Raw genomic sequence first — 72,089 nt, forward strand, 5'->3', positions numbered from 1 at the left:
GAAGAAGATTTAGAGAAAATTAAAAATCAAGGACCATATGAGCAAACCAAGAAATCTTGAAATCAGCTATTTCACTAGATACCACTTTGCAGCTTCAGCACAATGAACATTAGGTTGCCATCATTCTTGCGATGTATATCATTTATTATTTTAACTTGTAATTGTGTATGCATATGTGTCCTCCTCTCCCAAGCTAGGCTGCAAGTTTGACTACTGGAATGTAGTAGACGCTCAATGAATTAAAAAGGAAAGGAAGAAAACAGAAGGGGATACTGAATAGAAATGGAAATAAAAATAGTTCATAAGTTGGGGCTCTATTGATAGCTAATCATGTAATGAACACCAGAACAATTCACATCATGATACATCTTTTAACTTGGAAGAAAGAGTCAGGGACTGTAAGTTTTCCAAGCACACAAAATTTTTTTTAAAAAAGAGCTTTTGTAAAGGTTAATGATGCTCAAGGCTGTCTTCAAACATAAAGATGTAGTTACTGTGGTCTTCTCGCCTCTGGCTGGGTGTGGGCATTCCCCAAGATGTCATGAAAAAGTGGGTATCTGGTAAAGGGCTAGTATCCAAAATCTATAAAGAACTTCTCAAACTCAACACCCAAAGCACAAATTATTCAATCAAGAAATGGGCAGAAGACATGAACAGACATTTCTCCAAAGAAGACATACAAATGGTCAACAGACATATGAAAAAATGCTCAACATCACTCAGTATCAAGGAAATACAAATCAAAACCACAATGAGATACCACCTCACACTGGTCAGAATGGCTTAAACTAACAAGTTAGTAAATGACAGATGTTCGTAAGGATGCAGAGAAAGGGGAACCCTCTTACACTGTTAGTGGGAATGCAACCTGGTACAGCCACTCTGGAAAACAGTATGGAGATTCCTCAAAAAGTTGAAAATAGGGGTGCCCTGGGTGGCTCAGTGGTTAAGCATCTGCTTTAGGCTCAGGTCATGATCCCAGGGTCCTGGGATCGAGCCCTGCATCAGGTTCCCTGCTCGCAGGGAGTCTGCTTTTTCCCTCTCTCTCTGCCCTTCCTCCATTGAGCACATTCTCTCTATCTGTCTCTCAAATAAATAAATAAAATCTTAAAAAATAAAGTTGAAAATAGAGCTACTGTACAACCCAACAATTGAACTACTAGATATTTACACCAAAGATACTAATGTAGTGATCTGAAGGGGCACCTGAGCCCCAATGTTTATAGCAGCATTGTCCACAAAAGCCAAATTATGAAAGAGCCCAGGTGTCCATCTACAGATGAATGGATAAAGAAGATGTGGTGTGTGTGTGTGTGTGTGTGTGTGTGTGTGTGCCTGTGGGTGTGTATATTTTATATATATATATATATATAAAATGGAATATTACTCAACCATCAAAAAATGAAATCTTGCCATTTTCAATGATGTGGATAGAACTAGAGGGTATTATGCTAAGTGAAATAAATCAATCAGAGAAAGACAATTATCAGATGATCTCACTCATATGTAGAATTTAAGAAACAAAACAGAGGATCATAAGGGAAGGGAGGGAAAATAAAACAAGACAAAATCAGAGAGGGAGACAAACCATAAGAGACTCATAATCATAGAAAACAAACTGACAGTTGCAGGAGGGGAGGGGGATGGGGGAATGGGGTAACTAGGTGCTGGACATCAAGGAGGGCTCATGATGTAATGAGCACTGGGTGTTATGTGAGGCTGATGAATCACTGACCTCTACCTCTGAAATTAAGAATACACTACATGTTAATCAATTGAATTTATAAATAAATAAATAAGAGGGTATCTGGACTTTACCTTAGATTTGCCCATTTTAAACTCATCAGAATTTGCAGACCTCAGTATTTTAAAGTCAATTTTAAGGTTGCCAGAGCTGAGGACCCCTGGTAAGGATGATTACAGCCATTGTTTCTGGGGAGGGACAGGAAGCTTCTTGACTGGTTCCCTTCGCTCTTTATTGCTTGTGTTTTAGTCAGGATCTGCTGTATGAGGAGCAGAAGGTCTCACACAAGTTACCTTCATAAAAAAGAGAGTTGATAATAAGGACACACGTACGCTGGAACTGGAAAACTCACAAGCTGAGCCAACCGTCTATCTCCAAGTTCCATCATTATCCTGAGCCACGTTTTCCAGTTCTCCCTCTCACCAGACTGCTCTCAAAAAAATCCCTGCATCCCGTGGCATGGCTGCTTTCCTTTCCATTCTCTACAGAAAGGCCTCCTCATTCTTGATGTACTCAATTTTTTGTCTATGACAGAGCCTCTACTTCCTCTTAATTTCTGCTCTTCCTGACCTCAATTTCTACCTGATCTGGGAGAACTGCCCAGACTCTTGCTGTAATGACCTATCGTCCTCAGCTCCTGCTGCTGCAGCTTCGCTCTTGAGAGAGAATCTGATTGGCTCCACTCATCTTTTCACAAAGGCTACATCTTAGTTTGCTGGCTGAACCCCTTGGGGTCAGGTGCCCCCGTTAATGCAGTCATCTGGGACTGGAGGTTGGCAGTCGCATTGACCAAAGAATGTGTGCCTCAGAGCAGGGTCTTAGTGAGGCTGTGCGTAGGGCAGATATCTGGTATCTTGGAGAGCATGTCTCAACATCTGCTGTGTCTTTGAGTTACTTGTATATATTTACACACATGTCTCATCTTCTAGTTTGTGATGTCCTGAGGAGCTGATGCATTTCAATATGACCAATAGTATGTAGCAACATACTTGCCATACTTTGTCCAATGCTTGCTTGCTGCATTGATATGTATAATTATATTTCTCTCCCCTTCTATCCTTCCTTTTCCCCCTTCCCTGTCTCCCTTCATCCCTCCCTTCCTCCATTCCTTCCTTTCTTGCACAACGTATAAAGATCTACTATGTCAGAGAACATGCTAGACACCATAATATCAAAATAGAAAAGACATATTTTATACCATCAAGATGCTCACATGCTAATAGGGAAAAGATATCTAGAATAAGATTTATGTTAAAAACAGCATGTGTTTGTTCTCCTGAGATTTTTATTTCCCCTATTTCATACAGCTTACTAATTCCTTATTACTTCATTGCTTTGGGGATTTTTCCAGGGCAGAACACAGAAGAAGCAGGAGTCAATGTTTCTTCTTGCGTTTTGTAAATGTCTAAACTCATAGAAGGGGTATTGCATGTATCCCAGAGGGGGGATTGAGAGAGGGTGCTCCTCTGAGAAAACAAGTCAAAAGAGGAAGAGAGTCTCCTCCAGCTGAGAAGAAATATGTGCACGGGGGTAGAGGCTCCAAGGAGGGGTAGAGCGTGTTCCCTGTTTGGCAGCATGCCATGAAGATGGTGATCCCAGAGTGAATGGTTCGATGCTGCGGTCGCGTCAGGCTCCCAGCTCCCCCACAGCATGGGAATAACAGAGCTCTTCGCCCTGCAGCAGTCAGCCTGAGACATGGACAGGGCAAGACTAACCAGTGCCCAGAGCACCTGTTTGACATCTCCTGAGGGGTGTCAGACAGTGGCGCCGCTGCACAGTAATGGACAAGGAGGATTTTCCACTGAGGAATGAGATAGAACTTTACATGGGCTAGGTGAGAGGGGCTCAGGAAAATTTAAAGGAAAGGGAAAAAAACCCTGTTTCTCATAAAAATAAGTTTGTGAAACCCATTATATATGCAAACATATGGCTATGATACAGTAAACTAATTTCTAATGGCAATAATTATGACATAGTCTAGGACCATAGAAGGAGGGGTGACAGAATCTAATTTAGGGAAATTTTTGTTTCTTTTTTTTTTTTTTTTAAGATTTATCCATTTATTTTAGAGAGAGTATCCGCACACAGGAGAGGAGGCAGAGGGAGGGGGAGAGAGAGAATCCTCAAGCAGACTCCCAGCTGAGCAGGGAGCCCTATGCAGGGCTCGATCCCATGACCTAAGCCGAAACCAAGAGGCAGATGCTCAACTGACTGAGCCACCCAGGTGCCCCAAAGGAAATTTTTGTTTCTAATGGACATTAGCATGAACTTATGCTGTGTGTCTCTGAAGTTAGGGATAAAACTAAAACCATAGACAAGAAAATATAAACTACAGGCCTGCATATCATGAGGTAACACCATGATGCCTCATCATTATCAAGTCATGTCAACCAGATGTCAGCTGCCCTTTGTCCACCAGCCAAGTTTTTAACCAGAAGGCAGTGCTCAGTCCCTCACTATTCCCCTAAGTATTTTGTTATTCTGCTAATTTATTTAACCTCTTGAAATCTCATGTAATTTCCTCTTTTGAAAAATGAGGGACCTTTTCAGAGAAATTTGGGGGCAGATTGAATCTGTATATAGAAAATTACTGAGGCACCTGGGTGGCTCATTCGTTCAAGTGTCTGGCTCTTTATATCGGCTCAGGTCATGATCTCGCTGTTGTGGGATCGAGCCCCACGTCAGGCTCTGTGCTCAGTGTGGAGTCTGTTTCAGATTCTCTCTCCTTCTCCCTCACTCTTAAATAAATAAGTAAAATCTTAAAAAAAAAGATTACTTATAAAGCACTTTATAAAAATTATGTAAGTAGTTTTATCAATATAAACAATTTAAAGTTTATTAGCATTCCTTCCAACAAAATATCTCAGTTCTGTTTTAAAATCTCAAACCAGGAAAAGATTATCTTATTGCACCAAAAAGCATTCTTTGCTTCAGTGTTATCTCATTCACATATATTTATCCATAAATATATGGGGCCAGTTTCTATGTTAGGTATTTTGTATACAGTGATGAACACAAGATTCTTGACCCAAGGAGATTATGGTGTAGTAATCTAACAAAATTGTAAGAAATGCCACTAAGGTCAAGAAGAGACTGCTTTTGAAAGAATCGGAAAGGTGACTTATTTAAAAGTGAGCCCAGAAAATACTTTATGAGAAAGGAGGGGAAAGTGAAGGTTGAGTTGTGTCCTGAATGATGAATAGGGACCAGGTAATTAGAGAGAGAGAGAAAGAGAGAGAGAGCAGGAGGGCACTACCCAGGTAGAGCCATAGCATGGGTAAAAATGAGGCACGAATGTTCTTGGTGCTCTAAAATAACACAGAAATAGTGTATACATTGTTCTTAAATGCCTCTCTTGTTGAGTCATTTTTATAAGCATTAACATTTTAAGAACCGTCACAGTGGTATTGAAAACATGGCTGCAGTACTGTATATATACATGGAATATAGTCCATGATATTGTGAAACTATTGTTTGGTGTCTGCACTTATTGTGGTGAGCACTGAGTAATGTATGGAATTTTCCAATCACTATGTGTACACCCGAAATTAACGTAACATTGCAGATCAATTATACTTCAATGATAAAGAAATAAAATCATATCTGCATTAAGACTTTCGAAAATAGCAAGGAGCAAGTGAGATAAAGGGGCGAGTATGTGTTCTATGGATTATATAGAATTGTATATCCATAGAATTGTACCCAATACGTATGAAACTGAATGTTACATTATGGTTTGCATTATGGTAATTAGGCCGATTTGGTAACTGGCTTTCATCTCCCCTGGTAGCATTTAATGTAATTTTTACTGCCAATAAACATCCAGCTGTCTACATGTCTTCCCTTTTCTTGCTCATAAAAATCAAAGCATCGATAGTGTGTCCAAGACCTATTTCCCACATTTGATTAGCTCCTTATACTTAATGGTTCACATGTAGAACTGTAAGTTATAGTTTGACAATGAAGCGTCTTCATTGTCCCAAAGATCAAAATTTTATTGATTCTCACTACATTACAATGAGTGATGGTAAAAATTTCCATCATGTTCTGTCTGTGTTAATGTTTCGGATCCATTTAGACATGTCCTCTCCAAAGCAGTATAGTCTAAAACACAAACTTGTAATCAGTTAACACAAAGCCTCTTCCCAAAGAGATTAGATGCAGTCAAGCAGGATCAACTCTCCACTGCATAAAATATCACACTTTTTATTACCTTCATTAACGTATCTAACCATCACCATGAAATGCCGCTCCCCCCCCCCCACTGATCTCTACCTGTTCATGCAGACTCCTGGCCGTGCCCTGACTAGGAGTTTCTTTTATAGAATTTTGCTCAAAATTTCTTTCCATTCAGCTTCAATTACTGGAATTATTGAAGCCATGCTACAAAAGACACCCTTAGAGTTTTTATAAGTGTTGGTGCGAGTTAACGCTATTTTCCTAATGGCCAAACTGAAGCAATGTGAACAAAATAACGTAGCCCATACTGATACGAATAAATCATTGAATAAAGAAATACATAAAGGTGGGGGGAGGGACAAATCTTCCTTAAAAAAGAATTCCAAAGATAATTTCGAAAAAACAAAATAAAACACAAGTCCCAGAAGGTGTGGAGTTTAATCCTCCGCCCCTAAAGTTTGGGCTGGACTTTAGGACTAGCTTCTTAGTCCTGAAAGGACAAAATAATAACATTATGGCAGAGAAACTGAAAGACACTACCTTAAGGAAGCGATCAGGGTTAACGTCACCAGCTCTAAATCATACTGATACCACGTACTCCCGATAGGACACGATGACAAGGGCACTTCACCACTGTGGTCTTCTTCCCAAAACCTATGACCCTGTCTAATCATGAGAAAAACCTTGAGATAAAGCCAAAGTTAGGGACAGTCTACAAAATGAACGGTCTTCAAAAGACCAGTATTATTCAAACTGTCAAAGTCATGGAAAGGAAGGAAACACTGAGAAACTTGCAGACCAGAAGAGACTAAAGAGACATGACAACTGAATGTTCGGTGGGACCCTGGATGGAGTCTGGGAACAGAGAGAAAGGCATTCATGGTAAAACTGGTGAAATCTAAATAAAGCCTGGAGCTTAATTAATAGCAATGTATCGGTTTTACTTTCTTAGTTTTGACTACTGTGCTACAATGTCAGGAAACTGGGTAAAGTATATATGGAAATATATAATAGCCTGGCAATATTTTGGTAAATCTCAAATTATTCCAAAACCAAAAGGTTTTTTAAAAGCAAACCAAAAAGTTAATGTTCTTTTACTTCTGACAATCAGATTCTTTATTAACAAAAGACTTTACAAGATTATATTAATAATAACCAACATGTCCTGACTGCTTACATTGTACCAGACACCACGCTGAAGTCTTTATATAATCCTGCTTAATGCCTGCAATGTACATATGAAGTAAATACTATGATTATCCCTATTTTATAGATGAGATGGCACCCCAGGTCTCACAGTCCTTAGAATCACGAGAGAGATGAAATGATCTTCAGTATTTCTGTAGTATTAGATACTGAGGCTCCATAGTATTTAATGCACTGAGGACTGGCAAGCTTTTGTTAGACAAGATACTCAATGGTCAAGAACAATCTATTTTTTAATTACTGTGTGTGAGTGTGTGTGTGTGTGCGTGGTTGTGTGTGTACTCGTGTATACACATGCTGTAAAAATAAAAATATATCGTGCCTGTGACTCTCCATCATCAGGCACTTGATTTCTAAGGACAGGAACACTGGCTACTGCGTATTATCTCCAGTGAGTAATTCTCCCCTGGTCCCCGGTCCGGGGCTGTTCCCTGCACAGAGGGGGCTCATTGTGCGCTAGTGCCCAACCATATGAATGGGTTGCTCCCACAAGGTTGGTCCAAATCAATCATTCCTGTTGTTGAAAATTTACATTTGAAAAAGGCCATTCCCAAATACCGTGGACACAACTATCAAAAGAGGGAAAACCAGTGAAACGTCTGACTGTTGGGATGGTGGTGGTGGGGGGGGGGTTGTTTTGTTAGTTACGTGAATCTAAATTGTCAATTTATGCATTTGCATCCTGAACAGATCCAATTAATTAATTACGTTCTCTTTGTATAAGAACCTCTAGAGAGGAAACAAAATAAAATTGGAAGTGCAGGAAAGAGAGAGAGAGAGAGAACAAGGATAAAATAGATAAAACCATATTCACACCTAATACGCTCCTGCCCCAGGCTCCCTCCAGCTCACCTCCTTTGTAAGCAGCCTCCACAGACTCTGAATGTGCCCAATGAGTGTTTTGCTGGATTCAATATAAGAATAACAAGACTCTTCAAATATGACCCTGCTGCTTGCCTCCCAGCCTGTAGTAGCTGTTTATATAACATATGGATAAATAGAAACCTCATCTGCTTATTTCCAGGAACGATATTAGAAAAAAAAAAAAAAAAAAAGGTAATGAAGGACACTGCAAGGGAGTATGGTGTGTTTAATAAAACACTTTCCCCAGGAATTGAAAGAAGCCTCTGCATGTGGCATGCAGCAGCTTATCACTAATTCAGAATCTCCCTTCAGCCTCAGACTTTTGTCTTTCTTCTTCCTAGTAGCCACACTTTCAAGCATGATGGCTTGCTTTGTAGTCGCTCTGCTCTGGAAGGGAGCTCAGAGGAAACGGAGCGAGAGAGTTCATTAGGGATATTTCATAGTCACTCAGATCTCAGGCTCTCTGTCTCATCTTCGCAGATCACACTGTTCATGAAGAGACTTTCTTTATTTTGTTACTTATCCTTGTACTGCCAGAAGTCTACAAAGACCGGGGCTCCTGCGTGTTTCCACTCACATCAGGGGAATGTGAGCACAATTCAAAGCGAGCATGTCCTGCTCGGGTGTGCATTCACTGATTGCAAATCAGCTCATTGTATTGTAAAAATTCTACATTTTCTTGAAAATGCTGCATTTGAAGATGAAAATCTTAGTCTAACAGAAGCATATTACAAAAAGAAAAAATAATTTTTAAAAAAAGATGAGAGACAAAGCGGGAGGGGGAAAAGGAACAAAGAAAACAAAGATAATTGGACTCAGAGAACGATCAGGTAGGATTACTTTTTCAAACCCAGACGGCTGACCTATGAAAATCAAGTTTTGCTGAAGGTTTTAATTTACTTTTGCATAGTTATTTCTTTTCAGAAACCTCTCCTAAAAGCCAATCAGCATTGCTAATGTATTGGTCTCTTTCCAGCCCTGAGAAGTCAAACCGAGCCAATATTATTAGCTTTGCAAAATCAAAAGAGTCAAGACCATTCTCCCCTAAATGGGCCCTTTTCTCTCTCAGCTTTCTGGATGTGGATCCTTGATTACAGCACATTCTCCTAATTATAAGGTCTACTTTGAACACATTGCTTTATTCCTAGAAAGCCAATGGCCATTAATGATATCGCTGAAAGCCCTGGTTACAGGTGGCTGTTCCGTTTTCACACGAGCCGTCTGTTCAAAGGGAACATACTCAATATTATTTAATAGAAGCTATACATTTTTATGGATCCATGAAAGAATTCATCTCATTTCCTGCTGATGAATTGGAACTTCTGAAGCTCCAAAGAACGTCTGGTATGAAAAATGGGCAGAATCCTCCTAGTCAGAAATGTCTGTGTTCTCCATCTGCCCAGATGCAGTATTTATTCCACTGGCTCTCTATTAAATCTAATTCTTATGAGGCCCAGGCTGATCTTTAGGTCAGGGAGGCTGGTCTCGGGAGGTAGAAAGCTAGCCACATATACTTTCCTTCATGAAAAGTAGAGAGACACTTTCTGAATGTGAGCAATCCTCTTAGGCTTCAGTCTCTTTGGGTGGTTGGCCACTGTACATTCATGGCTTTCATTGGTTCAAGAATGCATGTGTGCAGACGACTTCACACCCAGAAGTGGAAACATGTATGACTCTTCTCAGTATTTTAAAATCCCAACAGCATTTATTCAAGGCAGCAGCACTGTGTTTCACTAAGGTTGAGGGATTTTCCTTTTCCCCAGGCCACTGAAGCAATAGGCAAGAATTTTTACATTGGGCCAGACTTCCCTGAATCGCATCAAATTGACAGGCCCTCCCTGGGTGCCTCCCCGGGGCTGCACTGCACAACTCCACCGCACAACTCCCCGGGGTTGGTGTGCCACCAACACAAGTGGATGGTGCCCTGGGGGCTTTCACTGTGGCGCTGCTGGCACCTGCTGTGTGCAAGGGGTTGGGATAGCTGCTGTGGAAATGAACATGGAACCCTCTTTGGCCTCCAACCATTTAGACTCTAAATGGGAAGACACGCTGTCTTTGGACATATAAGATAAAACAATAATTTAAGAGCTTTTGACAATAAATGAAAATAGAATATTTGTCACAAGACACCTTGGGGGGGGTTCATTACCAAATGTGCAGATGAGTAGCATGAGCTCAAATTAAAAGATTGCACCCTGGAGACGGTGAGAGTGGTCCGCACTCTTGAAGCAACGTGACTATTTCCTACACGAGCAGACCATGCCCTGGCCACTTGGGCACGCCAGTGGAACTCATCGGTCTTACAATTCTGCTTTAAAATGCTGATCCGGGGGCGCCTGGGTGGCACAGCGGTTAAGCGTCTGCCTTCGGCTCAGGGCGTGATCCCGGCGTTCTGGGATCGAGCCCCACATCAGGCTCCTCTGCTATGAGCCTGCCTCTTCCTCTCCCACTCCCCCTGCTTGTGTTCCCTCTCTCGCTGGCTGTCTCTATCTCTGTCAAATAAATAAATAAAATCTTTAAAAAAACAAATAATAAAAAAAAAAATAAAATGCTGATCCGTTTTCATTGCAATGCTGCCGTTTGTTCTGTAATATTTTTTTCTTTTTACTCACTTGTACTTTGAAAGCCTGATCTTAGACTCTGAGCTTTAATATTCTGCATTTCCAATTCTGTTCCTTTTCTCTGCAGCCAAATGTGCTTACATTCTTGTTCACCCAGTATTAGTAAAAAGGATGTTTGCACAGCAGGGAAGCGTATTCTCATTTATCTCTGACCAGAGTTGTGAAGAATAGAATGGCCTGATGGCCATTATCTTAACCCTATGTGACTGCAAACATTTTGAAGTGGTGGAGGAGACAATTGGAACGGGAAACCCACACTAAAGTTTGCTTCTCTCAGCTGTAAACTGCAGATTAATTCCCCAGTCACATTTCTTACCCAGGCCTTCTTCCCTTTCTTTTGTGACAAATAAATGTAAGATTATTTTGTATTCAACAAAATAGAGTCACCTAACTTGAAAGACTGAAAAACTCATGAGTTCAGAGTTCTCAGTGGGAGTTATTGGGTATATCATTCTTTGAAATTCCTCCCACCTTATTAAAGAGAAACATTAAAGGTCATGACTGTGTTCCTCTGTTGTGATGTCCTAGCCATCCTGTGGAAGGAAGTCAAAGCCATGGAAAGCGCTCTCTATTATTTCAAGAGGGACAGGATTTTCATATTCAAATTGCTGCGAACAAGATTTAAACATAAATGAAAGGAAAAGGATGGATGTATTGGTCTACCCTTCAAAGGGGAATAAGCAATGGTAAGACTTTACTCTGATAAGAAACTCTTTGACAGTAGTATAAGAAGAAACACACACATACCCCACTGAAGACTAGTGACTATTTCTCAGCAAATTATCATCAACCAAGCATAATCACACAGAATCTTTAAGTAGATGCCCCCTGATGACTAGTTCCTCTCTTATGGAAGAGATTTCCAGTATTTTTGAATAGACACATGAGTTTGGTTAAAAGTGGCAAGGACCAGATTCCCTCTGCATCATTCCTCCTAAATTAATGGGTCAAGCACAAATTAATCTAACACATTTCTTGGCTATCTACCACGTATCTAACGCAGAAGAAAAAAAGAAAGAAAGAAAAAGTGAGACACAACCCTGATCACTGTCTGAGATCCTTGAGGGCCAGGAAAGTGATTCCTAAAATGTCTGCACTGAACCCTGATCGTGAAATGCTATACGAAGGAGAGGCTGAAGCAGGAACAGTGTGAACTGTGCGGCTCTTTGGAAAGGCAGCTGTGGAGTGGGAAAGGTCAGAAAGTGGCAACATTAGAGGGGATGTTTTCACTGAGGAAATATGGCTTGAGCACAGCTTTCAGGGGTGGTCCAATGAAGAATGGTACCAGAGAAGTACGATTGAGAACTGGAGTCAAAGGATCAGAGCAGCCGTCTCTCTGGGTTATATCCAGCTAGGAACACTGCTGAAACACCAATTTCCCATCACATCCCTCCTTGGCTGTTGGAGGGGTGACCATCATGGAACAGGGGAGTCGAGGGGTCTCCTGTCTCACAGATCCCAGAAGGGATCTGACCCACCTGCCCTCTCATTCAGGGGGCCCTAGGCTTGGCGGATGTCACTCTTGCAGGAGGGCTATATCTCCCCGGGGCCCCTAAAGTTTAGTGCCATTATAACCACCCCACAGTTCTCTGTGGTGAAGACCATTCTGGAGAGAAGTATTGTAATGCAGGTAGGTATAAGCTATTGAATTACTGACTCAGGGCAAGGAATCAAAGTCTATCTGAGAGAAGCGCTTTGCAGAACACAAGGGGTAAGAGAAAAGAAAGTACCCAAAATAATCATGATTAAAGTGGATGTGGACATTCCAGACTTTTGTCTCCCTGCCCAGCTCCCCCACGGAGGTTCCTGTCACTCCTCTGTGTTTTATGGAAAACTACTGACCAGGCTTATCACCCAGTCTGATGAATTTATCCTTGTTGTTCTGAGTAGTCGAAGCTTGTCCGACAGTCTGAAGGTCCGTCGTCTCAGCAGTTACTAATATGCAGTAGCCATTGCACTAGCCCCAGCCTCAGATGGCCACATGCCAGCATTCCTGGGACGAGAGATGTTTGAAAATATTTGCTGAAAGAATGAGAGAATGCTATGGAAGAGCTGAGTGCTTTCCATGCATAGATATCAGGGGGGAAAAAAACAGAACGAAAACATATGGAGCCTGAGTGGTTATCCCAGGCCCAAGACAAACACCTCACTATGGTGGTTCAAAGGTTATCTTCTTATACTTCTTTTATGTATTATTAGGGCTTTGAAAGAGGAAACAGAGAAGCAGCAGCAGATGTCGTTCCCATGAGATTTCTGGAATCTACTTGGCCACCGTTCACTTCAGCAGCCAGGCATTTGGACAATGTCTTGGAAGAGCAGCTTGGCATTGAAACGTCCATGGTGACCATTTGGATGTGCACCCAGGCCTGGGGTGCCCGGCAAGCTCAGAGCTATTTCTCACACTTCCTTGTCGTTTCTCAGTCTCCCACCTGGGACAGGGGGGCATTTGTTAACAATTACAAAGACAGAGGCTTTGAACTGTGCCTCCCACCCTCAGTGAAAGGTGGGCTCTGAGCCCTGGCGCCCTGAAGTGTCCAGAGGAATATGAGCTTCCTCTTTTCCTCCCTGTGTGAAAAATGTGGCAGGTCCACAGATGAGACACAGGAAACAAACAAAATTGGCCAATTTGCTGCCGGCGCCTTAGATGCTACAAAGCGAACAGCCTGGCTCTCTTCCCAAAGGTGAGAGGAGCTGACAGACTATTTTAGCTGCACTCAAGTTCCTCATTCCTAATAAACTCGTCCCTGTCATTGCTTAACTGGATGCTCTGCAGAGAACACAATTGAGAAATGTGAACTTTTTTTCTGAACATTTTCCAATTTGATTAAAAAAAATTTCAAAAAAAAATTTAGTTTATTGAAAATCTTTTACTTTTTTATGATTTTATTACAATCTTAAATTTTTATTAAAGGTATTCATTAAATATATGTTTTCATTTATTTTATTAAAAATAATATCTTTAGTTAGTCATCTAGGCAACAGCAAAGAAGAGAGATACGTCACAGTTGTTCCACTAGTACCCTGATGTTTCGAGTGCTCAACGTGCGAGTCAGGTCATGGCAACTACGAGGCCCTGTCAAGTGTCCCCTTTTTACCTCTTTCTTGGTTCAAGCGACTACTCCCTGGTTTATGAGGGAGGGCAATACAGGGCCTCTCTGTTTGCTGTGGGAATACCGATGGGGTTTGGTAGCTATCAGCTTCGTTTAGCAAAGGGCTCTGTCTCCCCGGCATGCTGTGTGGGGCACGCACGGTTTAAAAATGGAATGAGGGAGCCGAGGCTTGCTTTGCTCTGCACCGAAGCCTCAGGCTGGCTCCTGTCATGCCCTCTAGCCTGCCTGGAGTGCTCCGCCCGCCCTGGCTTCCGAATCTGAAAGATGAGGATGTGAGCATGTCCAGCTTGCAAGAGTTCAGCTGGGCTGGGAGCCGCACAGTGGCAACACCATTGTTGCCTGGTTTACCAGTGCCAAGGATGCCCAAAGAAAGAGCTGGGCCCCGACTGCGTGCAGGTTGAACCAGCCCTGAAGAGGGGCTGACCATGCATGTCTGTAAAAGATGTGTGTCCACCTACTGCCAAGTCAGAGAAAAACCTTATTAAGAAAATCCAAATAATGACTTCAGACAAAAACCTGAAAGTAACTGCAGTGCCTACACTATTTAAATATGGAACAGTTCAAAAACTGGTAAAACCGGAGTGTCTTTTCTAGCCAGCCTCATGGAGATGTTCTCTGCCGGTTAAGATTTGATGATGGCAGTCCTGTCTTGAATTTCCGGTTTGCTCTAGTAGAAAAGAAACTGCCTACTTGCTTTGAATTCATGTCCATACAAAATAAATAAGATGTTTAAAAAATTGGCATATGTCTAAATAAGAGAGAGTGCTACTAAAATGCTCATGAACCCTCAAAAAAGTGCCTTCAAAAGGACCCCCTGAACTTAGGTGAACTGTGTCATGAGCTGGTCAGATGTCGTGGAGGGACTGCTTAGGAATGAATAGCACACACAAATGTAACTGCACTCAGCGTAGACATTGCTGTTGCCACTGTCACGTACGGCACAGATGTGACTGACCTTGTGCAGATTACAGCTGCCTCCACATGTGGCCACGAAACATGGCGGTGACAACCCCTTAGGAGAACAGGCACTCCTATAATGACCTCTAATTATAGACATCAAACAAGCTGAAACGAATTCCTTCTCTCTCATTTATTGGGATTCCTGGGGCTTAAAAGGCCCACAAAGCATTTTCCCCCACAAATTTAACCAATACACTAGTAATGCACGTCACTTACACTAACAAACAACATTTATAAATTGTCAATCAAATTACAAAATCAAATACGAACAATGCTCTAGGTGTTAGTTGGCATTTTATCATCAAAGCTACAAAACACAGTCACCATCCTAAGGCCACAGCTTGAAGCTAGAAGGTGTCAGGGTCACCTTAGAAGTTCACCCCTGGCCTGGTGGAAACCACTTCCCATGGGCCTCTACTCCTGATACGGGAAGCAGCATGCAGTCCCTCAATTATTCCCACCTGCTGAGGGGTGAGCTATGACAAAGTCAACATACCCTCCCTGGTCTACAGAGACAAATAAACCCCACCACCTCCACCACACCTGTCTCCCCTCCTCAGACACTCTGAGTGAGGACTCAGATCCCACTAACAGCATCTACAATTCACTGTTTCTGCAAAATCCAACTCTAGAGCCTTCCAGAAATTTTTTTTTTTCTTCTCATTGGGAGAACTCTATTGAAATAATTTCTACTTTCCTTCAGATTCTCTGGGTAGAGGGTGCTGACTCTCAAACATTGGTTCAGGATTCAGGAAAAGAGAGAGCAGTGGAAGCCAAGCTTATGTCACAGCTGGCATTGTATTTACTGCGTGAGATAGATTACATGTAGATGTATTTGACCCATGCGGACTACCCAGTGTTTTAAATGTGAATTAGGTGGCAAAGTTAAAAAAAAAAAATGAGAGGATGTCCCATACGAATCAATTTGTGGTTTTTCTTGAAAATGTTATGTGGCAACACTGGCCTGCATTCCTTCAGTACCCATCAGCTAGAGTCAATTTGACTCTTTACACAGGGCTTACGTTCTCTGGTCACTGTGTCTCCCAATGTAAGTTTGGTGCAAATGCCTGGTGACTGGAGTTCTGTAGCACCTTACCCAGAACCACCGTTCTTCGTTTACGTTATCTGCCTAGCCTATATCCGTTTGAACTTGTGGCCCCGACTCTAGGCCGTGTGGTCTCTTCTGTACAACACGGAAAGCATCCCCTGCTGCCTGAAAATGTCAGTACAGCCTCAGTGCACCTGCTTCACAGAATGCTTCCCAGTTTGACTGCCGGAAAGGGCACAATCATGAGATCGCTTTGGTAGTCTTGTAACTCTCACTTTCTAAAACACCCGTAAGAAATATTTGAGAAGCAGTAGACAAGCCATGACGTCATCATGAGGAATCTAGATTCAGGTACCTGGTAGATTTGGCAACAGCTTCAAATGAATCTTACCCAAAGAGCATGACCAGCTGTCTGCACACTAAGACACTTGTGCATAAACAGAGGCTCCGTAATTCCTCCAGATAAAAAATGTTGTCTTGAATTTCATAACTAATTTAAAGGATATGTGACCAAGTTACTCTGACAAATGTAGTTTCTCAAATACAGGAGAGTAAGACATGGAAAGCAAGGCTGATTTCTTTCATAAGCACTGAGTGCATGAGAGCCCAGAAAGGGGAGAGGCCGCTGGGGAGGTACACTTCATAGGGGTGCCATTTCTGCTGGGCCTTGAAGGGTAAGCAGGATCTGAACATGTGGAAAGTGAAGGGAGGAATCTTCTGTACAAAAGTAACAATCGAGGGGTTCCTGGGTCGCTCAGTCAGTTAGGCAGCTACCTTCAGCTCAGGTCATGATCTCAGGGTCTTGGGGTTGAACCCCGCATCAGGCTTCCTGCTCAGTCAGAGTCTGCTTCTCCCTCTCCCTCTGCCCCTCCCCCTGCTCGTAGTTCTCTCTCTTTTTCCCTCTCCCAAATAAATAAATAAAATCTCAAAAAAGAAAAAAAAAAAGAAAAGGAAGTAACAATTTGGAAAAAAAAATTTAAAAAGCATGGAAGCAGAGAAATGTAGGCAGTCTAATAAGAAACCAGTTCAGTTTGCCTGGAAGGTTCTCATATTTAAGAATCCTTAACTATTTAAAGTTGAAGATTCCTGGGTCTACCTCCATAAAACTATCTTTTTCTTTTTCTTTTTCTTTTTTTTTTTTTTCAAGTAGGCTCCATGCCCAGCATGGAGCCCAATGTGGGGCTCGAACTCACAATCCTGAGATCAAGACCTGAGCTGATATCAGGAGTCGGACACTTCACCAACTGAGCCAGCCAGGTGCCCTATAAGCCTTTTAAGCATCATTACAAGTGATTCTGTTGTAGAGGAACCAGTCCTTGCCTTGAGAAAAACTTGCATTGTGTGCATAGTGGATAGAGGTAGGAAAGGTGGCCAGGTCTGGGTTACAGATAGCCTTGAATTCAGGTTTTGGAATTTTCAGTTATTTTGTGGTCAATAAAGAGCTACTTTTCCTGACAGTTTAATTTGATAAGGAATAAGGGAGAGGGTCGCCTTATTCCAAAGATGGCACCCAAGGCTGGATCCTAGGAGGCACCATTAATAGAAGCAGGAGACTTGAGCTCGTTTGGGACTTCAGTTTTGCCTTTAGGTTTGGTTAGCATCTGTTTTCTCTTTGATTGCCTCTAACACCACGTGCAGTAGTGAAGTTGATACTCACAGGCACTGGTCCAGACTCCTCTGGTCTTGGGTTTGGCATATATCTCTTCCAGGACTCAGCTCCTCATCTGTTACATGGAGATGATAATAGTATTTTCCCTGTTCTGTTGAGGACCTAAATTGGGTACAGCATCTGAAAAGCCTTTAGAGAACCACACATATGTAAGAAATTAGTATCCTCGGGAGAAGACTTGATTTCTAAATTTCCCAGCAGAAGCCAGTGAACGCTAGTATACCTATGCCATGGTTTCCATGGGTTTGCAGTGTATGAAATGGTAGTGCTCACTATCAAACACTAGAAGGAAAAAACGATACAAAATTGTATGTGTAGAGTAATTATACTTTTAAGTTACTGTATTATTTTATGGGAAATAACAGCTATATTTCAACAGTGGGCTTCTCTAGTGGTGAGATTGTACATAATTTTTTTCTTGATTTTCCCCCTGTATTTTATTTTATTTATTTATTTTTTAAAGATTTTATTTATTTATTTGACAGAGTGAGACAGCCAGCGAGAGAGGGAACACAAGCAGGGGGAGTGGGAGAGGAAGAAGCAGGCTCCCAGCAGAGGAGCCTGGATGTGGGGCTCGATCCCAGAACGCCGGGATCACGCCCTGAGCCAAAGGCAGACGCTTAACTGCTGTGCCACCCAGGCGCCCCCTTCCCCTGTATTTTAAAAATTCTCTTTATGAGCATGTATTACTTCTGTGATCTGAAAAAAGAAACTTTGTTTTCAGTCCTAGAACCTTCAAGCTATTCTAAAATAGGTGAAGTTGGGGTACAAGATGCTCTTACAGCCCTTCCTCAAGGACCCCATTTTGCTTTTATTTTGACCTTTGCTGCTTGAACACAGACCCATTTTCTTGATTGTGTGCGCAGTTTAGATGGAGTCCTTAGGGAAAATAAAAAGAAAACTGCCAAATGCATGGCTAAGTCGCTATGTCTCAACTAGAACCAAGAATTCTTTCAATATGTACATTAGTTTTGCTTCCAAATGTTTGTCTTTGTAATGGGTTGTACATAAATTGGGAGGGATGCAGCACTGGGGCATAATAAACACAAAGATACTAATGTCTGAAGATAGGAAAATAGGGAATTTTTAAGAATGAGCCAATTTTCCTTCCAGAGGGGGCATAATCTTGTTTCACACTTCTCAGCTTTTTTTGTGTGTGAAGTATGGGAAAAGTGAAAAAGCAGGGGTACATGAGAAGAGACTTGAGGCATGACTGTGTTGCACACAAGGCTTCCAGAGAGACAAGAACTGGTGTCTCCAGGATGTTTAACATGCTGCTCACAGCTTGAAGCCAGGGAGAGATCAAACTGTATTCAAAGCCAGCACTTACTAATGTCAGTAGAGCTGACTTCTAAGGCCTGGAAATTAACAATTAAGAGAGGGGCCTGTGTCTTCATTATGTGAGTTACTAGAATTAATGGAATGAAAGACAGAGAACATTGGACCATAAAATACAATGAGTGTTTCAGAAGATGTCTGTAAGTTGGAAATCATGACCATCCAAACTAAATTTCCAGTTCACCGAAGATTCATTCAGACCACTGTTATAAGAGTCAAAATGATCCCCTCATGTTTAGTCTTCCTTCTTTTTGTTTAGAAAAACGGGAGACAGTAAGGGAAGCCAGGGCCGGATTTGCAAAGAAGAAATGTAGCAATACAGGAAGGTGATAGCAGTCTGTATTCCAGTAATAGGTATTCCATGTAATTGCAGAAGTGAATTCTCAAACAATTACCAAGAGATAAAGTGTATAAAGTAATCTAAAGATGAAAGCCTAGTGTTCCATCAGGTTTTCATGTCAGCTTCACATTTTTTCACCTAAATTTATTGCGGGAAAGCAAACGAACATACGTATTAACATGATCTAGATGTGACATGAAATATTTGTATGTTTGTTGCATTTTAGCCACTAGCTTTTTCCCCGCCTTTGCAAGAATGCTTTTTATAAGAAATAAAGCATTTACCTTTATTTCCAAGGCCATTTGTTTTCCTATGAAAGCAAAAACAAGAACTAAGCCCTCTAAAATGTCTGTCATCTGGAATGTTTGATGATTGAGGTCTCAATTTTGGTGTTTGTGTGCTTATTTTTGCTTTTGTTTTTATTTTTGGAGGTAAAAGATAGGGTGGGTTGATTCAAATTAATAATTACTTTAGTTTTCTGTCTCATCTTGCTGGTAGAAGACAAATATAATTACTTCCTTATTAGTTTTTTTACTGATTATCCCTACCTATCAGAAGAATAAACCTGTGTGTGAGACAGAAATAAATTTATACCTATAAATCTCTTGCTGGTTTGATTATCTTTTTGTTTTGAAATATTAATAGTACCATTTAAAATACATAGTTTCTACTTATTTTAATAGCTGGCATTTATCAAAACATTACATTGTTCTCCTCAGGCATAACTTCAAAATTCCATCAGCAAATATTGGTATTCAGTAATACTGAGTAAAAATACAATAAAGACAAAGTTTAGTGTTATAATTTCTCTTCTATTAGATTCACACTGACTGTTGTGAGGTTTTACAAGTATATATTCACAGTTGGCTTAGCCAATAAAGAATATACAGGTCTATACTTTAAAAGTTCAATGTCATGCCAAAGTGTAAATATTCAAATAAAAATCTTTTGAAATGGTTATTGTTTCTCTAAGAATTTATGTACTATCTCACCCTTAGAAGAACTGTGTTCATATTGACTGTTTCCAGTTTCCTCTGTTCAACAAAACTAATTGGTGACAGTATGGAAATACTGCTTCCTGATCAAGTACTGACTCCTGCAATCAGTACCCAAAACAGATCCAAGAGGTAAAGTGCAATGTCATTGTTTTCTTTTATTTTTCCTTAAGTTGATTAAATTAAAAGGTAGGGGACATGAAGAGGGAATATCTTTAAAAGAAAGACAAAAATTCAGTATAAACTCAAAAATCAGGTGGCAGAGGGTTATTTTTTTACTGAAATTTTAAAGGCCACATTAGACCTTTAGAGCTCTAATGACACAGAAAAAGCCTGGAGGAACACACTTATTTGGAAATCCTACATCCCACAGCCATTTTCTAACTTGTCTTTCTAAAGGAAAAAAAAAAAACCCACAAGATAATAATAACTAAAAAAAATGAAACAATTGCAACAACAAACCACTTAGTAATTGGTAAATTATAGTTGGGATGGTTCAGAGGGGCTCTTCCCCCGCTTTAAATCACTTGTCCATTATTTTCAGTGAAGGGAAAGTAAGAGAGAGGAAGTGAAAGGGTAGGCGAATCTCAATTGAAGGGACTTCGAAGACCCAGCGGGCCGAGCAGGGGTGACTTTGGGCCTCGCAGAGCTCGCCACCTTCCAGACGGCAGCCCCATCCACTGAGGGACTCCTTCCCCATGGATTTCCTTTCTCCTCTTCCTCAGCAGAGGATCCACTGGAATCTGTTCCATGCACTGTAAAAAAAATAAAAAGGACTATTTGAGACTTCACCAGATGGAAGAAGTTTATTGTGCTGACAGTTTACACTTTAGATAGCATTGAATTTCTGCGAAACAGTGATATATCTAGTGATGCACTTTTAAACAAATAAATAAATAAATCTCAGTGTTTAGATGAAAACGAGCTACAAATCATTGCTCTAGATGTAGCAGTCTAGACTCTATTTCTAGGAGGTGTGATAGGCCTTCCAACTACTTCGCAGTGATGCTAAGCATATGCCTTTGAGTTCGAAACCCAAACCGTTTTCTCACCAGCAGAGATGTATGGAAAAGACAATGAAACAACCTTGATTTCACCATTGGAAAGGAAGTAATGAGACTCACACCTCTCTGCTTTGAGGTTCAACTGTTCAGTGGAGGAAGGACATCAGTGTTTATTTTCATGTGTTTTTCTGCCGCATCCTGTTATGACATCACTGTCTTATCTACAGTGTGAAGGGTAATGAGGGTTATGAGACTCGAAATGAACCAAGGCAGAAAACAGATCCCACACAGCCCCTCATACTCATTGTCTTTGCGATGACATGAAAATATGAGTCAGTATGACTCATTTGGCTTCCTGACCGAACCGATTGTCTGGCTCTCCCTATTTAACAGCATTACCTGATCTAGCTTCTCTGTTCATTTGCATGACGTCATGGACTTCACCTTCCTTTTGCCAAGCATCAGCCTAAACATTTTACAGAAACATTAAGATGCATTCAAACCCTACATATTTGGGACCACATAGACAAAATATCTCTTTGGACTCCAGTATCATTGCTAAATTTTATGTTTTCATGGCAAAATGCTGAATTCTTTAGAGTCCAGAACATGTTTATCTTTGAATGAGGAAACATACATAAAAATTCTTTGGGCAACCTAGTCCCACCGTGGCCCAAGGACCTGGGACAGGGGTTGGGGGGTGGAAGAGTCTCACAATGAAGCCATAACTAAAAGCCCATTTTTTCCTTTCTTCATTTACCTTCTTCCTCTTCTCCAGACCCAGCCCTGCTCTGGGTCAGTAAGTGTTGACTGTGCAACCTCACAGATGATTTCTTCAGCCCCATCTCTAGAGGAGGTTCCTGCCGCCCAGAAAGCTGAAACTCCTGGTTCAAGTTGAAGTCAGGCCTGAAACCTTCTCTGGCTTAATCACAGGATTCCCGAGTTCAGTGAACTCCGGGGTGGGGAAAAGGTGAGGAGGCTGGACCATTAGCAAATAGGAAAAGGCTTTCTGAGGCAGAGAAAAAGCATTTCTACAGCCCATTAGACAAATCACCCTTAAGGGGAAACATATTTCTCAATTAAAGCCTGCCAACATACAACATTTCCCAATTAGTTCAAAGAGCACAGTCACAGATGTCAGCAAAATATGCTGCATCCTTTAGAAGTTCTCCTATCAACGGTTAGGATCTCTTTGATTTCATGAATGAGTTTAATGTTGTGTGTGTTGGGGAGGGGGTTGGTTTTTTCCTTTAGAAAGGAGAGACTTCTAACCCGAGAGATTTAAACAGTAGTACACCCACTAAAAGCACATTGATAGCATGGCAGATGTTCCACACCAGAGTTCCTGAAATGGTAAAGTAATAAATACAAGTCCAACTAGTTGTTGTTCCAATGTGTGCTACTTTTGACCTAAATCCCACCCAAAAAGCTACATAAAATATTCTCCCTTCTATGAGTATGGTTGCCATACTTAGAAAACAAAGTCCAGGACACCAGTTAAATTTAAATTTCAGATAAACAAAGAATAATCTGTCAGTGTAAGTATGTTCCATGTAATTTGGGGGACATTCAAATTGTTACTAGTTTATCTGAAATTCAAACTTACTTTGACCTCCTCTATATTATCTGGCAACCCAGCTTAAAGAGAATCAGGCCCTGTATCTTGGAATTTATAAAGGTATTTATAAAACCTAAACACCTACACAGACAAGATGCGCTTCACATTTCTTGGCAAACTCGCTTAGCTGTGGGAATTGCTAACAGAGGACCGGTCGGCCACTGGGAGAGTTGTGAGCAGTCGGGATGTGGATTCCACCTAGAGAGCCTGGAGGCTTGCACCTCAAGACAATCTGTGAGAGAAAGGGCATCAGAGGAAAATGGGCTGGAGTAAAGGTAGATAAAACGTTTTCTTGCCCACCTTTTCGCAAGTTCTTTTCTGTGGCCAAGTGACCAGCTGGTACGTTTTTTTGTTTTTGATTTTTGTTTTTTTTAATGATTTTTTATTATATTATGTTAGTCACCATACAGCACATCCCCGGTTTCCGATGCAAAGTTCGATGATTCATTAGTTGCGTATAACCCAGTGCACCATGCAATACGTGCCCTCCTTACTACCCATCACCGGCCTATCCCATTCCCCCACCCCCCTCCCCTCTGAGGCCCTCAGTTTATTTCTCATAGTCCATAGTCTCTCATGCTTCATTCCCCCTTCTGATTACCCCCCCTTTCTTTATCCCTTTCTTCCCCTACCAATCTTTCTAGTTCTTATGTTCCATAGATGAGAGAAATCATATGATAATCGTCTTTCTCTGCTTTGACTTATTTCACTTAGCATTATCTCCTCCAGTGCTGTCCATGTTGCAGCAAATGTTGAGAATTCATTCTTTCTGATAGCTAAGTAATATTTTTCTTTCCTGTTGGCCCAAGTCCATTTACGAGACCTGCGTTCATCGTGGGCTTCATCATGGAGTGGACTACGTCAGAGCTGGCCGCTGTGCGTGCTGCAAATCAATTCCATGTGCTCAGAGGGTGGGGAGATTCCCATTCTCTTAAGACTTGTCGACTCTTGCAATGTTAGAGCTGGAAAAGCTCTATTATTTATAAAATCATCTAATTCCTTTCTATCACAGATAAGGTGGAGACTTAAAGGCCCTCTTACTCTCTCAATTGTTTTACTAGGTACCCAGGGCAAATAAAGGAGTGATGGGTACTACTGACTTACTGCAGCGGGAAGGCCTAGGGGGTGGCTCATGGGCTTTGGACTCAGAGAGACCTACTCAATTTCCGGCCCAGCCCCTCACTAGTACTGAGGACTTAGGTCGATTAGGGAAGTTTCCAATTCTTCGGAGAATCTCTTTCTTCATCTGTGGCATAGGGCATTGTGGCGAAGGCGACCTGAAGTATGCACGTGGCCTGGCAGGTAGCGAGTCCCTGATGCACTCCGGCTGCTCTTCGAAGCCGTGACTACAGAGGGAGGTCCTGTTGTCACTGAGCTGCTATTCTAACCAAAAACAATGCACACAGTCATCTCTAATAGGAAAGAAATGTTTTAAGGATTTCCTCTTAGATCAAGGCATTGTATTCCATGAAATAAATAGATGATTTGGGTCAATTATCCAATGAAGCCAGCAAAACTGACCCCATCCTTCTTACTCAGAACTCAAGTCAAACCCGTAGAGCAGGCTAGGCCAGTGGGGTGGGGAGTCAGGCCACATATATTTTATCTTCGCTCTTTCTCTTCCAGTCTTCCAAACTATTCATATGTGGCGGGGCTGGTTTTATTTGGCTTATTTTAAGAACTGCACCCAACTGCATCATTGACTCATTTAAAGATGATTGAATATAGGAAGAACAAAATCACAAAGTCAGCGGCATTTCTGTCTGGCAGTATCCCACCTCTCATTCTCTATCTGCTTTCCCCAAACATGCCCTTTGTAACTCTCTGACTCCTAACAGCCCCAACCCTGTCACCCTCCTACACTCTGACAGAGCACAGGGGCTAAGATGAGCTATCCCCCTGCGTGTCCACTAAATTTCCCATTTCTTAAATTGACAGATCGCATTAAGCATTTTGAAGAAAGAAGACAGAGTTAATTCAGTCCAAAGTGAACCTGACTGAGGGTCCAGTTGATTCAGCCAGATATTTTACTTTTCTTAAACAAGAAGCCTTCAGCCCAAAATACAGTTGGGTTTTTTCCTGAGGTGTCGTCTGCTTTGAGGTAGAAATGTCTACGTGAGAGAATTTTAAGTCATGTGACCCAGAGAGAGCAACCCAAATGTCCCCACGTTCTCTAGGCTTCAGGGATCACTCATCTATTTACTACAGCTGGCGCAGAATGTGCCCCATCCCGTCCAGCCAGGGGATCTCAGCTCTCGCCCCTTGTATTTCTGCAACTCCTAAGGAATGGTGACATGTTGGACAAATTCATCCTGTAGTGATTTGTCAGCTCTGGCTCTGCTCTGCTACTCTGAACATCTTTGCCGGATACCTCTTTCCACCTCACAGCCCTGCTCTGGGCTGCTGCCCTTCTGTTCTCTAGAGCTGGGCACGGAACAGTCACTCAATATCCTCCCTGAGTTTTCCGAAGCACAGCCAACACCAGGTTAGGTATTCACAAAACTGCATGAAGGCTAGAGACTATCAGAAGTGAATTGTGATACAAAAGAAGAAAATAAAATTCAAAATCACTACTCATAGAATCCAACCTCATACTCTTTTCCAAAAAGATCTGCTACCATCTCTCTTTGAAACCTCCCCACCCCTTCCGACCCCCTGTCCTTAGCCTGCCACTGTGTTCCAGGATTCGGATCATCTACCGATTCCACCGAAATTACAAAATCAAGCCAGTGAGATGCCTGCAAAAATCTTCCCCCAGGTGGTATCAGACCCAATGGAATAAGATGGGCTATGGGGGTCAAAGGACAGATAAGTCAGTCAGGAGAGAAACTGACTTTTGCCCCCTGAATTCTTCTCCAGGGATATTGTAGGAAGCCATGCTTTTCTCAGAGCGATATTCGACTCAGGAAAAGAGGAATTGTCCAGGAACCGTTTCGGAAATTCATTCAATTGAGGAAAAAATAATCCTTCCTTAACTTTAACTTCTCAGAGGAACTGTCCACACCTGCCTCTGTTTCCTCTCAATTCTCCCCTTCTGCATTGTTCTCAGAGACAAGTACACATTCATGGATTTATTCATTCATTCAGCAATTATTTACTAAGTACTTTGCGTATGCCAGGTGCACTGCTAGCTGTTAGGGAAGAGGGAATAAAATAACATTCTTGGTCTTTCCCTAATGGAGTTTGAGGGGAGTTAGGTAATGCGTACACAACTAGAAGCAACTCTTACATATATCCGCGGCAAACCGCTGTAAAGGGAAAAGGCATGATTCTCTGAGACTAAACGGGGAGTTGTCCTTTAGACTGAGGCAAGAAAAATCTTTATTGCCTGGTGGTCCTTAATCTGAGAAAGAAGCATGAGGAGGAACGGGCCATGTGAAGAGAAGGGTCAGGTGTGGGTGTGAGTGTGCGTGGGAGTGGGGTGGGAGTGAGGGGGAAAAGAAGGAAAGCATTCACACCAAGTTTGGTATGTGCACAAGGCCCTCAGGGCATTTTCCAGGAGCTTGGGGGGGAGGAGGGACAAGGATGTATATAAGGAGACATACGCTGGAAGGTTTCAAGGGCCACTTTTTAAGGCACAAGGCATTCACTTTAAGCTTTAATGACAAGTGTCCATTTTATTCTAAGTATAAAGTGAAGTTAATGGAGAAGGGAAATGCGATGTTCAGGGTTATGGTTTTTTTAAAGATTACTCTGTAAAGATAAGGAATTGGCAAAACTAGAAGTGGGGAGACAAGTTATTAGAGACTGATGGTCATGGTGACAGCAGTGGGGAAGGAGAAACATGAAAAGGCTCAAGATGAACAATGGAGAAAGAACAGTCAGGGCTTGGGGAAGGTCTACACATGAAGAAGGAGGGATCAGGGACTCCCGGAGGGTCACCGGGAAAACTTCTGGCATTTGGACAATGACGGCAAGTGTCTTTGTAAGTAGAGATTTCTTGAAATGTGTGCTTCAGATGAATGCATTTTATGCTTTTTATGCTCCATAGACTATACTCGAATAAAAATGCTTACGTAAGGCTTCTGGCTTGGCAACTGTGTGACTATCAGCATCCTTTTCTCAGCTGGGGAGGCCCAGAATAGGAAAGGTTTCACTGGGGTTTGGGGGAGGAATCAGGAGACCCATTCTGGTCTGTGAACAGTGAGATTTCTGAGTCACCAAGTGGACACATCACCAGGCAGCTGTATTTGTGCATCTGGAACTTAGAAGAGAGACCTGGGATAAATATTATGGACCCTTCTCCTTTTCAGAATTTTACTGCTACATTCTGAGGAAAATCAGATAGAAAATAATAAACACACTTTCTGAAAAAACAAATTGTAGGAAGTTTAACGTGCTCATAAAATATTAAGAAGCTTTTTACACAGACCGTTCCTGGTTTCTATTGAAATTCCAAAGGTCTGATGGTAACCAGAAGCCCTATAGGGCTTTCACTCTATGTAACATCTCTGAAGTTCTTGCAGCAGAGAAAATATACATAAGGATTTTTTTTTTCAAACCATGATTGGCCTAGATTTTATTGGTGTTCAAAACCTTGCACAAACCCACAAAACAAGTGCTAGTGTGGCTGATTTCGGAGTGGATACCATATAGGCTAAAAACATGATGGCATTTATGCCTTCTACAATTTTGGAAAAAAATCATCAGAGAGAAATATTGAAATTAAGCACTTTAAGACTAAAGGATATGGTAAGTTACTATGTTGACTCTGTTAATTTAATGCATGCCAGTTAGCAATCCCTAGCAATCTGTGTGCACTTACAGCTCCCAAATTCACATGTTTTTTCTGGACTTGGTGTTGTAACATGAGGAACTGCAACTATCCGGATAATTAAAAAATTTTAAATTATCATATGAATGAATCAGATAGCCAGGAATTTCCTTTGAAATTAACAAAATCATTATCTGGTATTTTGGTATTTTAATTATATATGACTCTGCATCACTGATCCTTTCAAGATGAGTGAATCTCAAATGATAAAATAAAAACAAAACTGAAAATAGATTTGTACTTTGTGTTTTCACACACACACAAACACACACACATTTACTATGACATGCAAATGTAGCCATTATGGGATGATGTTTACTATAAAGAGTAGTTAAGAAATGTAAACCCTGCTAGGAATTTGCTCCCGGAAGAAATATGTTTAGAAACAGATTTGCCACCCACCAAACAGAGCACACTTCAGATCTGCAGGTTATTATAGTGATTTCAGAATGGGTTGACAGCAAACTGCATGAGAGTCCAACACAACATTTAAGCTGCCTCCAACTGAATCATGGTGTGAGTCACGCAGTGATTTCTGCGGGGCTGGAAGAATGATTTTCTGGCCCATCACCATCCAGTTTACACCAAGTCACTGGAGATACAAAAACATTTCGAGACTCCCACATCCTAATAAATTATACAAATTATCTGTCAAAAGCAAGCTTGATTTAGTAGGCATGAGTACTAGGCAAGACACCCAGGGGAGCAACCCAAAAACCACTGATAGAAAATCCAGAAAGGCTGGAGGGTGCAAATTCAACAGGAAAGGACACAGAACCCTAAGGAGCCATACAGCGAGTGCGGCTGCCGTGCTCTGTGCATGCTCGCGCCATGTACATGCTTCAAAAGCCAGTCCAGACTCGATTAGAGAACAAGGGCAAAATAATGTAGATACTCAGTGCCTAGAGTAGATGAAGGCTTGCAGATGCCACAGTGCGATCCAGTGGAAAGGTAACCAGCACCTGTATTCTAAATAAACACTGGAGTCCTGAGAGCTAGGGCTAAACCCAAAGCAGTGGGAAGAGCCAGATTCAGCCTAGAGCTGGGGGAGAAAGATGACCAAGCTGACCTTTAGTGGCCACACAGAAGCCAGTACAGGGGAGGAAGACGCGAGCGAAGGAGCCAGACTGCTGGGGATTGACTCCAGGGATTGACTCAACCTCGTCCTGTGTGGCGGCCAAGGAACTCAGCAGCCATCTGTGCCTTAGCTTCCAGGTCTGTGAAAGGAGAATAATGGGATCTTTCTAACGATAATGAAGTTCTATTGACTTTAAATGAGTAAAGTCCTCTAAAGCACTAAAAACAATGTTTGTTAAATAAGTAGACGCTTAGTAAATGTCAGATACTGTTATTTGGAGATCATGAAAACAACTGCATAGCAGGTTTTCCTCTAACCGTATTCTCATGAGCTTATTTCATGTTTTACAAGAAGGCAAGAAGAAGCAAGTTATAAAAGTTTGTATCATCACTTACTTCGGTTTCTACTGAAAAGCAGAGGTGAATGAATCACCTGAGATGGTCTTAATTCCTTCTCTCTGCTAATTAAACTTGAAGGAAATCCGTGGCCATGTCTTTGCTGTCTTGATTCGGAACTAAGATTCTAGAGATACAGGAATATTTAGTACACAGCTATTTTGAAAAGTTATGTGCTAGGTTATGTATAGGGGTACAAAGTGCATGAAAGTCTTATTTCCACAACATTTAAAAGCTCTCTGAGACACACCTTGATTTCTTCAGCACTTCACGGTTGGAATGTAGAAAAAGCAACCTAGGATTTTCCAGTATTCGCTCTAATGTTCAAGCCCCATTACTTACTGTTTTCGTGCTTTGAAAAAAAAATCCTATTTTCCATTGTATTAAAGACTTCCTTTGGTGGTTCCCCACATGGAGAGGAAATGAGATGTATCTATGACCTATTATGTCATTTTATGGCTAGTTTCTGCTTATATAAGACTGTTCCCCATAGAACAATTGCCCATCTAACTACAACTGACTTGTGTCATGATGCTTCCTCCACTAGCTTTTAAAATTTGAACAATGTCAGAGAGATTTAGTGATTAAAAAGATTTTACTAGTATGGATAAGAAACCTAGTTCATAATAGAAAATGATAATTTTTAGTCCTGGAAAACTCACTTCTACAAGGCAGAAAACAAAATTTAGAAATATATGTAGAAATCAAGTTGCAAAATGTGTCTGCTGTCTCGATCTGGAACTGACATCCCATATTATCAGAAGAGTAAAAAGCTTCCTTTCACAGTCATTTGTCCATTTCAGGATATCAGAGATGTTTGCTACCACATAGATCCAAACCAAAACCGCTCACCTAGAATTTTCTTAAGAAAGAACATTATAAAGCATAATTCCAAAGAGAAGTGAGTGAATGTTGATTACCAGAAGAAAATATTTTCTCTACGTTAACATGGTACACACTATATACATTTAGTACTTCAGATTATAAAAAGCATTAGACTAAATTAATCCTCTGTTGTATAAAATTCTCAAAAAAGGTGAGTTTATTTTTAGAACGGAGTTTGGTCCCTTGTAATAAAATCATCACCCCTGATTTTCTATTATTTTATGTATAATGTTGCAGTCCATTCATATTTTTGGACCCTCTATCATCCGTTCATTTATTCATTAATTCAACAGATGTGTTTATTGAGTGTTTCCCCTCCGCCACACACTGCGGCAGGATCAGAGTTGCAGGGGAGATAAAACAGACGAAAGCTCTGTCCCTCTGGAGCTGGTATCACCAAAACACTCACATAGAAAACACAATTACTCCTCTGAACTCAAGGCCGGTAAAGGATAATTAAGGTAAAATCATTGGCAAACATTTTGTGCCCTGTTACAGCCATATTAGAAAAAAAAAACTGATTCATAACACAAACATTTCCATTCAGCAAATACCTGCTATGTATTAGGTCATGAGCTAAGCATTTTATATAGGTGACCTTAGTTAGCATCCTCAAAATCTGATGTTATACTGTAATGATTCCCATTTAACACCTAACAAAAGTATGTTTTACCTTTTGCCCAAAGCCACCCAGCTCTTCAATAACAGTGTGTGGATTTCAACATAAATCAGGGGCCCCATCTGTGTTCTGAAACACCACACTCAACAAATTCTAGTGGATACAAGAGATTGTTGCTGCACAATCAATTGCTAGGACATAAGGGAGGCCATCTAGATTAAGGGCTGATGAGATAGTGAAGAAACAGTTAAGTGTTCAGAAGTTTCCTATTAGAAAGTCTGGTTGCACGGCAGAAGAATCAGCTTTGCACAAGGAGCTAAGGGTGGAGCGATGGAATCTTACAAATACGTGTGACTGTCATGCTTCACACGTGGAAAAGTTGGGTGGCCCAAAGAGGAAGCATTGTTCAAGAGGACAAGAGGAGGACGCAACGTTCCTGAGCTCTGTCTCACCTTGGTTTTCACCATCCTGTTGTTAAATTTCATGGCCTGTTTTGAGCCATTCAAGGGTGATCTGATGAGAGAATTGTTTTCTCAGTCTTCCTCAGGCACCTCCCATCATATATGTGTAGATGATCCCCTGCTCCCTGTCTAGGGAAAGAAGTATGAAAATCACCTCATTCTTTTCAAGTCTTGGAGAAGAATGCCAAACAAGGAGGCCAATAACACAAAGGGCATGGAGCAGCTGTGGAACAAGCAGCAGGTGCTTTATGAGTCAGTCCTAGCCGGATTCCATCTCGGGAACTGCATGCTTCAAGCTGTCTGAATGCTTGAGTCATGGTGGAGTGTACTTAGTACAGAGGACTTCTAATTTATTTAAGTATGTTTAATAAGTTTCCTGATAAAGTCAATGAAATTCCTGGATAATTTGAAAACAAAACAAAACAAAACAAAAAAACTTTCTGAGCCATATTGAAGGTAGGAAGCTATGGGCATCCAACACAAAGAGAAAACCAGGAAGCCTGGGGGTTACGCAAGCACCAAATATGGCTTTTTTTTTTTTTAATGTTATGTTAGTCACCATACAGTACATCATTAGTTTTTGATGTAGTGTTCCATGATTCATTGCTTGCATATAACACCCAGTGCTCCAAACATGGCTTTTACTCTAGGGTTGAAGCTGGGAGGTATAGAACTTCCATTCTGATGGCTGCAGGGTGCACAAAGATTAAGAAATAAGACTTAGGGCTGAGAATTTTCCTCCTGTCTCCCAGACTACTGCTGTGGACGTTGAGAGAATTTCTTGTTTGCTGCTCTTACGTCTCCCTTCCCCAAAAAATCAGAGCTACAGTGGAACAGCGAGAGGGAAGTACGGAGAGCAGTGGGTCTGGAATTTGCCTTTCCCCTCCTCCATCTAGATGGTATTAGAAGCCACCTCGAGCTACCCTTTCCCCATCCTCCTTCAGGTACAGATCAAGGTTTCTCACAAATGTTCTGCTCAGTTGCAGAGCACATACTCGACCCTGTCTAACAATGAGCACGATGGACTGTGGAAGTCAAGAACTTGAAGTCTGTACTAGGATCTGCTCCCATCCTCCTAAAATCCCAGAAACAAGCCCCCCAAATCCCAGTCCTTCATAGTTTGGAACAAGGGCGGCCACCTGGACGGTGTGCTGGTGGTTAAGTTTATCTGCACACCTGGCACCATTTACACCATAGTCTGTATTTCCCCGGGGAACGCCCTCAGATTGCTGGCAGCGTTGCTCTGTAGGACTTCTGTAATTGGCTCTAGCCTTCACTGTGAGTCTTGGGACTCTCTCTGGGTAACTACAGATGGGGTAGTGGAGAGAACCAGAGACCACCACTAATCCTAATTGTTACCCACTTACTTTGGTCTGACACTGCTAGGTCCTGACATGGGAGATACTACAGTCCCCATTTTATCAATGGTGAAATGGAGGCTCAGAGAGGTCTAGAAACCCATCAAAGTTGCACAGCTAATGGATGAGTAAGTCAGGATTCAGACACTGTTCCATCTGACGTTGCGGTCTGCACTCTAGTGCTACACACACGGAGTCTGCCAGCCTGGCTGCCCCCCTCCCCCGTCCGCTACTCTGCTCGGGAGCTGGCAGTGGGGCATCTTGTCAGCTCTGAATAGTGGCCACTCCTGGTGTCAGTATCTCCAAGAACCAAAACACCTCACCATACAGTTACGGCGGAGCAATGCCCAGAGTCTTGCTCTAGGACTTCCATTCTAGCAGGCTTAAGGCATTTAGAACACTTTCAAGAAGTGAGATTCTTAAAATTCTGAAGTTATATTGTTTCCATTTTATTATTTGTTTAGCAGCTTAGCTATCTTATAAAAATAGCCCAGTTACAATGATCGCAGGAAAAATATTTTTTTTCCTCTAATTGAATAAGCATGACATATGGTGAGGTGAGTAATCTCTGAGGTTTCATGCTTTCCCAGACAGATTTCTCATGATTCACAGGGACTGTAACTGAATGTCCTTGGGGTCTTATAGATAAATCACTTTTTTCTGATTGTGTTAATATTCAACTGTTATTGAGTGGGTCAATTCTTTGGCATCATGACGCCATGGCGTACATTTCTGGAAACCCATTCATTTTCACCAATTGCCTTTTCTCAAAAACCGTGAAACTGGCTTGAATAAAATATATTGAATTATGTTTGGGGAGAGTGCTGAGAAAGCCAAACTGATGATGCCCCCAAATCTGCTTGTCACCTGCTGTGAGTTTCCAAATCATGCCGTGAAGAAGAGAGTACTGCCAGGAGTGTCTCAGATAAAGTGTCAAATGTGTCTGATTTAATTGTTAGCGTAAGGATTTAAGATGCTGCTTTTCCCTGGTGCTAACACCTCTCATTGATTCTGGAGCATTTCCATTTGTTGTTTAACAGAAACAGCCTTGGTATTTATAGCCCTATCACTCTAGAAGGGAAGCATTTGCAATTTGCACTTTCAATTTTGACTCCTAGACTTCTTTTTCTTTAAACACCCTTCAAATGGGTGTCAGACTGCAATTCAACGAATGCTTTGTGAGTGGTTGCACATAGCAGTTCTCATCCCCATAGGCAAACAGTTCAGAAGGACCCCCATAATCCTTTGCTAATTGAAATCTAAGCTGATGAGTCCTAGTTAGGCCCAGCCTTACAATGTCTGGACTTGTGGGTGCATTCGTGTGTATGTTCTTGTGTGCGTGCCTGCATGGTACACTGGAGTCATAGCTCCACGTTCCTCAAGTATGGTCCCAAAGTAGTTGCATCAATATATGTTCACATACCATTCCACATGCTTTTCTTATGATGAAATGTTAACATTCCTGCATCAAGATGTGAGTTCTTTGTTTCCTCCTCTTGAAATTAAGATGAATCTTCATACATTCTTTGACCAATAAAATGTGGTAGAAATGGTGTTGCATGATTTCCAGGGTTAAGTCATAAAAGGCAATATTCTGCCTCCCCTCCCCCCCCCCCCCCCCCCCCCCCTGGCCTGCACTCACATGCTCGCTCTCTCTCTCTAAATAAATAAAATCTTTTTTTAAAAGAAAATNAAGTGGATGGGTATTCTGGCCAACAATGCAGCCTAACACTAGCTGATACCTAACTGCAACCTCTATAAGACCAGGGGCCAAACCATACCCTAACCCACAGAACCTGTGAGAGATAATAACTGATTGTTATTTTAAGCCACTACACTCTGGGGAGATTTGTTACAATGCAACAGGTAACTACTAACTTACCCATTTCTCATTTTCCCTGATTTGGAGATCAATCAATTCAAAAATACATACTTTCCATCTTGGTATTACAAATACTAAAGCAATACTTCTGAATGGATTTTTTTTTTATCAATTGGCTTGTTAAAAGAAATAGTTTTGAACACCAAGAGTGAACCATAATGAAAGTATGGACTTTGGGTGACGATGATGTGTTGGTGTCGTTCGTCAGTTGTAACAAGTGCACCACTCTGGTGGGGGTGTTGGTAATGGGGGAGGTTGTGCATGTTGGGGTTAGGAGTATGTTGGTGATCTCTGTATTTTCCCTCCATTTTGCTGTGAACTTTATTCTGCTTTTAAAAAAAGTCTTAATATAAGATAAAAACTGAATTACTATTACTATTACTACTACTAAATTTTAAAAGTTAACATTTCCTGAGGACTTGCTAATGGACCAGGCATCACTCTAAGCACTGCACATATATTAACATATGCATCCTCAAGTCCATGAGGTGGGCCCTGTGAACTGCTAGGCTACACCACCCTGGAAGACTTACAGAACACCCAGGGACCCAGCCGCTCTCTAGGTTCTGTGATAAGAAGAATAGCACTAGGGGTTGAGCGAAGCTGGGGTGTGGGGAGGCCTGGCTATTTGGTAGGCAAGGAAGAACAAACAAATCATTCATTCATTCATTCATTCATTCATTCATTCATTCATTCATTACCTGCAGGCCATCTAGGTGTGCTGAGCCTTGTTCCAGGTGCTGGGGATTGAGCAGTGAACAAAGTGGAAAACACCTGCCCTCATGAATCTGACCTTCCAGTGTACCAGGCCATGTTCCTGCTAGTGTCACAGGACTACACACTGCTCCATCCTGTTCTGCTGAGTCATCACAGACATTGAAAAGGAGCCAGTTATTGAACACACTCAGGGTCATGAGCACGCTCTTTATTTACTCTTCCATAACAAAGTAAAAGAGTACAGCTAATAGAATGCAAGAACACCAGAGGAGAAAGGAAAATTTTGATACCAAATCAGCAAAAATTCAATTTAAAAAAGAAGGAAGGAAGGAAGGAAAGAAGGAAGGAAGGAAGGAAGGAGAAGAAAGAAAAGAAAGAAAGAGAGAAAGAAAAGAGAGATCTTGGCAATAAATTCTGATGGGAAGAAGGGAGGTGATTTGGAGCATAGGAAACACCATGGAAAGCAACACATCTGAGTAGAGACCTAGTACACTCAAGCCTGGGGACACCCAAAGCCACAGAGACTAATTTGGAAGAGAAGATGGGAAGAATCCAAGGGAATATTTTGCTTACTTGGAAATTATGCTCAGACAGCCCTGATGGAGACACTAAAGGCTAAAAAAATCACAATCATTTCCAGTCACCCCAAAGCTCATATGAAAAATTACCTACAGCTTCTATTCTACAGAGTTTTGAGGCTTTGTAAGAGGAAGAATGAGGGGCACCTGGGTGGCTCAGTAGGTTAATCATTTGATTCTTGATTTTGGCTCATGTCATGATCTCAGGGTCATGAGATTGAGCCCCAGGTGGGGCTCTGCACTCAGCATGGAGTCTGCTTGAGATTCTTTCTCCATCTCCTTCTGCCCCTCCCCGTGTTGATGCTCTAAATTAATTAATTAATTAATTAAAAAATATTAAAAAGGAAAAGAGGAAGAGTGAAGCTACTAAAACTAATTTCTTTCCAAAAGTGTTCCATTGACTGCACACCTTAGGTGAATTGTAGATTTTGCAGACCTCTAGAAGTTGTAATTGCAGATGGACTCCTGTAGCTAAGAAGGACATCTGTGTAAAGCCCTTCCTGAGGCTCCAAGCTGGGTAGAGAGCCTGGCCAAACAACTGTTGGTGCTTCGTGACACAGAAGCCCAAGCCAGCAAGGCAGCTTGTGAAGAAAAGACTAGAAGCACTGCCAGGACCCTAAGGAGTTCCCAACATGCCTGCCATGCAAGCACATGGCCAAGAGTTGGCCAGCTGGGAAGCTACCTTGGGATTCAGTGGATTTCTCTATTATCTTGTGAGAAACAATGATCTTTCCTTCATGAAATCACTTGGTTAAAAATCTTACTTCATTAGTTTTGAAAGTTGTATTACATTCTCAAAAATTTCTGGCTGGAGCCTGGGTGGCTCAGTTGGTTAAGCATCTGCCTTTGGCTCAGGTCATGACCCCACTGGGTCATGGGATTGAGTCCCACACGGGGCTCCCTGCTCAGTGGGGAGTCTGCTTCTCCATCTCCCTCTGCCCCTCCCCACTGTTCCTGCTCTCTCTTGCTCTTTCTCTCAAATAAATAAAATCTTTAAAAAAAGTTTCTGGCAGTCTTTCACCACAACTAGGACTAGGCGGGAACAAAGAAAGTCTGGGAATCTTGATATAAATTCCTATTATTTCTTTACTAAACAGTTCCTATGGGGTACCTGGGTGGTTCAGTTGGTTAAATGTCTATCTTCAGCTCAGGTCATGATCCCAGGGTCCTGGGATTGAACCCCCTGTTGGGCTCCTTGCTCAGCAGGGAGCTTGCTTCTCCCTCTGCCTCTCCCACTGTTTGTGCTCTCCCTCTCTCTCTCTCTCTCTCTCAAATAAATAAATAAATAAATAAAATCTTAAAAAAAGAAGAGTTCCTAAGATAAACCTGGTCTCTGCAATTTCTTCAAACCTCTTTAAAAGGCAAAGGTAAAAGTGTCATTTAAATAAAAATGCCCCAAACTAAATTTTGTTTAAATGGAGAAAAATTCAGAGTGTGTGACCTGTGTTTTGAAACCAAAATAAATGCACCTAAAATAAAGTGTTAAAAGCTTAGAATTGAGACTCTTAAAGTGTATTTGATGTCATATATAGAACAAGTTTTAACTTTGGGGGTGCCTGGGTGGCTCAGTGGTTAAGCATCTGCCTTCAGCTCAGGGCGTGATCCCGGGGTTCTGGGATTGAGCCCCATATCAGGCTCCCTGCTCCGCTGGGAAGCCTGTTTCTTCCTCTCCCACTCCCCCTGCTTTTGTTTCCTCTCTTGCTGACAGTCTGTCTGTCAAATAAATAAATAAAATCTTTTTTTTTTTAAAAGAATAAGTTTTAACTTTGAAGACAAAACAAAAATACCCTTTCTTTCTCTTAGTAGGTATTTCAGGCTTCTTTTGCCCCAAATTAATTGAGAAGAGGAGGGAAAAAAAACAGTGGTTTATCTGACCCTGAGGAGGCAACCAAACACTCTGGGCCCAGCTCCCCTCCTGGGCAGCCTGCACCCGGCTGAAGCCACTCCCTCTTCTTTCCTCTTCTCTGATAAAAGAATCATCCATCTTTGAACGGTAGCACAATCATTACCTAGTGAGATATAACTTTAAGGGAAAAAATGAAGATACTCCTTGGAAGGCATTTGGTTATATGATTAAGTAATTTTGTTTTTGAAATGATACATAACGGAAAAATTAAAAACCTCTGTACAAAACCACAAACGACTGCAAAAGAGCAAGGAAAAACATATCTGTCATATTTATGAGCAACAAAAGGCTCTATTTTTCTATGTAGAAATAGCTTATTCAAATCAACTCAATAGAAATATGATTTACAACTCAGTAGAAAAAGGATGTAAAGAGTCAGTTTGCCAAAAGCAATTGAAATATCCAGTTAGCATACAGAGGGAGGACGCTTGTCTCACTCATTAATGAAAATGTAATTTAAACATGTAAAGTGATGTCATGTTTCACTTTGCAGAAATCCCGAAAAGTAAGTTTGAGGTTATCTTGTACTGTCGAATATCTGGGAAATGGCTCCCACACAGTGTAGGTGAGACAATAATTTGGTCCAACTTTACGATAGGAAAGTTTGCCAATATCTATCAAAATATAAGACACACATGCTCTTTAACTCAGTAATTTTACTGCATACACACACACCCAAATAAAAAATTTACTGCTAAGAATTTCCCCGGATATCCATGAAAATTGTCTATATCAATGTATATATGTGGGGCGCTTGGCTAGCTCAGTCAGAAGAACGTGTGACTTTTGATCTCTGGGTCATGAGTTTGAGCCCCATATTGGGTGTAGAAATTACTTAAAAATAAAAAATAAAGGGGCACCTGGGTGGCTCAGTCGTTAAAAGTGTGTCTTTGGCTCAGGGCGTGGTCAGGATCAGGCCCCACATTGGGCTCCCTGCTCTGCTGGGAGCCTGCTTCTTCCTCTCCCACTCCCCCTGCTTGTGTTCCCTCTCTCGCTGGCTGTCTCTCTCTCTGTCAAATAAATAAATAAAATCTTTAAAAATAAATAAATAAATACGTATATGCATAATTTTGTGTAAGGATGTATGTGGTGTGACTGTACCATCACGCCAATGGGTGTTTATTGTAGCATTGTTTGTAAAAGACTAAAACTGAATACAGAGTCCATCAACAGGGATTAAACAAATTATAGGCTATGATGTAAAGTTATTAAAAAGAATGAGTTTAATTTGTGTGAAATTAGATGGAAATATCTCAGTGTATGTGAAGAGAGCAAAGTGTGACATATACATGTAGTAGAATCCTTTTGTTATAAAGTAAAGATGAAAATATACAGGGAAGAGAGAGCTGGAAGTATATGCCATGCCCTCCTCACTGTAAGATACATAAAATCCATTGATCCCTTGTATTCTGGAGAAAGGCTGGGAGTCGGGCTGAAGGAAAGAGCAAGAATTTTATTTTTGACTTTGTCCCCTTTTACACCTTCTAGCCTGACACATTATTAATTTTTCCTTATAAAAATACCTATAGGGTTGTCTAAGCAGGGAAACTGTACTCCATCTCTTATTCTTTGTACTTCTCTGCATTAAAAAACATACTATTAGCTATACATTAAAATACGTATATCCTCCTCTCTCTTTCTCTTGCATATACTGAGAATACAAGTTAAATTTCTCTACCACTTACATAAATAAAACCCACCAGATTCAAAAAGAAATTGAGAGAAACAGTTTTTTCAAAGATTTTGTTTATTTATTTATTTTTGAGAGAGAGCATGTGAGTAGGGGGAGGGACAGAGGGAGAGGAAGAGAGAATCTCAAGCTGACTCTTCACTGAGCATGGATCAAACACAGGGCTAAATCTCGCCACCCTGAGATCATGACCTGAGCCGAAATCAAGAGTCAGAGGTTTAACTGACTGAGCCACCCAGGAGCCCCTAAGAGAAACATTTTTTAAGAAAAGGAATATATAAGGATTGGACCACTGATACTCATCTTAGGAAATATCTATGTCATAAAATAGCAATGAATTTTCTAGTCACTCTTTTTTATGGGATTCTTCTGTTATGTCAGTTCGCGTCTGGGGATGGTTGATACTTCTTTAGTTAAACACTTAAGAAAATAAAAGTATATCTATGCATAAAATATGTAGTTAATAGAATCACAACTAAAGAAGCCTGGTGGCCATGTTCACTAAGTAATTCATTTTATACAAACAAATACTCAACAGTTATGCAGAGGCTTCAGCATTAAAACAAAGTCAGGGCATACCTCCAAATAGATGAAGACTTTTCCCCCAAAGGGAGCATCATTTTAAAGACAAAAGTATCTGAAATAGTACAAAAAGAAAAAGAAATTCTGAATAGCCTATATCTATTAAACAAATTGAATTACTAGTTAAAATTCACCAACAACCACGGTATATATATTACAAGTGTTAAAATCCAAAAACTGACAATAGCTGGAATAACCCATATGGTGGTGGATCAGAGTTGGAAACGTCAGTATCTTCTGGGTAGCTTAATACAGATACAGATGGCTAGAGAAATATTTACAGATGATACACTGAGGCCGTGAAGGGATGTAGATGTCTGTCTGAAATAAATGATCAGCATCTCTTACAGCATATAAAAAAGCTAACTTGAAATAGATCAGACTTAAAAGTTATACTTAACTACAAAACTTTATTTTTAAGGATTTTATTTATTTATTTATTTATTTATTTATTTATTATTTATTTATTTTAGAGAGAGAGAGTGCATACAAGCAGGGGAAAGAGTGGAAGGAGGCAGACAAGGAGACTCCCCGCTCAATGTGGAGTCCAACACAGGACTCAATCTCATGACCCTGAGATTATAGCCTGAGCTGAAACCAGGAGTCAAACACTTAACTGACTGAGCTACCCAGGCACCCCTTTACTATAAAACTTAAAGCACACACAGACACACACACACAGACACACACACACACACACACACACACACACACACATCAGAATAAAAATCTTTGTATCCCTGAGATAGGCAAATATTTTTAGACAGAACATAGAAAACACAAACTAAAAAAATTCATAAACTTTATCAGATTAAAAATGTTTGCTCTTTGAAAGAAATCAACTATGAAAACAAAAAACAAGGCACAAAATGGAAGAATATATTTCTAATATGTAGATTTAATACAGAACTTTATTTGAAACACATAAAGACATATGACAACTCAATAATAAGGCAAACAACCTACTTAATAATTAACCAAATGATTTGAAGAAACTCTTCAGAAAAGAACATATGATAGTGGGTTAAGTACATGAAAAAGTATTCAATATCTTAAGTCATCAGAGAAACAAAAACTCAAATCATAATGAGACACACTACATACCCATGGAAATAACCCAAATTAAAAGGACTAATAAAATCAAATGTAGGAAAGGAAATGAAGCAACTGGAATTTTCATACTGTTTTCTTGGGAATATAAAATGATAAAATCAATTTGGAAAAATTTTTAGCAACTTCTTTTAAAATTAAACATACACTACCATTAAATCCAGCCATTCTACTCTTAGGTATTTGATCAAGAGAAATAAAAACATATAATCCCACAAAAATTGTACACAAGTGTTCATAGCAGCATTTCACCTGATAGCAAAACATGGCATGTGCGGGGGTGGGGGGGTCCCAAATGTCCATCAAATAGATGAATGGATAAACTGTGATATGCCCAAAGAAATGTATGGCTAAGCAATAAAAAAGATCAAACTACTGACTTATGCAATAAAATAGATGAATCCTAGAATTATATGTCAATTGAAAGAAACAAAAGAGTCCATCATTTTTCATTTGTATAAAATTTAGAAAATACAAACTAATTTATAATGATGGGAAGTGGACCAGTGGCTTCCTGGTGACAAAGGTAGGGGGCAGAATAGATTTTTAAAAGGGTGAGATGAAATTTAGGGGCAGAGGGGGTGACAGAAGTGTTCTGTATCTCTATTGTGGTGATGTTTCTTGGGTGTCTATGGATACCAAACTCAAGTTGTATTTTTTAAATGTATACAGCTTATTGTGCATTAATTATACTGCCACAAAATTGTTGTTGTTTTTTAAGTCACTTAACTGTTATTTGGGAGAGAAGTTACTAAGGGTTGAGAGAAAAATATCATTACAGTAGTAGTAAGTGGTGGGAGCCAAGATTTAGAGCTAGCTGGTAAATATCAGGAAGAAGGCAGAGAAGAGAATGATACCCTGGGTTCTAATTGTAAGAGATGGAAACTTACCAGCTCTGACTCTGGTGTTTTCAAAGGTTCTGGTGTCCCTAATGGAAGATGTTATCTGATCAAGTTGCATCCTTTGATCCCATTCTTCCTTAACTCCTCCTTATGCTCCCCGGCCCCAGTTAAGCTATGGGGTCTGAGGTTAACACCTTAGAAGCCTGCCAAGTAAATTATTAGATGTTATCTGTTAACCTAATGTTTCAAGAAGTGATATCTGAAAATTGTTTAATGCTTTTTCCCTCCCTGCATTTGGGACCTTTGAATTTCAACAAGGTGCTCTCATGCTCATTAGCGGAACCCACAGTGAGAACTCTCTCTAATGGTGTAATGCAGGCATCGTGGCTGCAGAAGGGCAAGGTTGGGTTCGGAGCTTTTGGTTCAGCGCTTGCAACCATGAGATGCCCTTTTCTCTGACAGTGAAATTAGCCCTGTCAAATCATAAATGAATGCCAACCAAGACTTTAGCGAAAAGAAAATCTTAAGTAGACCAGACAAGTTGTCACTTTCAAAAACTTTCATTTTTAGGGTACTGAAAACTAAGAATTCAACTTAGACAAAATCAGTATCTCTTGGGAAAATGGCGCCTTTCTTGACAACTTCCGGATGCCCCCCTGTTGTCTGGATCGTGACGTTCAGTAGAGGGCTCAGGAGCAAAGACGGCGTACACAGGCCATACCTGAGCTCCACAGAACCCAAACCTATTTCTTTCCACTATGTGCTTGTCTGTAAAAACAACCTAACAGGATCAAAGGGTGATTTTTTTTTTTTTAAAGCAGGTATGTTATTTTGAGTGGGCAGCCTTTAACCACTTTCCTGTGGGAAATGTTAACATCTTAAGCAATCAAAAATTATATAGTATGTATAGTAATTGTTTCACAAGCTAATAATTTCCTCCTCCTCTTCTTCCGCTCCCTCAGTACAACCACAGTGGTTCGAACTGTGTCCTCCCGAAAGATATGTTGAAATCCTTACCCCCAATATCTGGGAATGTGACCTTATTTGGAAAGTGGGTTCTTGCAGATGTAATTAGTTAAGCTTCTCGAGATAAAATCATCCTGGATTTAGAGTGAGCCCTATATTCAACGGCTGGATCTCTGTAAGAGGAGAGGAAACAAAGAAAAGGAGCCATGCGAAGACAAGGGCAGAAACTGGAATGATACTGCCATAAGCCATGGTGGGCCAAGGATTGCGGAGACAGCAGTAGCTAGGAAGAAGCAAGGCAGGATTGGCCCCTAAAATCTTGAGGCAGACCATGGCCCTGCTGACCCTTTGGCTTTGGAGTTTGGCCTCCAGAACTATGAGAGAATAAATCCCTGATGTTCTCAGCCACCTAGTCTATAGTCATTTGTTATGGCGGCCTAGGAAAGGGAAGCATTGGCCAATCCCATAAACCCATCCAGATCACCAACAATATTTAATTTAGACCAGACCCCAAAGCTATGTGAGAGAAACAAGGCACTGATATTAGAGTCAGGGATTTTTCGTAAGTCTCCCTTAAGGTAAAAGCAAAAGTCCAAGCAATTGTATGAAGAAAAAAAGACAAAAGCTGGTATGACTGCCAATTGGTAGAACTATTTTGGAAGACTCCCTGGTCTGATATTATCTTGTAAAGCTGAAGATGTGCACAGCCTTTGACTAAGCATGGCCACTACAGAGGCAAGAAACTGTTGCTCATGAGGACAAGCGCAGGAACTTCTAGAAACATCATTGCTCCTAGTGGGCATAAACTGGAAAAAATCCAAATGTCCATTGACAGAATATCGATGCATGCAATGTGCAGTGTACTCACAAATGGACTGTTATTCTACAGTGAATGTTCGTTCATACACTACAGCTGTGTGCAACGAACTGAATGACTTTTTGAAAAATAATGTTGAATCAAAAAGAGCAAGACAAGAGGAATGTATACATATTATGATTCCCTTTATAGAAAATCCTGAAAATAATCATCAGCACTAAATTATTTTATTTGGAGATGCATTTGGGTAGTAAAACTATAAAGCAGAGCAAGAAAGTTATTACTATGACATTTAGGATAGTGGTTAACTCTAAGAGGGAAAGCAAGCGGGTATGACTGGGAGGAAGCATTCTGGGGTTTGAGGAGGCTTCTAACGCACTGGTAACATTCTTTTTATTAAGCTGCATGATGGTTTCATGGATGTTTATATTTTTATTTTCTATACCTTTCATTATAATTTCTTATACATAAAATATTTTAAATATTTTTAAACCTATTTTTTTGGAAAAAGAGGATAAAAAAGGAAAGAAAAGAACACATAGAAGCGTTAGAAGCATAAAATGTTCTAATTTACCTTGAATAAATTTGTGTGTTTTCATGCGGTCAGTTCACATAATCTTTCCTGCTCAGATTTCCAGCCTGTCAGCTAAAGTCTTAGTCAAGGCATTTTCTGCTGAAATCCAAGATTCTGGAAAAGAAGAGGAATATGATGAAAAGGCTCAACAAATCTGAATTGTTGCCTGGAGGTCAGGCCATGTGGAAAATGTGGTATTTCGCTTTGCCACAGATAAGGTCCCGCAAGGCTGATAAGTGGCCAGAGACCAGTGGAGGGGTAAGACGGTGGGCAGCTAACAGGCAGCGCTTTCCATTTCCAAAGGGCTTTTCACATGGTCTCAGGGAGCCTCAACCATGGGAGGAGACCTTACTCCTTATATTTTACTAAGAGGAGTGTTAATCCATAGAGAAGTTAAGGTACTCAGCCAAAGTCACAAGCTCGGGAAATGACAGGCTAGATAGAGCTGGAAACTAGGTTTTCCCCACCCGAATGCAGTGACTTAATGGAATTCAATGGTGTAGGTACCGACCCCAATGCACAGAAAGCAGGAGACTTGGTAGAACCAAACTGATGTGATGCAAATGTCTCAAACTCAGGATGTCAAGGTGTGGGGGTGTGGGCTGAGAGCCAACAGATTCCACGGGGCTGTGCAGAAGACAGACATGGTTGAAGCTAATCACGGTACGTCTGAAGACGTTTGCATTTTGTAAGGCTCGTACCCATGGCGCAATCAAAAGACAAAATTAATATTGCTTGTGACGGTTTGTAGTGCTTAGCAAAATTCTCTGTTTTTCTTCCATGTGGTTGATATTCCATCCCCCTTCAATACTTACACCCTCCAAGCCAAACCCCAGTTCTTTACAAACTCAAAGCAATGAATCACTTAGGAAAACATTTCAGATAAACAGACATAGTCAGATCTCTGTTTGGACTTCATGCTGGAGAAAGTGTGCAGACCTTGACTGTTTCATATCGCTGCCCTCGATGCCAATAAATCGACCATTTGCAATACTGCTTCTTGCCAAGAAATCCCCAGGGCCCTCATGTGGTTTCAACAGAGGATATGTGAAAAGACTGAACAAATATCATCGTTTTATCCTCATTCCTGTCCTCAAAGCTTTTGCAAACTTAAGCAAACTATTTTTCATGGTATCTTCGACAAACTGCGGAAGCCTAACGAAACCCTTCCTGGTCCTGATACTTTGAGATTGGAAGTTAAAAGGTGAAAGTCTGCATTCCTTAAAAGTTTTGATAATGTAACTAAAATAAAATATAAGCCAAAATGAAACCAAAACTAAGGTCCCGGTCAGCACCAAGATGAATTTATTTCTCTTGCTTTTCACAGTTGATTCTCCCATACATCGTACCTGAGACATAGGCCAATGGATTGCCAGTTGTGTAGAATGATAGGCGTCATTAAGATCAGTAGTATCTGGGGGACAGAGACAAGTCAAAGATGACATTGTAAAGGAAGGAGCACACGGTGGCCAAGGTGTTTGCTTGTCTATTGAGCGGCATGCCATGCTGGGTCTGGACCAAATTCCCTCCCTACTGTAACATGGGTCTGGTCACCCCTCAGATCTGTCAGAACAACATTCAGATTCCTGCCTTCTTCCCCCTCTACCCTCCCCGGAGAATTACCTCCGTAGCACAATTGCACACAGCCCCATCCTCTAACGTAATCTTACCCACGTCCCCATACTTCCACCTAAAATGAAATACAAGAAGAAAGTCAGTTGAAACCTTTTGGAGAATTTGGAAGCCCTCCATCTAGAGCATATCTTTTAAATGGAAATGACACATATATCACATAATCAGTGTATAAAAAGAAGGCATTTAGTTCATTTTTTAGAGTCTGGGGGAGTTTAAGGAAAGGCCACGGAGAGAACGCTTGTCGCCTTGAGCTAGAATCTAGCGGGCCTGAGGCTTATCGCTCTGGTAGACAAACGAAGCTTCCTATTCCCTTCTCCGTGTTTTGACTGCATGTCCGCATGCAAAAGGAGTTGCATTTGATATGAAAATATCCGAGAAAATAAAAAGAAGCAAATCAGTATGGATTCTTAGACCAGTCTCTGCAGAAAGAATTTAAGTATTTTCTGCTTTGAAGGAAATCTTCACTTGAAATTGCTGGGACGCTTGGAACTGATAAGCCTCAGTTTCCAAATCCGTAAAATGAAGATAGTAATGTACTCTTCTTACTGGGCTGCAGTGATGGTTTAATGAGGTCATATAAAGCACTAAGCAAGAAGTTGAGTACTTAGTAATTGCTTACTAAAATTCTCATTCATTATCATATTTACATGATTTCCTAGAAATATTCATTTGCATATGAAACTTCAGGTTAATAGAGCAAATAATAGGAAAACTACAACAGACTGGAATATTGTGTTGCATCCTACAAATCAGTTTTTCTTCCATTATGTTATTTGTTGCTCATGGTCAACTTGTGGTTCTGTATTTTCGTATTTCAGGTGAAGAAACCTAGGCCAGTCTCTGGGAGTTCAAAAACAAAAAGCAGGAACATTGCTTTGCACTTTTTAAATACATCTATTATGCCAAAGATAGTATGACATAGTAAAAATTGGTTTCAACTATTTCTAACTAATATCTCTTTGAACTATATTTTTATAATTTTGATCATGACAAGATGTTCTTTGATCACATTCTGACCACTCTAAGAAGTGTCCTATTCAAAGAAAGCTCCTTCATTTTCCTTTTGTGCTCTTTTCTTTAAAATAAATAAATAAATAAATAAATAAATAAATAAAAAGTTAAAAGAGCAGGAATGTGTCCTCTAGCTCCAGGCATCTCATGGGATTCCAATTCATGTTGTCTCAGGACGTTTTCCAAGCAGCATGAAATAGAGATGCAAAGACCTTAGTGGCTTTTTTTAGTTTACTTGTTTTCAACAAAAGCTTTATCCAATTAACCGTGGACTAGGTTAATGATAATTTATTACTGAAAAGCTGCATTATCTATGAAGTTTTGCTGTTTTCATGGGAAGTATGTGGTGATTAAAACGATTTGGTAGTTCATTACAATAGCAGTGACACCTAGTCTACATAAGGCGATAAGCTAGTGTTTGCTAACTCTCCACCCTGCCTGCGTGTTAGAGTCACCCGGGCTTCGAGAACCCCACTCAGGTCCTCGCCTCACCCCTGAGAGAGGCTGACTTAATTGGTCTGCAGTGGGGCCCGAACACCGGTAGGATCAAAGGTTCTCCCCGTTTCCAATCTGCAGCGAAGATTGCGAATTACTGAGATACTACTGTGATGGATGAATACGAAAGAGCATTTAAGCTCCCCTCAAGAAGCTTTGGAGTCTAGTTAAGAAGAACATACTTTTAAAATTCATTGATATACTTAAGAAGGTAGTAAATGACCCATCACTGATGAATTCCACATTCCTTTTCTCTTCCTATCCTCTCTGTAGTAATAAAATGGTTAATGGTCAGAGAAATAGAGAAATCATACCTTCAAATAAAAAAATAGAAAAATCAAGAGCCACTGAATAATATGCTTACCTATCTTAATACATCTTAGTACATATCTTCCTTATATGCATCCCAGATATCCCTAGTCATACAGAAAAGGAATTTCTCCTTGAGAAATGAAATGTGCCCTCCAATTACCGATGTTAGGGAGAGTATTAGTCTTGAAAACAGCATTCAGAACTGATAGTGTGAGCTTTACTTAAGGCTCTGTTGATGCTTGTTTGTTTGGCGACAAAAGCGAAATCCAGGCTTCTTCCGTTAGCTTGATCATCACCTCTGCTTCCTGGCTGCAACACCTGGAGCTCCACCTCCCGCCCAGCCTTGTCATTGTGCCGCGAGGAACGAAGTTCACCTCGTTCACAGGCTGTGCCCAAAGCCGGAGAAGCCCCATTGGAGGAAATAGGATTCCAATTTGAGGATGAAAGTACAATACCCCCTGCCAGGTTTAAATTGAGAGCATGTTACTCATTTTTAGTTAATTTCTCAGCCTGGAGAATAATTTGGCACATGTGTGCAGTAGATGTTCCCTCAACTGCTCCCTTAGGGACCCTGACCTTGACGGGATAGTTGTAATTGGGGGGAAAAGTTAATAAATGACAATCATAGTTAAATACCCTATTTATGAAAGAAAATGCATGTATTAATATTAAAAGGGGGAATAATCAAAAGCAAAAGGAGTGGATTAATATATTTTTCTTGTCTCTGGGTTAATTTTTTGTTAATGTCAAGCCCTGGAGCACCATGGGGGTGGGGAACCCGAAATACAGTGGTTCTCAAAACACATGTACTAAGAAAAAAACATGATTATAGCAAGTTAGTTTGGGAGAAGCCATTCTATGCAAGGGAAAACTATACCTTCTTATGGATTTTAAACCCATTTCTTCTGGATCAACTCTTTGGAGGTGTACTGGAAACTCTGAAGGAGATTTTGCAGGCCTTCCCTTTCGTCCCTTTCAAGTGTTTTCCTTTTTAATATTAATGACTGTTGCCATCTCCTATGTAATCATAGTGTCCATGGTTCAGAAAAATACATAATGATCAAACTCCTATGAATTCAGTAATGTTATACATATACTTACCATGCTTTTTATATATTTATAACATTTTATATCTATGTTTCTATATGTGTGTGTGTGTGTGTATATATGTAATTAAGTACAACTGTATTTGCATACATTTGAGAAATATGATACCAGTCACCTGAATCTGTCTCCATATTTTGTAGTCCTTTAATGGTCAGAACAATTCCCCAGGTCCCCACCTTAGTTGTCTGTGACATGTCCAGTCCCTCCCACCATGTTTCTGAAGATTCTCAAGAAGGATGCTTTTCCTTTGACTCTATTCTCCTTTTCCAACATCGAGGTCATAAACCCTATTGTCGATATGAACTCTTGGATAGGATTGCGCTGTCCACCTCTCACTTTGCCTTCACGGCCGCTGTCTATCCATCTAAATCCATCATCCCATGCATGAACACACCCTCCCCCACTTCACTTGCTGAAAAATCACCAATACACTACTGTCGTACGTATGGCTTTCATTCAAGATCTGCAGGTAAGACAGGGTGTAACCACACCACAGCAAAGGAAGCAATTTAAAGCCGAATAGCAAACATCTCTGTTCAGCCATTTGTCCAGCGCTCCTTACCAGATATTACTTCTCCTCTCTCTCTCTCTCTCTCTCTTCTCAGGAACTCGTCTGGATCTATTTTGCTCAAATCTGTTCTCTTTTAACCAAGAATTTCTCCTTTCTCTACCACCCCTCCTTCAAAATTCTCCCTTCCCGCACAGGTCCCCCGCCAAAGCACTCAGGATTTCCATCTACTCTGTCTTTGACATTAGGGGTAAAATGAAAATCTCTATTTCAATACAGAATACACTTTAATCCCTCCTTTTTACTACCCTGGGTGTTATGATTAATCTAAAAATTCCCATTAAGTGTCTTTCTTTCTGCTTTCGCAGAGCCATCTGCCCAAACTTCAGTCAACTTGTAACATCCCATTTGTCCCCTCCATGCCACACATAGGGCTGAGAATTATTTATTTGGCCTACAGCAAAGCTTGGTGTATCCCTTGGCACCCGCCAGGGCATGCCCCAGCCAGTGGTCCACAACCACTTCAGCTTGGAAACAGCTGATCTGTGCATTCATAAAACTAGCCAGTGGGCACAACTAGCCTTTGACACAGCTCAGTTTTGGTGAAAGCGTTCATTCTCTCTACTTTATCATGAGCTTGCCTCCTTTTCCTTTACCTCGCTTGCCTTCTGTAATGAAGCTAATGAAAACTTTCAGAGAAAGGAGGAAAAGAAAGCTAGCAATCAAGCGTTAACTCTCCCAGAGGCATTTCCACAAGTCAGTGAAGACTCTGTGTTTGGAGGGCAGGAGCCTTCCCCACCCTTTGGCATCATGCAACATAACATGACTTCTATGCCATCTTCCCATTCCTCCTCCCTTTCCTAGACTAGCTTACTTTAATAGAGGAATTAAAATGGATGAGCTCCAAGTAAAATCATTTCTTCCTCTTCCAATCCAGAGTACTGGTTTAATATAGGCTTTATGCTTCTTTAATTGTCTTCCAAATGGATCACAGCACAGCCCTGACTTCCTAATATGCGCTAAATAGATTCTTACAAAAAGTTCCAGTGCTCTGATCCCATAGAGCATTGATTGACATCTGAAAGTCAGAGATAGGCATCTCTCCTGAAAAAAAAATTAGTTAAATTATAAACTCACCAATCAGGATGTACACTTGCATTTTGGAATAGCGCCAGGTAAATATTCGGTGACTGGCATTAGGTTGCCGTGGTTAGGATTTTGAATCAGAATCAGATCCCCTGGGTCTGCAACTCAACTCTGATATGATCCAGGTGACCCAGGGCAGGTTATTTAATATGTTTGGCTTAGTTTCATCATATGTGAAATGGGAATAATAAAGTACCTTCCCTGTGGGTTTGTTGCAGAAATGAAATGAGACAATTACTGCGTAGTGCTTAAGACAGTGGAGTAGAGCAAGAAATTCAAATGTGACTCCTCATGTCTGTTTTCACTGAGGTGTCTGAGTGATAGATATAAATATCAAAATGATTGTGAAGCTGATTTTAGAAACTGCAAATAAAAGTGCAGTGAATTAGCTACACAGCGGGGGTGCACCCAGCCTCTCTGAAACTAATAAATGTAAGGAGAGGACAAAAAGAGTAACCAGTGTGAAGAGATTTCTTTGGAGATAACCATGGCTGTTTTGAATCCTGATAATTCTTTTGAGTGATGGGGGTATGTGGGCTTATTATGATTTGATCTACTGTTTTTTAACTTCAAAGTGAGAAAGGTCTTTGATGGGACCACTTTGAGATCTTGGTATCTCTCGTCCTGGCCTGGAGAACATTGTGGAATGGAACCTGACTCCTGATCCAGTGCTCACGAAGGCTGAACAGCCAGAGATGTGCTCAGCTCCTGGGTAGTAGGGCAGGACCCCATGCTGCTGGGTTAGGGGCTGCTGCAGAGCCAGGATTTGTGAAGGCAAAGGGTGCAGCAGCATTTCCCAGGGATCGGGTGCTGACTATGCAGGAGGAAGTTACCTGGTCCGAGCACTGACCGAGCTGCTGGGAGGGGCAGAGCACCCCAGCAACTAAAGCAGGAAAAGAATGACAAAATGCCAGAGGTTGTGAAAGGAATCATATGGGGCCACCCAATATAGAAACACATGAGTTGGTTCAAGGTTACTGCAATACGGCATGTCCATCCAGTCTCCACACTGAGGTCTGCAAAGAATCAAGACAGTGTTCCAGAGAGAAACGCCAGCTTTTCCACTATTTGCTATGCACAGAGGGCTGTTCAAGGAAGACATTTCCTAGTCATCTCTGTCACCTCTCCTCACCACAGTTCTGGCCCCAAAGGATCAGACATTGGCTAGCAAGTGGTTGGTTGTATCAGTCAGGGTTCTTCAGAGAAATGCAACCAATAGGATATATGTGGGGGAATAGATAGTGATAGAGATAGGTAGGGATATCTGAATGTGTCTCCATGTTTTGCAGCCATGGTCATAGGGCCATGACCATAGATAGGGATTATCTATCTATCTATCTATCTATCTATCTATCTATCTAATCATCTATGTATATATTTTAAGGAATTGGCTTACACAGTTGTGAGGCTTAGCAAGCCCATAATCTTCAGGGTTGGCAGCAGGCTGAAGACCCAGGGCAGAGCAGCAATTCCAGGAGTCAGAAGGCAGTCTGCTGATAGAATTCCTTCTTGCTGGGGGAGGTCCATCTTTGTTCTATTATGGCCTTCAATTAATTGAATGAGGCCCACTCATACTGTAAGAGACAATCTACTTTACTCGAAATGGGCTGATTTAAATGTTAATCTCATCTAAAAAATAACTTCACAGGAACATCTAGAATATTTGACCAGATATCTCAGTACCATGGCCTAGACAAGTGGACAATTAAAATTGACCATCGTAAGTGGGGTGCTAGGGAGAGGACAGGAGCAAGGGTATGAGTGAGAAACCGGCCACATCCCTTCCTCACTTAGAGTTTGCAGGCATGTGGGGAAGGAGCCGAGAAGATTTCATATTAAATCATGTGGTGGGTTTGATATCATTATGTACTGGATATTCTAATTGTTTTAAAATTTATTTGTTCCAAAGAGCAAGCAGAGCGAGCTAGAACACAACTTGGGGGGAGGGGCAAAAGGAGAAGCAGACTCCCCGAGGAGCAGGGGGCCTGATGTGGGGCTCAATCCCAGGACCCTAGGGTCATGACCTGAGCCAAAGGCAGATGCTTAACTGACTGAACCACCCAGGTGGACATAGATATTCTAATTTTTGACATGAAAATCTCTGTATTACCTAAAGTGGTTTTAGGATCCTAGGAGAGAAATTCAAGGTCCTACCTGAGTACTCATTTAGGAGCAGGGGAAGATACTAAACATTTAAAAAACAGAGTGGAATACCAAAAAGAACAAAACAAAGCAAGCCTTTTGGTTACTCCATGATTATTCATGTATAATATACCAGTTACAAGTGCCTAGTACATAGTATATATTCGGTAACTATTCGCTGTTTTTATTACATGTACATACATATGTGATAATTTACTATGAATAGGACATAGAATCTCTGCCTTTTTTATACGTATACTTTCTTGATAGTGACATATACATGTAGTCTGACAACCTGAAACAGATGAATACTTTTCACTAAATTGAGTGATAGGTGGGAGAAATTTTTTGGTATGTATTTACTTCTTTCATAAGGTTATATTACAATGACTGTGCTTTATGTTTTGGTGTTTCCTATAAATATATTGCCTGATCTTGCCTCTGTGGCGCGATAGATGTAAACTTTGAAATTTAAATACCCTTGTGCTGTTGGGGCACCTGGGTGGCTCAGTTGGTTAAGTGTTTGCCTTCAGCTCAGGTCATGATCTGGAGGTCCTGGGATCAAACCCCAGGTCAGGCTGTGTGCTCAGTGGAGTGTCTGCTTGTCCCTCTTCCTCTCCTCTCCCCCTGCTCTCGTGCTCACTCTCTCTCAAATAAATAAATACAATCTTAAAAAATAAATAAATAAACAAACAAACAACAAACGCATACTGTGGCAAACATAGTTGTCTTTTTGGTGTTTATTATTGTCTGTAGCCTGAAGGTATTATTGACTCTTAGGTAAACAAATAATTAGCTTGTTTATTTGAAGTAGGAAGACGTAATTAACGAATCTGCTTACCGGATAGCCAGCCCTTTGGGTCTTGGTTCTCCCACCCTTACTCTCTTCTTTTCTCTGTCATTCTCTGCCTCTGCCTCTGCCTCTTCCTCCGTCTCTATTCAGAAACACCTGCCTACTTAGCTACTCTGGATTCCAGCAAACAGAGTTGCATATGATACTCACAGGTGAGGGGTATGAGGCATCAGTCAACCTGGCCCCATACTGATTTTCAAGGGTATTTTTTTAGATGTTATTTTCTTGGCTGTACAAGCAGCCTTCTAAGAGATGCTTTTAAAGTTGAAGACGAAGATCAGTAAGAATAAATCTGAGATACGGGGGCAGCAGGCTTGCATTGGGACAGAAATCGACTCTATTACACAAATACATTTTTTCAGTTACAGCCTTAGTGGATCTAATTTGGCCATGGCCTTCTTGATCAGCCTTTCTTTTTCTTTTTGTCTTTTTTTTTATTATATATTATCAAGCAATTTAGCACTAGATTATGCAACACTTTATCTAAGACTGTTACATAAATTTTTACCTTTTTCAAATTCCTGCTAAAGCACTAAATTTTGTTCTTACAACAAAATGAGATGTACGTGTGAACTCATGGAAACTGTAACCCAAAATAAACTACTGCAGGGGGCCACAATGTGAAAACAGAGGGGGCTGAGGATGGCATTATGTTAAGAGTCTTAATTGTCCCAAACAATATGGGAAAGACTTGGCTGCATCCTTCAGTGACTTACATGTTAAATAATTTGTGGTTAAGATTTAAACAAGATTCATGCTGAAAAATCAGGTGGTTTCAGCAGTCCTCCTTTCATTCCGTCAGACAACTTTGCAAATAAGATCTGCCAAGATTTTGAAAGTGGGCTAGAAGGAATGTAAGTCTCACCATTGACTTCTCAGTGCTCTATAAAGGGTTGCCAGCTAGCAGACAGAAGGAACATGGTTCTGCAGCGATGCGGGCAATTACTCTGGTAAATGTTGAGTCTTGGAAATTGAAATCGTGACCCTGTTTTTACAGTAAGCAGGAGGAAAAAGATCAACCTCAGATTTTCTATTGATCAAGTGGGTGATACTTTTTCAACAACTTGTGGCTTTTTGTGAAAGTTCAGAAAAGCAATTTTTTTAAAAAAAAGAAGTTAGTGTGTCATTTATCAGCTCTCTAGGTAGTAAATTATAGCCAATTGATAGCAGTTGAACACCTCTTAGGAGTTGTGATAGACATTAACAAGAACTGGGTAACAGATTTATTCAAATCTGAAATATGAAAACGAGCCAACTTACATTAAAAGGAAAAAGAAAAAAACTGGATTTGGAAAGAGGAATGTGCAGCAGTAGAAGGAGGCAGTCGTTTTCACTGCAGAATCCGCTCTGACTGCATCACACCGTCAGCCCTTGCTGCCAGCTTGGCCTATATTCTCTTCAGATGCTGAGATTACTTTTATCACATTTTCTAAGGTGCTTCCTCTACCCTTTTCCAGAGGTTGGGCTCCCCATCCCTCCTAAAGCTGCTGCACAGCAAGTCTCACTGATGTTCCTAGAGCTGAACGTTCGAGAAGGCAGTGAAACTGACCCGCATACTCCTCTCCAGCAGGGCCCAGGGCTTTCCGTAAGCATGAAAGTGATCATGCCAAGGGACAGAACAGGAGGTCCTCTTTGGGGAAACAGGATGGCTTCCCCTTGTGACCTCTGGCTGACCTCCAGAGAGAAAGAGCCAAAGTAGTCAGCATCTCTGGCCAATGAAATCAGCATCAGGGACCACTTACGCTCAGAGAGCTCCCTGGCTTTGGGAAGGAGCAAAGCAATGACACAGCAGCATTTCTAGGCAGAGTTAAATGATGGTAATACCGCAGACACTAATTTATTCTCAGTCTGTTCTCCACTACCCATCATATTTCCCAGAGGTAAATATCCTTTAGATTTATGGTGATTTGTTCTGAAACCAGTTATCCTGTTGTCCTCAAATGGCAAGAGAGTATTTACAACTTACAACACGTGCTATATGAAGATGCAAGGCCCTTTTAATTTTAACTGGGATCCTGATTAGGACAGAGAATGCTAAGCTACTATTGTAGTTTTGTGCCTTGTTTTCAGCACTCAGAGCTAGCGGCAATCGCCATGAACACCTTTCTTATAAATATGATAAATAAATATGGAATGAAGACTTTGGGGCCAAATTGGCATCGGTATCATTTAATTTCTTCTGCTTTTCCAGCCAATTAAATGAATGGGTGCCTGTGGTAATTAAACTCACTTTGATAATTAGACACTAAGGATTCTTAAATTACTGAATGTTAATGAATATTTCCCAAGTATGGTCCTAAGAGCTGCCAAATGGCATTTTACTGTTTAGTGTTAAAGTATAGAGTTCTTTTAAAAATTCCACATAGAAAATTGAAACTAGAAACTGAGGATTTGATTTTGTTGCCTTTCTTTACAAGTCTGGGCAGGTTGATGAAATTTGAATCAAAAACAAATTTTGTTGTAAACGAGACACTGTTGAACTAATTCCTTGGAACTTGGAAGGCCACACATGATAGAGCACAAACAAAAGCCATGGACAGGAGAAAATTGCTGCCTCACTCCAGCTGCCTATTAAATGGACAACCCATAAATGCCAACTCTCTTTGCTAATAATTTGGGGCTAAGGCAGACAAAAGGTCTGGGCATTTTGGAGATGTGCTCTCTATGCAGAAATAGACAATGGTACTGCTCTGGGTTTCCCACCAGTAGATGAAACATATTGAGCATTTTTTATCTGAAAACCATGGTTAAAATGATTCTTGGGGTTGTTTTATTACCCTTGATAATTTTTCCTCAGGCTTCCAGTGCAAACTAGAAAACCAACATACACTTAGATCAAACACTAAATGGTGAGTACTGTAAGAACCATTTCTAAGACATGCCTTATATACAATTATTTATTTCACATATTTCAAGCATTCAAATATTTATTTCAAATATTCCACAAAGCCTTTATATTGTCTTACCTAGAGAGAGATGGACGGGATGAGACAGGGAGTTAGTATTTCTTATGCATCCTTTATGTTCCCGGTCCTGTGATAGCCCTCCACATAGCATGATACCATCATTAAAAAGGGTTGACATATTGATGAGTGAGGACTGTTTCTTTCTTTTTTTTTTTAAGATTTTATTTATTTATTTGTCAGAGAGAGAGAGCGCATGAGTGAGAGAGAGAACAAGCAGAAGGAAGCAGCAGGCAGAGGGAGAAGCAAACTCCCCACCAAGCAAGGAGCCTGATGTGGAACTCGATCCTGGGACCCTGGGATCATGACCTGAGCTGAAGGCAGATGCTTAACCGACTGAGCCACCCTATTTCTTTATTTCTATTAGACAAAACCAAGTAAAACTTTAGCACTAGACCAATATATTCTACACTATACCAATCTGCTATTTAAATCAGCAAATTCATACTCAGTCACTGAGGTCAAACCTAGCCCTGCCATGTCAGCACCATGTTGAGGGAGCCTCTCTGAGCCTTGACTATCTCATCCATAAAAGGGGGTAATAACCTTGCCAAACAGTGTTGCTGTAAGGACTCAGCTTGACAACACGAAAAAAGACCAGAGCGTAGTTCCTAGTATTTTTAAATGCCACTTTCTCCCTTTGCCTTCTCCCTTCTTGACAAAGTAAGGTATATTCACCTTTTTACATGCTCAAATTTGGCTCTAAATCAGTTTTAATTGTGTTAAATAATACAGATAAAATGGAATGAATAAAATGAGTCATAAGGATACAAATCACAGACATAGGTTCTGAGGGTCTTCTTATATACCTCCTTAGCGAGTGGAAGGGAAGAAAAACCATCTTTTAGTAAGGAAACCTATAAGCTCTCTTTATAAAATTCCAGACCTCCCACGTTCGTTCTGCGGATTGTTTTATTTCAGCACTTCCATCCACATTCCAGAGAGCAAAGGGCAGGACTCGGGGCATCCAAGCTGGTGGAAGGAGTAGAGCAAAGGCATGCTTCCCCCCTTTGGTGTGTTTCTTGAAAGCTCGCATAACACTTGTGTTAATATCCCATTGGTCAGAGCTTGGATACGTGCCTTGCTTAGAAGTAAGGAAGCCTGACTACTAAAGTTTTTATTCAGAGAGGACCTGTGCCAGCTAAAAATCAGGTTCTATTCATGATAAAGAAGGATACGTTGTGTCAGATGGTACTCTTTGCCATCAGAAGTCATTACAAAATTTGAGTTAAGAGGTGGTGCTAGCTTGGGTATATTTCTGGATGTATTCTGAATATATTTTGAAGATAAAGCCAAATGAATTTGTTGACTAATTAAATGTAGAGTGTTGAAAGAATCAGGGATGACTCTGTGGTTCGAGGGTCTGAACATGGAAAGAACAGTTGTCTTTTATAGAGTTGGAGAAGAAGAAGGCGAGTAGGTTTTTGCAGTGGGTTCAATTGGGGTTCAGTTTGGGGTTTGCTGCTTGAAATGCCTATGATGCCACAAGGAGATACACTAAAGAGACAGGCCAAATACAGCAGTTTTGAGGGAAGATCTGGACCGGAAATTGATGTGAGACTCATCAAGGAATTAAGGGAATAAGCTTTGAGATCTGAGCATGAGAAGCTATTGTTTAGAGATCTCAAGAGTGAAGGAAACAATAAAAGACACTGAAAAGAAGCAACCAGTGAAATTTTAAAAAATAAAATAAAAATGGAGGCTTGGTGACTACCATATGGAAGTTCTCTCACTGAGTATTTTTCTCTTTCTGCTGGGATAAGAATCAATGCATCAGTTGAAAGGGAGTTGGGGGAAGATTTGCTGGAGGTTGGACGTTAGAAAAGAAAGTGTGAAGTGGTTGGACAGTACACTTGTTCATCATTGCCACAGAAGTAGGATGCTCACTCAAGTCTTGAGGGCAAGAGAGCTCACAGGAGAGAAAAACAGCACTTTGGGGAAAGCTCTGATTTTAGAGAAGAACCAATGAATGGAACAGAGAAAGATCAGTCAAACAAAAAACAAAAAACAAAAAAAACCAAGGACAGAAAATAGTCAACGCAGGACAACACATTACATAAGAGTATGAATTAGGAAATCATATTCAGATCCACATTCATTTCTTCCTAGCTTCATGACCTTAAGTAAGTAACTGGACACCACTGGACTTTATTTTCCTCATTTATAAAATGGGAATAATAACAGTAACTGTCTCATAGCATTATCGTGAGCATTGCATGAGCTATTGTTTGTAAAGTGCTTAGAATAATACTGGCTCATAATAAGCCAGTATTATCAAAGTCAGAATTGATGCAGAAAGGAAGTTGCCAAAGGGCCACAGACTATCTAAATGATGTATATGAAAGCTGGAAGATGCTACCTCCACTTCTTCTCTACTGGGAACGTATGCAGTTTTGGAGCTTATATTTCTGAGCGACACAGTCACGTATTCCAGTGCCTGGGCTCCACGTCTGCTCTTGCTTGGCTTCTATGAGTCGTTGGAAATGATTTTGCACATATTATTTCAGGCTAGAGACAAGTCTTTGTTGAGACTCTGAATTCATCAGCCTTAGAACCATCAACTCCAGACTTTTTTCAAGGTATCATGTTTTCTATTGTTTAAATGACTTGTCATAATTCTCTGATACATGTAGCCCAAATTATCCTATCATCTGATATGCTATGGAAATAAGACCCTCCTCGATCAGCATAAGAATTCATTAAGTCACACTGTATTTTTTTGATAGTTGGAATATAACAATAGAAGTCTATTCATTTATTCTAGTTTTATTGAGAAATAATTTACATACATCACTGTATAAGTTTAAGTTATACAGCATGATGGTTTGATTTATATATCTTAGAAAATGGTTTAGTTAACATCCATCATCTCATATAGATACAATAAAAAGGAAAGAAAAAAAATTCTCCTTTTGATGAGAACTCTTAGTGTCTACTATCTTAACAACTGCCCTATATAGCATACAGCACTGTTAGCTGTAGTCACCATCTTGTACAATACATCCGCAGTATTTATTTATCCTATAACTCGAATTTTGTACCATTTGACCACCTTCCTACAATTCCCCTTTCTCCCTCCCCTTGCCTCTGGTAACCACCTATTTGATTTCTTTTTATATGAATTTGATGGGGTTTTTTTATTATTATTATTAGATTGTACATTTAAGTGAGATTTGCCTTTCTTTGTCTGATTTATTTCATTTAGCATAATGTCCTCAAGGTCCATCTATGTTGTCACAAAGGATTTCATAATTTTTTATGACTGAATAATATCCAGCCATAATATATATAAATTAATAGAATATATTAATATTATAAATAACATTAATATAATCTATATAATATAATTTAAATATTTAGTTTAATTATAATTGTATAAGTAATTATATAGTTTCCTTATCCATTCATCCATCAATGGACACTTAGGTTGTTTCCATGTCTTGGCTATTGTAAATAATGCTGCTATGAAGATGGGAGTATAGATATCTTTTTGAGTTAGTGGTTTCATTTCCTTTGGATATATTCCCAGAAGTGAAATGGCTGTATCATATGGCAGTTCTATTTTTAATTTTTTGAAGAACCGCCATACTGTTTTCTATAGTGGCTGCACCAATTTACATTCCCACCAACAGTGCACAGTGTTCTCTTTTCTCCACATCCATGCCAGCATTTGTTATCACTTATCTTTTTATGATGGTCTTTCTAACAGGCATAAGGTGATATCTCATTGTGGTTTTAATTTGCACTTCCCTAAGGACTGGTGATGTTGAACATCTCTTCATGTATCTGTTGACCATTTATATATTTTCTTTGGAAAAATGTCTATTTAGGTCTTTTGTTCATTTTTTAACTGGATTATTTGGTTTGGGGCTATTGGGTTGTATGAGTTCCATAAATATTTGAGATATTAACCCTTTATCAAATATATAGTTTGCAAATAGGTTTTCTTTTTATTTTATTGATAGCTTATTTTGCTGTGCAGAAACTTTTTTGTTTGAGGTAGTCCCATTTGTTTTTGTTTGTCTGCTTGTGTTGTTGCTTGTGCTCTAAGTGTGATTTCCGAAATAATAATTACCAAGATCCATGTCAAGAAGATTTTCCCAGGGGCACCTGGGTAGCGCAGTCGTTAAGCATCTGCCTTCGGCTCAGGGCGTGATCCCGGCGTTCTGGGATCGAGTCCCACATCGGGCTCCTCTGCTGGGAGTCTGCTTCTTCCTCTCCCACTTCCCTGCTGCTGGATGTCTCTCTGTCAAATGAGTAAATAAAATCTTTAAAAAAAAAAAAAAAGAAGATTTTCCCAGTGTTTTTTTCTAGGAGTTTCATGGTTTTAGGTCTTACATTTAAGGCTTTAATCCATTTTGAATTAACTTTTGTGAATGGTGTAAGATAGAGGTCTTTTCATTCTTTTATTTGGAAATATTCTGTTTTCCCAGTGCCATTTATTGAAGACACTATCTTTTTTCCATTGAGCATTCTTGGCTGCCTGTTAAATATTAGTTGGTAGTGTATGCTTGGATTTATTTCTGGGCTCACTACTCTGATCTATTGTTCTATTTGTTTTTATGCCAGTACCATACTGTTTTAATGACTATAGCTTGATAATACAGCCTGAAGTCAGGAAGTATTGTGTCTCCTGCTTTGGTCTTTTTTCTCAGGTTTTCTTTGGTCATTTGGGGTCTTTCGTGGTTACATATAAATTTTAGGAGCATTTCGTCTATTTCTGTAAAAAATGCCATTGAAATCTTGATAGGGATGGCATTGAATCTATTGATGGCCTTTGGTAGTGTTGACCTTTCAACAATATTAATTTTTCCAATCTATTAATACAGGATACCTTGCCATTTATCTATGTTTTCTTCAATGTCTTTCATCAATGTTTTGTAGTTTTCAGAATAGAGATCTTTTACCTCCTTTGTTAAATTGATTCTGAAGTATTTTATTGTTTTTGATGCTATTGTAAACAGGATTGATTTATTTCCAAAAAATTGTTAGTGTATAAAAACAGAACTGATTTTTGCATGTTAATTTTGTATCCTGCAATGTTACTGAAGTCATTATTAGTTTTAAGTTTTTGGGTTGAGTCTTTAGGATTTTTTATATGTGGAATCATGTCATCTGCAAATAGAGACAATTTTGCTTCTTCCTTTCTAATTCTAATGCCTTTTATTTCTCTTTCTTGCCTGATTGCTCTAACTAGGACTTCCAGTACTATGCTGAATAGGAGTAGTGAGAATGGCCACCCTTGTCTTCTTCATGATCTTAGAGCAAAAGCTTTCAGCACCATTGAGTATGATGTAGCTGTGGGCTTGTCAATATATACTCTTTGTTATGCTGAATATGTTACTTCTTTTTTTAAAAAAAAAGATTTTATTTATTTGAGAGAGAAAGTGCATGAGAGAGAGAGAGAGAGCAAGTGGGGTGAGAGGCAGAGGAAGAAGCAGGATCCCCACTGAGCAGGGATCCTGACATGGCACTCGCTCCCAGGACTCTGGGATCATGACCCGAGCCAAAGGCAGACTTTTAACCAACTGAGCCACCCAGGTGTCCAAATATGTTACTTCTATGCCTAATTTACTAAGTGTTTTTAACATGAATTGATATTAAATCTTGTCAAATGCCTTTTCTGCATCCATTGAAATGACTATATGATTCTTTTCTTTCATTCTATTAATTGATTGATTGACATTAATTGATTTGTGTCATTTTTTTAATTTTTATTTTAATTTTAACAATTATATACAAAATTCACAAAGACAATAAATTCCAATTATTTTTTTCTGATGCAACTGAAAAAATTCCCAATATATATCTTGATATTTCTTCATTGTTCCTATAATTACTGACTCATTTAATATATTCAATGACTTCCATTTTAATATAAGTAGAATAATAATAATACCTGCTTCACAGAAGCTTTCACTTATTTGCTTCTACATTGTTACCAAATTAATGATTAAAAGACTTCTGGTTTCAACTTGGAGATGTACAGAGTTGTAAAGAATATCATTCTCACCCTTGCAACAAGAAAAAAAGCTGAATCCATCAAAGAATTGAGGTCTCAGGGCAAACAAGAAACCTCAAATATGGAGAAAGACAGATGCCTACAAAGATAAATAGCACTTCAACGTTTACTTAGCTATGACAGACTCTGCTAGACTCTACATAAAATGGGATAAGATATAGTGAAAATGTTTTCAGAAATTGTTAGAGGCTGAGTGTGGGCTAATGTGAGAATGTAAAGCCTCTGGATGTTGAAGATACAGAGATACATTCTTACTGGCAGCACTTGTAGAAAAGATTTGGAAGAATTTCTGAGAAAGCTTTTTTTCATGCTGCTGACTTGAGAAAGGGAACAGTAGTCACTGCCCAAACTGTACAAGCCCATCTCGTCCATCTCCACTACGAGATCGGAAGATCAGTGAAACCATCACCTTAGGGTACTGGTAGAAATCCACTGCATCTGACTGAAGGGAGCAGGGGAAAAAAAAAAACTAAGAAGCAGCATTCCTCTTATGGGAAAGACACCATTTGGGTATCCATACTTCTGCTATGGGAGAAACACCTGAAAGGCCCAGTTCTGCAGCTGGAGAGGCAGGGCACTTGTGAAGGACATTGAGCAGATCCAAGAATAGAGGACTGACTGACACTGAGGCATAATCAAACATCAGGGAATGCTCTCTCCCCGCAAACCCCCAACCAGGCTAATAGGCTTAGAGAAAAATAGCAGTGAAATATAGCTGGGAGAGCTGCAAGACACCAATCTTTATTGGGCAATACTGTAAAGGGAAGGTGAAAAGCAAAGGAAGAACATAGAATGAGAGAACCTCTAACAAACCAGCCCACGCTGTAAACACAAGGCGTCACTAGAGGGATTTTAAGCCTGAGGTACACTCAGGGTAACCAAAAGAACAATAAACCCCAAGCTTTGCCCAACTCCTGAATAGATTAGCACAAGTCCTGTGCTTAAGATCAAGCTGAAAAGCAGGGGTGGTTCAATATTTGCAAATCAATGAACGTGATACACCACATTAATAAAAGAAAGGATAAGAACCATATGATCCTGTCAATAGATGCAGAAAAATCATTTGACAAAATACAGCATTGATTCTTGATAGAAACCCTCAACAAAGTAGGGATAGAGGCCATATATGAAAGACCCACAGCTAATATCATCCTCAGTGGAGAGGAACTGAGAGCCTTTCCCCTGGGGTCAGGAACAAGGCAAGGATGCCCACTCTCATTATTACTATTTAACATAGTACTGCAAGTCTTAACCTCAGCAATCAGACAACAAAAAGAAATAAAATGCATCCAAATCAGCAAGGAAGAAGCCAAACTTTCACTATTTGCAGGCAACATGATAGTCTATATAGAAAACCAGAAAGACTCTACCAAAAAATTGCTAGAACTAATACATGAATTCAGCAAAGTTACAGGATAGAAAATCAATGTGCAGAAATCTTTTGAATTTCTATACACCAATAATGAAACACCAGAAAAAGAAATCAAGGAATCAATTCCACTTGCAATTGCACCAAAAACAATAAGATACCTAGGAATAAACCTAACCAAAGAGGTAAAAGGTCTGTACTCTGAAAACTATAGAACACTTAGGAAAGTAATTGAAGAGGAGACGAAGAAATGGAAAAGCATTCCATGCTCATGGATTGATAAAACAAACATTGTTAAAATATCTATACTACCCAAAGCAATCTACACATTTAATGTGATCCTTATCAAAATATCACCAGCATTTTTCACAGAGCTACAGAAAAAATCCTAAAATCTGTATGGAGCCACAAAAAATCCCTAATAGCCAAAGCAATCCTGAAAAAGAAAAAAGGAAAAAAAAAAAAAAAAAAAAAGGAGGGGCATCACGATTTTGGATTTCAAGTTATATTACAAAGCTGTAGCCATCAAGACAGTACAGTACTGGCACAAAAACAGACACATAGAGCAATGGAACAGAATAGAGAACCCAGAAATGGGCCCAGACTATATGGTCAACTAATCTTCAACAAAGCAAGAAAAAACATGCAGTGAGGAAAAGATAATCTTGTCAACAAATGCTGTTGGGAAAACTGGACAGCAACATACAAAAGAATGAAACTGGACCACTTTCTTACATCATGCACAAAAATAAATTCAGAATGGATAAAAGACCTAAAGATGAGACAGGAAACCATCAAAATCATAGAGAAGAACATAGGCAGAAACCTCTTTGACCTTGGCTGTAGCAACTTCTTATTAGACACATCGCCAGAGGCAAGGGTAAAAAAATGCAAGAATGAACTATTGAGAATTCATCAGGATAAAAGTCATCTGCACAGCAAGCAATCAACAAAACTAAAAGGCAGCCTACAGAATGGGAGAGGATATTTGCAAATGACATATCTGATAAAGGGTTAGTATCCAAAAATCTATGAAGAACTTATCAAACTCAACACCCAAAGAACAAATAATCCATTTAAGAAATGGGCAGAAGACATGAATAGATACTTTTCCAAAGAAGACATCTAGATGGTTAATAGACAAATGAAAACATGCTCAACATCACTCAGCATCAGGGAAATACAAATCAAAACCAGAAGGAGATACCACTTCACACCTGTCAGAATAGCTAAAATTAACAACAAAGAAACAACAGGTGTTAGTGAGGATGCAGAGAATGGAGAACCCTCTTGCACTGTTGGTGGGAATGCAAACTGGTGCAGTCACTCTGGAAGAAAATATGGATGTTCCTCAAAAAATTAAAAATAGAACTACCCTACGATCCAGCAATTGTATTACTAGGTATTTACCCAAAGGATACAAAAATATAGATTTGAAGGGGTACATGCACCCCAATGTTTATAGCAGCATTATCAACAATTGGCAAACTATGGAGAGAGTCCAAATGTCCATCAACTGATGAAAGGATAAAGAAGACATGGTTGATATATGATGGAATATTACTCAGCCATATAAAAGAATAAAATCTTGCCATTTGCAACAACATGGATGGAGCTAGAGTGTATTATAATAAGAGAAATAAGTCAGTCAGAGAAAGACAAATACCTTATGATCTCACTCATATGTGGAATTTAAGAAAGAAAACAGATGAACAGAGGGGTAGGGGGAAAAAGAAAAAAGGGGAGAGGGAAACAAACTGTAAGAGACTCTTAATAATAGAGAAGAAACTGAGGGTTAATGCAAGGAGGTGGGCAGGGGCATCTAGATAGATGGGTGATGGGTATTAAAGAGGGCATTTGTGATGAGCACTTAGCATTATAGGTAAGTGATGAATCACTGAATTCTACTCCAGAAACCAATATTGCGCCGTATGTTAACTAACTAAAATCTAAATTAAAACCAAAAAAAAAAAAAAAATCAACTGTAGAAAAGGGAAGCTCATCTCCAACTTTAAATAATATTTACCCCAGTCTCTATACCCCTACACAAGATGTCTGGCTTTCAACAAAAAATTCTAAGGAATATGAAAAGGAAAACACACACAGGTATACACACACTCACATAAGAGACAAAGCAATTATTAGGATCAGACTAGCTATGACACAGATGTTTGACCTATCAGAAAATTTTCAGTGATTACAATTAATATGTTATTGGCTCTACTAAAACAAAGTAAACATGCAGGATCAGATGAGTTATCCAGCAGAGAGATGAAGCTATAAGAAAGAATCAAATGCAAATACTAGAAGGAAAAAAAAAAAAACAGATATGAAGGCCTCTAATAAGCTCATCAGTAGACTCAACACAGTCAAGGAAAGATTCTGTGAAATTGATGATAGGTGAGTGGAAACTACCCAAGCTAAAACACAAAGAAAATAAAAGACTAAGTAACAACAACAACAACAAAAAAATAGAGCACTCGACAGTGTGGGACAATTTCAAACACAGTAGCATATACACAAAAGGGAGAAGAGAGAGAAAATGGGGCAGAAGAAATAGTTGAAGAAATAATGGCAAATGGGGCTCCTGTGTGGCTCAGTTAGTTAAGTGTCTGACTCTTGATCTCAACTCAGGTCTTGATACCAGGGTTGTGAGTTCAAGCCCCACACTGGGCTCCATGCTGGGCATGTAGCCTAGAGAAGAGGAGAGGAGAGGAGAGGAGAGGAGAAGAGAGGAGAGGAGAAGAGAAGAGAAGAGAAGAGAAGAGAAGAGAAGAGAAAGAAGAGAAGAGAGAAAAGAAAATCAAAGACAGAGAGAATATCTTGGCATTAGGCAGAAGAGGAAGGAAAAAAAATCTTATCTACCGAGGAAAAAGTGCAGTAATTAAAGCAGACTTCTCATCAGAAACTGTTCAAGCAGAAAGAAAATGTAGTAACATATAAGTATTGCAGGGTGGTCGTGGGGGGAATCTGTCAACCCAGAATTCTAGACCTAGTAAAAAGAAGTGAAATAGACATTGTTTTTTAATTCTCAAACAAAAACTAAGTGAATTCATTGCCAGAGATACTCTAATGGAAATTCTTCAGGTAGGAGAAATATGAGATATAGTCAGAAACTTGGACCTAAACACAAAAGATGAAGTGAATAGGAACTGGAATGAATGAAAATAGGTAAAATTATTTCCTATTTGTAAATGAGCTAAGAGATAACTGACTAATACATATGGCGTATGTGAAGGTAAAACATATGACAATAATAGCACAAAGGATGGGTGGAAAGAATTAAGAATATATTGTTGTAATGGCCTTGTGCTACATGTAAAAGAGTGTACTATTATTTGAAGGTAAATTCAGATTAATTTGAAATGCATACTGTAAATCCCAGGGTCATCACTAAAAACATTCTTTAGAGATGTATAACTAATGAGTCAGTAGAGATAAAATGTAATAAAATGTACTTAGCCTAAGAAAAGACAAAAAGAAAAAAGAAATACAGTACAAATGGAACAAAGAGACATAGCTAGCAAGAAGTTAGATATCAATCCAACCATATCAATAATCACTTTAACTGTGAATGGTCTAAATACATCAGTTAAAGGATAAAGATTATCAGTTCAAATTAAAAACAGGACCCAAATATGTGCTGCCTACAATAAACCCATGTAAAATATAGAAACATAAATTAAATATGTAAAGCTTAATTATATGAAATATGTAAAATATGTTTTATATATTAAAAATATCTAAGCTCAAATTATTAATAAAGTGAATCATTAACATCTATAGAAGTTACTTACTCTGTACCATATACATATGCATTTTACATCATTACAGCATATTACAAGGCACTAATTACTATCCCTAACTTTAGAAATGAGAAAACTGTGGCTTAAAAGTTAAATAATGTGTTTAGTGTTTCTCATCTAAAAAATCATAGAGGTGGGCTCACTACCCAGGCTGTTTGTTTAGAACTCTTACACAATGACTCTGTTTGAAACTGCGACTACAGGTAGCTTTTAGTTACAAGTTTAATAATGCCTAGGAGTCTATTGATTAAGAATGATTTCACAATATTTCTGATTCTTCTGAGTGCATGCCTTGAGTAATTATGAAAACAGGTCTGTTTTATTATGGAAAAGAGGGGAAAATAACATGACCTCAATTTGAAATAGTTACAATTTCACATGCCAATATTTTATAGGTCTATAATAGCATAGATATAACTTTTTAACTATCCAATTTTACTTTGCCTCTGTGATCTTAGCTTCTCATACTCTCAAATTTTCTAAACACGAATTCACATTATAATATTTATCTTACTCCTTTCTTAATACTCTTCTGTCTTGAAAATAAATACTGGCTAGACACCACATACCTTGGCAATATCTAAGTTTCTATAAACTTAGCATTAAGTATCAATTTTATAATACCTTATCTATTACTTGTATACATTTAGAATCCATTAAGCTATATAAAAATTCATGTAAAGATAAAGCCAGGAACTGGAAGTAATTTTCTGAAAAGCTTTGAATACTGCCAACAATTGTTTGTATAAGGGGGAAAAAAGCCAATAGATTAATAGGATGTTTTTGTTTAAATGTTAAAGTTATAAACTTTATATTTTTGAGTTTTACTTTAGATTTAACTGCCTAACTAGTCAGCTTAGAACAAAATCCTGTATTCCTTACTTGATAGTCACTGGGGTGTATTTGGAATGGAAAACTTCAAATTCATGTTAGCTACAGATGGTTATTGTAAAGAATACTAAAAATGGTCATAAAGCAATTGGCCAATAAACACACTTAAAACAATAAAGTGTATCTGGAACAAACTGGCTATAATAGCACATAACACCCATTGTAAGCAGCCGTATCAGTTTCAGCAGTAAATAAATGGGCATGAACTATGGCAGCTGTTAAATTTTAATCAGAAATACTTGACACTAACTGGGAGTGAGGGAAGAAAACTTGGAGAAGATGTATCATCCAACTGAAAAGGAGGCCTGTCTTGTACAGCAGATTGGATACTACTCCACTCCAGAATTCCTCTAATGCCTGAAGTCAATCTTCCAGATTTTCTGATTGATTTCAGTGTCCAAGTGGTAAAATATATACTTGACTGTGCTCTTTAGCCCCTAAAGCTACCATCATGCTCCATTTCATCCATTAGAGAGAATAACAAATTGGAGCAAAAGAGCAATAGACATCAACCTAATTTCTCTACAGCTCAGAAGGATAACTGATGAACCGTTTCCTCTCATTGCCCCATGACGTAAACAGATGCCACATGTCTACATGTCTTTGCCTACAACCTAGTATATGTGATTCCCACAAAAAATATTTTCTTCTGCTGGTAGTTGAATAAAATCCCTTTGCATATGTCTGCACTTAAAATTGTAAAAATATTCTATTTATTAGTGCTTATTATCTGTCAGGCACTGTAAAACCACTTTAGAGATATTACCTCATTTAATATTTACAATTATCTGAAGTAGGTTTTATATTATGACTGTTTTATGGATGAGGATAGTAAGAATTTGAAAAGTCAAGTGTCTCTCCCAAAAGCACCCAGCTAGTATGTGGTAAGCTTGGACTTAAATCTAGGTGCCCACATGACACCTGAACTGAGATCTGGAACCCATGAATCAATTGGAACCAATGTACCAAAAGAGAGTGGTACAAGTTAAGACCACATAGTAGCTTTAGCCGATAATTCAGTTTGCAAGACTGCAACTTAGAGCATGAGTGAGAAGAGGAAGACCTTGGGAGAGACAGACTCTTAAGGACCAAGTCAAGGACAAGGTTGTTGACCACAGAAGGTCATGGGGTTTTTGAGACTTTGGCAATGACAAGCTGCTTGAAAATGTTTAAAGAGGGACAGGATGTGATTTGTGTTGCAATTACAATTTAAAAACGATTAGTATCTTCTTCTATGGTCCAGATGAGGGATTACAGGTTCCTAAGCCTGGCGATGTTAGTGAAGATGAAGAGAAAAACTAGAACTGATAGTGCTTCAACTTGAAATGGGATTTGATGGAGAGAGGGATAATGTCAAGATAATGACTTTAGGGGCCAGCTAGAAAGCAGGGCTATTAAATATGATAAAGAATTAACAGAGGAAGAAAAGACTTTATATGTTGAGAGCTCATTCCATGCTTATATCCTGGTGGACACATCTAGTAGACATTTAATAATATTTAATAATAGTTTAGTTAATTGGAGAAAGTAAGAAGAGGAAGAAAGACACAATAATGAGGGACCACCAGTACAGAAGGAGTGATTAGAATATACAGAAATCAGTGAATGAAACTGAGAAGGGATGAGTAAAGAGACAGAAAGAGATCCAAAGAAAATGCTATATTAAAAGCCAAAGATGCAGAACTGGAAGAAAGAAAATCTCAACAACGTCTAATGCTGGAGAAAGATCATGTAAGATTAAGCACTGAAAAGTAGTGACAGGATTTTGCAACAAGATCATTGATGATCTCAGAGATGGCAGATTTGGTCAAGGATTAAGGGTGGACTTCGTTCACAGTTAACTGAAGAGCAACTAGGAGATGAAGTGGACATATCAAGTATAGATTGCTGGTATTTTGGTCTGGTTTTTTTTTTTTTTTTTTTGAAAGGTTGGTGGTTAACAGAAACAGCAAACTGATTCTCTATGTGGCAGGAAATACAAATGTGAGAAACTGTTTTTCTTTATTTATTGTACTATTTCCTCATCTCAGTTTTCTGTTGTGAGACAGTAAGACATGTTAATGAATTTCAGAAAAGTTTTCTATAGAAAGTTGAGGAGTAGGGCTGAAACTATGTATCATACGTTGAAAAGCAAATGAGGGAGAGGAAGAGAAAGCAGTGGGAAGCCTGACTGTAGCTAGCTGGGCAGGCAGCTTCGAAGAGCCTCGGGCAACACTGGATAAACACCAAATGAATGACTCTTCCTTGGCACATACCAGCTTCAAAATCCTGAATGGAGGACTGGTTGTTTTTTTGTTTATTTGTCTGTGTTTAGGTGACTCATAACGGAGCTAGAAAAACTTTCCCCAACTTACTCCTCAAACTAGTCTGAGGCAAAGTGGCACAATCAAAGTCTTTTTAAGAAAATATGGTGACATTGTGTGACCATTCATGTGTTTCCAGCCCTTGCTTATATCTCCTTTAAAAAGTAGGAACAAAGTGGGTTTCTGCTGAGATTGCCCTGTTTACCCCTGGTGGTGAACAGTCTCCAAAGATGGCCTCTACCCATTCCTTTTTTCCAGAGGAGCGTGCCACGCCACCCAGTGAGAGACAGAGCCTACTTCCCCCTGCCTTGCAGCTGGGCTGGCCTTGGGACTGGCTTGGCCAGGAATTCTGTCTCCACTCATGTCCAATTCTTGTCCAATTTTGAAAAAGCAGCTCCTACTCACATTTCATTCCGTTGGAATTTTTAGCTCCTTGAAATGCGTGGCTTTTGTCTGAGTTGGGAGATGTACGTTACACTCCTTCTGGAGCCACCTTAACATGATTCTTTGTAGGTAGGTGGTTTCCGGCACACTCTGGTTGCAAAGTGCAGACGGTTCGTGTCCAGAGGCCACTCAGTGGCCACAAAAGCCTTAGAGAGACTTTTCTATAAATAATGTTTTCAGATGCCGCTTCTGAATGTCAGGGGTTGAACTCTGCTGTCACGAGTTCACAGGCCCTCATCACATACATACCATGTGAGCTTTTTGTTTGGGGAATTGATGTGGTCTTGCTCAGATTGCTTACGAATAATTTCCAGCCTAGAAAAGGCTATAGAAGAAGTTGTTGGGCTCAATATCTGTTGAAAAAATTGGTTTCTTTAAAAGAAAAAAATAAACCAAGGAAGCTATTTGCAGATTTCAATTTACGTATGAAAATGGAAAATGCAGTATTTAATTTCTTAATGGAAACCTGTTTCCAGCCTGAAGAGATCCGTGGAATAGACCTGATTGCACTGAACAAAGAAGGTTTTCAGGGGAGCAAGTGCAAAAGGGGTAGCTCTGCCCGAGGAAACAATCTGGCAATTAAATCAGCTACCTATAAAAAATGACACAATTGGCTTTAGAGTGAAATTTAAATTCTTTTTGATTCTCTATTATTTTTGGTCATCCTTTTCCCATTTATTTCAGATAATTAAAGTTTCACTATAATTCCACTTTATAAAAGATATTTAACATGATGCATTTTTAGTTCAAAAATTTTTCAACAAGGCTTGGGTGTGTGTGTGTTTTTCACGTTCACATTTTTTTCCCAGTATGTCTGGCTTATCTTCTGAATCAGGAAAACAAATGCCATCTCTTACCAGGGACACGGCAAAAATAGAATGATTGATATTACTTGGCACCCACTGCGCTCAGTGCCTGAAGTGGAAGGCTGTGAATCCAACACAGACCCGGGATGGCTGGTGATTTGTATACCGAGTTCGTAACCGGACAGCCATTGTTCTGATGCAAACAGATAGGCTGTGTGTGTACTGAAACCTAACGGAAGACAATCTGCACAAGGATTATACCATGTTTTATTCTCTCTTCCTTTGTGATTTCTTAACATCACAGTGCCTCCCTAACAAAGGTACATGTAAGCGCGTACTTCAATCA

The 72,089-nt window shown here is 39.9% G+C and overlaps 1 long non-coding RNA gene across 1 annotated transcript; it reads right to left on the reverse strand.

Moving 5' to 3' along the window:
• Positions 1-20,227: 20,227 nt before the first annotated feature.
• On the reverse strand, positions 20,228-34,928 carry LOC117796413. The gene is made up of 3 exons (XR_004620911.1): positions 34,850-34,928; positions 30,900-31,037; positions 20,228-20,829 (listed from the first exon to the last, which is right to left on the reverse strand). It is a non-coding gene; the product is annotated as an uncharacterized LOC117796413 (long non-coding RNA).
• Positions 34,929-72,089: the final 37,161 nt, after the last annotated feature.

The sequence above is a fragment of the Ailuropoda melanoleuca genome, chromosome 2 (assembly GCF_002007445.2).
Source record: "Ailuropoda melanoleuca isolate Jingjing chromosome 2, ASM200744v2, whole genome shotgun sequence".
Taxonomy (NCBI): domain Eukaryota; kingdom Metazoa; phylum Chordata; class Mammalia; order Carnivora; family Ursidae; genus Ailuropoda; species Ailuropoda melanoleuca.